The sequence below is a fragment of the Populus alba genome, chromosome 17, assembly GCF_005239225.2.
Source record: "Populus alba chromosome 17, ASM523922v2, whole genome shotgun sequence".
Lineage (NCBI taxonomy): Eukaryota > Viridiplantae > Streptophyta > Magnoliopsida > Malpighiales > Salicaceae > Populus > Populus alba.
In genome coordinates, this window is record NC_133300.1 from 2,629,878 (window position 1) to 2,701,966 (window position 72,089).

At 36.0% G+C, this 72,089-nt stretch overlaps 5 protein-coding genes and 1 pseudogene across 6 annotated transcripts; all 6 read left to right on the forward strand.

Moving 5' to 3' along the window:
* Positions 1-1,720: 1,720 nt before the first annotated feature.
* Positions 1,721-2,069, forward strand: LOC118032446 (uncharacterized; annotated as a pseudogene).
* An 8,012-nt stretch (positions 2,070-10,081) lies between these two features.
* LOC118032445 (putative disease resistance RPP13-like protein 1) lies at positions 10,082-13,816 on the forward strand. The gene is made up of 2 exons (XM_035037158.2): positions 10,082-10,504; positions 11,262-13,816. Exons 1-2 carry the CDS (start codon positions 10,187-10,189, stop codon positions 13,674-13,676), a joined length of 2,733 nt encoding a protein of 910 aa, XP_034893049.1. The 5' UTR covers positions 10,082-10,186; the 3' UTR covers positions 13,677-13,816.
* Positions 13,817-18,102: 4,286 nt separating this feature from the next.
* Positions 18,103-22,042, forward strand: LOC118032443 (putative disease resistance RPP13-like protein 1). 2 transcript variants are annotated; one of them, XM_035037156.2, is made up of 2 exons: positions 18,103-18,530; positions 19,307-22,042. In XM_035037156.2, the coding sequence occupies exons 1-2, from the start codon at positions 18,237-18,239 to the stop codon at positions 21,368-21,370; spliced, it is 2,358 nt and encodes a 785-aa protein (XP_034893047.1). In that variant the 5' UTR covers positions 18,103-18,236; the 3' UTR covers positions 21,371-22,042. The 2 variants fall into 2 exon arrangements, with proteins under 2 accessions (XP_034893047.1, XP_034893048.1); XM_035037157.2 differs by having other exon boundaries at positions 18,398-18,530; positions 19,294-22,042.
* Positions 22,043-39,623: 17,581 nt separating this feature from the next.
* On the forward strand, positions 39,624-39,989 carry LOC118032450 (putative disease resistance protein RGA3). The gene has a single exon (XM_035037164.1). The coding sequence runs from the start codon at positions 39,624-39,626 to the stop codon at positions 39,987-39,989; it is 366 nt and encodes a 121-aa protein (XP_034893055.1).
* A 4,459-nt stretch (positions 39,990-44,448) lies between these two features.
* Positions 44,449-47,457, forward strand: LOC118032449 (putative disease resistance RPP13-like protein 1). The gene is made up of 3 exons (XM_035037163.2): positions 44,449-44,484; positions 44,664-46,103; positions 47,209-47,457. Exons 1-3 carry the CDS (start codon positions 44,449-44,451, stop codon positions 47,455-47,457), a joined length of 1,725 nt encoding a protein of 574 aa, XP_034893054.2.
* Positions 47,458-55,064: 7,607 nt separating this feature from the next.
* LOC118032453 (putative disease resistance RPP13-like protein 1) lies at positions 55,065-58,024 on the forward strand. Its single transcript, XM_035037166.2, has 2 exons — positions 55,065-55,505; positions 56,331-58,024. Exons 1-2 carry the CDS (start codon positions 55,188-55,190, stop codon positions 56,799-56,801), a joined length of 789 nt encoding a protein of 262 aa, XP_034893057.1. The 5' UTR covers positions 55,065-55,187; the 3' UTR covers positions 56,802-58,024.
* Positions 58,025-72,089: the final 14,065 nt, after the last annotated feature.

The window sequence follows — 72,089 nt, forward strand, 5'->3', positions numbered from 1 at the left end:
GAGTTTTGACCAAAGAAACATATTTTTTCCTCATGGATTTAAATTATTAGAATTCTTGAGAATATTGGTTTTAATAACTTTAAGTGTTAGTTGAAAAAAGGGTTTTATTAATAAAAAAAGATTTGTTTATTCAAATTAGGAAAAAAAAATATATAAGAGATGATGAAATTTAAATCATCCAAACTCTTTCAAATTAATATTTATTTTAATTGCCATATAATTAAATAAAAATTAACTTTAAAAATGATCTCGCTGTCTTTTCTATTTCCTTTATTATAATATTCTATGAATTTAACACTTGCGAATGAAGTTAAAGAAAAGGAAAGATATGATGAAACAAACTTGGATTGAAATCTGATTTTGGTCGTGGACTTATGGACTTTGATTTTGAATAACAAACTATAATGAGCAATTCAAAACAACCGTCTCTGAACTTTATTAGTTGATCCTGAATATGAGCGACTAATGATGTGAGCAAGATTTGTTAACATCAGCATGATTTTGATGGGAATATAATTAATGTTCAACTTGATTAACTATTCGAGATAAGAATATATAGTCAATGATATTGATAGACAACGTCAGTATTGGCAAACCTATGATAATTTGATTAACTTTCCAAGAAGGAAGCTAATGACCTTGACATCGGCATTACCGGAAAAATATCCGAGGGAAGGCAGAAAAGAATTGATTAACTATTTTGGATTATAAGTAGTTAATGGCACCAACCGGTAAGTTGGCGTTAGCATTACCAAGGATTTAATTAGTTGGTTTGGGTAAGAGCTACTGACACTTAGTGTTGACAATAACCTCCCTAACTGCGAATATTCCGGATTATGAGAAGCACGCATTTATTTTAATGCGAGCAGTGTTTAACCTCATACTTCCATGACTCTGATGCTGCCTTTATTTTGTTCTATTTTTAATATTATATTTATTGTTTCTTGCAGTCCTTTGTCGATTCCCTTTTCTTTCTCAGATTTGTTCTTACAATACTTGGCATTCATTTTGTTCTGCGTCGATCAAGATCCCCCATGTTTTTTGTGATCTCTTCGAATCAAGTCCGATCTGTTCTTAACGGGGAGCTATACTGAGTATTGATTTTATTTCCATTTGTTGGAACGATATTCAAGGCGTTAACTCAATTTTTTTTAAAACAATGAAAAGTCTTGAAGAAAGAAAAACAATTTTTTAAAACAATTTTTTTTAACGCATGAACTTTGGCATTCTCAGGGCGCTAGAAAGGAAAGCAGCAGAGAATTGAAATGCATGAACCTCCGAGAGTGGCTTGGATATCTTGCTTTGAGAAGCGAAGCATGGACAGTAGCAAACCCAAATGTGGATTTGACATCGGTGGATAATAAGAGCATTACCAATATTTATACAAAGCATCTGCACCGGTGGCTTTCACGTACATGCTCATGTGCAGTAAATTCACAATTAAATGAACAATCCCTCTGCGAAGAGGCGCCGACAGATAAGAAATTCCTTATTCAAGTGCTTTATAGAAAAGAAGTAACGAAATGACCCTGTGGAAGAGAGAATTTCAGGACAACAAAAGAATATAGTATTAGATACCCAGCAAGGTTGGCGGATGATGAAACCCCATTACAGCTTTGATGAAATAGCACAGCACAGATCATATGCTCCCTAGGCATCGTAGTTCTCTTCACCTTCCTCCTCATATTCACCATCTTAATTCCTCCATTGTTGCATCCTGGTATTGCTGGTACTCTGCCACGAGATCGTTCATGTTGCTCTCTGCTTCAGTGAACTCCATCTCATCCATCCCTTCCCCAGTATACCAGTGCAAGAAGGCCTTGCGACGGAACATGGCTGTGAACTGCTCACTCACCCTCCTGAACATCTCCTGGATTGACGTGGAGTTCCCCACAAAAGTTGATGCCATCGTCAGACCTTTTGGTGCAATATCACACACGCTAGACTTCACATTGTTGTGAATCCACTCCACAAAACATGATGAATTCTTGTTCTGCACATTAATCATCTGTTCATCCACCTCTTTGGTGCTCATCTTGCCCCTGAACATGGCTGAGGCTGTCAAGTAGCGGCCATGGCGGGGGTCAGCAGCACACATCATGTTTTAGAACCCATATTCCAACATCTTTTTATCTACGAATATCATTGGAATCTCCACAAACTCACTCTCAATTCTAAAACAGACTCTAATTAGTCTAAAACTCAAAATCATATTAAAACAAAACAAACCTTTTGGATTACGATCTAATCTTTCAGCTAGCATGATTAAATAATAAAACCATCTTCATTGAATTCTTCTCTTTAAGATGAACATCGTCATTGAACTCTTCTCTTTAAGGTTTTGTACACTTTGTAGACAATAACAGGCTGCACAAGCTATTCGAAATTTACTATAATGTGGAGCATATATCTCTCCAGTCTAAGCTGAACTTGCACAAACTGTTGGATTGCCTTATTTGTTCTTGACATGATCAATCTTTAGCTTTTAAAATTATCAGTTGTTCGCTAATTGTTTATTAGTTGACACAGATGCATTATAGTTGCATTCAGTCTGTTTCTTTTCAGTAGATTTTCTTTTTCCAGTTAAATATTTTCACATATCAACTTGGTATCTATGGATATTGCAGTATCTTAGAGAGAACCAGACCTTTCTTGGCAAAGCTCGCTACTGGACAGAAACTTTTGCCAAGACCTCATCGCTTGGGGTCGAGGAAAAGGTAAAGATGTTAATAGTTTGTTTACTTTTCTCTCCAATCCTACAATCTTCTCTTCTAAGGATTTAACTCTAGAGACCAAGCTAGTCAAAATCATGGATTGGAGGGAAAAGGTGCTTGGAAATAAAAGAGTTTCTTTAGCGAGAGTATTGTGGAGGAATTTGTATAAAAAAGAAGAGATGTGGGAGAGGGAATCCGAGATCATGGAGAAATACCATTTTCTTGAGGACAAGTAAGAGTAGAAAGTTAATTATTTTAAAAATATGGTTTTTTTAAATCAGATTTTAAAGATAAAGATAAATCATTTGGAATTCGTAAAAGAAAATGGTTGTTTTTTTTGTTGGAAAAAAAGGTTTATTAGGAGGGGAGAGATACCATTTATTCTCCGGAACAGGTATGGCACATCAATCTTGAGAATAAAATTTTTATTAGGAGAGGAGAATGTGAAATCTAAGTATAAAACTTTACAAAAAAGAAAAAGAAAAAAAGAAGCAAGTTAAACTGCAATGTCAAAAGGCCTTACTTGGCTAATCGTGTTTCCATGAGAAGCAAAAGACTATACAAATTAACATCTTTAGCATAGTTTGATAAAAGATTTCGGTATATAACATAAGATAGAAAAGTATTAGGTAAATAGTATATTTTTACTAACCGCTAACAAAAAACACAAATTTATTAAAAAATGCTAATAAAAATAGCGATTGTATTAAAAAAATATTATTTTTGTTAGCGTCTATATTAAATAACTGTTAATAACAATAACGTTTGTTTATTAAACATACCCATTTCAATTTTAAATAACCATCATTAATAGAAATAGCAGTTATATTAAACAACCATTATTAATGTTAGTGTTGTATTCAATGATCGTTATTCATTAAAAAAATATATAAAAAATTAATTAAAATAAAATAAAATTTAAATTGAAAAAAATCACTTTTAAAAAACAAAAGGAAACCGACTATTCCTGTATTCCACCGAGACCCATTATTCAAATCCTGCAAAAGTTAAAAAAGGGACTCATTTCAATTTGGTGAAGAAATTTTTGTTTTAAAATTGAAATAACAGCTATTGTCGTTTTAAATAAATCTGTTATAAAATAATATATTTTTATTTTTTTAAAATTATTTTTGATACAGTATATTAAAATAATTTAAAAATATTTAAAAAATAGTAATTTTAAAAAAAATAAAATTTTTAATTTTTTACTTTAAAATTGAAATAGCCCTATTGTCGTTTTAAATAAATATATTTTAAATTTTTTTAATTTTTTTAAAATACAAAAATAAACAAGATTTAATTCAATAAAAGAGCCACGATGATGGTGGGCAGTTCTACTAGCTGTACATGTCGAATCCTTCTTGCTTGTGGCGGTTACTAAACTAACACGAAACAATACTAAGGCTCCGTTTGTTTGCAGGAAAGTTGTTTCCTTTTGGAAAGTGAATTCCGGGGAAAGTGAATTCCGGGGAAAGTGAATTCCGGGAAAGTATTTTTCGATGTTTGGCAGTGTTATGGAAAATGAACTGGAAAACACTTTCCAGTGTTTGTTTGTGTTATGGAAAATGAACTGGAAAATAATTTATTAATAAATTAATTTTTTTTCAGGTTTATCTAATATATATAAAATATTTAATCACTTACAATAAAAAAATAAAATCTAAAAAGTATAATAATGAATTTTTTTTATTATTTTATGCTATATTCATATATAGCTTATTTTATAAAATATAACTATTATGTGCAATCTCCATAGTTTTTTTTATTTTGTGGCAGCAAATCAATCAACGTTTTCATATTTGATTCTATCAATTCCCCTTATTAACAGTGTCATAACCCAATTTTTGAATAAAAAATACAAAATCAATGATTAAAAATATATTTGAGAATAGAGTTAAAATAACACAAATTCAAAGTTTAGGGATAAAATTATCAGATTTGGGAATAAATTGATCAAAAATTGAAGAATTAATAAGTTTGTGAACTTAATTAAACTTTGATTTAATTAATTAAATAAATTCAGGGACTTAATTGAAATGTATCCAAAAAAGGGCAAAATTAAAAGAAATTTTTATTTGCTTAGGGGTCCAATTGCAGAATTTCCAAAGTTCAGGGGTCAAATTGAAAACTCCCGTTTTGCAGCCAAAACGACACCGCTGCTAAGGAACAACCGTGCGTTCTTCTCCCTCCCGATTCAACAGGAGAGCTTCCGATTCATCAGGGGAGCTGATAATCTGCAACAAATCTGATCTTGGACCAAGTCTTTTGCCGATAAACTCGTTCGTGAATTCCAAAGACAGTCCTGCAAAGATAGGACGGAGGAGAGGGTTAGCTTGGCTATAAAAGGAAGAAGAAAACCCAGAAAAAAGGAGAGGGGGAGAGACGGAGGAAAATCAACCCAAAAAACCAGAAAAAACCCAGACGGGACGCAAGCACAACAGAGAAATAAACCAAGACGGGACGCAAGCAAAACACCAGAAACGAAACAAAAAAAAAATCAGAGAAAAACCCCAGCAATAGAAAAAAAAAGCACACAAAGAACCCAGAACCGGAGGCAGCAACAAAAAGGCAAGAAAACAGAAAGATATCAGAAAAGAAGGACCCAGAACCAAAATCATCGGGGAGAACCAGCATCATCATCAGCTTCGACCTTTTGCTTTCCTGCCCTCTGCTTCTTCTTCTCTCGGTCGTTTGTCTCCTTTCTGCTTCTGTTTTTTTTTTTTAGAAATGAAGGAACGTTTGCTTCTCATCAGCACGCGTGCTTCTGTGTGTAATGAGAAAGAAAGGAAAGTGTTTTCTTTTGTTTATTAAAAGGAAAACACTTTCCTCTGCTAAGGCTCCGTTTTTAGTTTTGACCGGAATTAAGTTTCCGTTGACTTGTTTTCCATATTGGTGCCAAACATGGGAAACTAAGAAAAATGGATTCCAGGAATTGGTTTTCCTAGAAACAAACCCAACATAAAGTAAAGGCTTAGAAAGGAATAAGAAAAGGAGAGTGGGAAAAAAGAAAAAACACTAATTGAGAATGATAGATATCTATAAATAAATTATTTTTTTCTTCAAATTAGAAATCGTTATTTCTATACACTATTGTCGCTAAAATTATAAAAAATCATTTTATAATTTATCATTATTTTCTATACATTATTGTTGCTTTTTTTTTCATATATATATTACAAATTTTCACTTGAAAGAGCAAAGCTATAAAATCCTCAATCTGAAATTCTGAAAGAGGTAGCGGCTGCTAAAAGCAACAACATTTTAGCTAAATAAATAAAGTTTGATGCCTTAATCATGCTGATAAAAAAGACTACCACATTGATGTTTTTTTTTTTTTCCCCCCTTTAAAATGCTGTATGTTTGTTCTCTTTATGCAATTCATTGGATTCTGCTTTTCACGGCCTTCTCTCTCACACCTTCCGCGAAGATCTACCATGGCTTCTGCTTTCTTCTCCTTTTTTTTTTCTCCCATCCTTTTGAGACTCTCGTCCTTCCGCAAAGATCCACCATAGCTCTTGAGTTGAGTGGAGGTCAATTATCTGTGCTGTCATTGAGGTTTTGGTCCCCAGGCTGTCCTCTCCTGAGGTTCGAGGCTTTTTCAAAAGGCACAAGCTCAATCAATGGAAAAGTTGAAGTTCATCTTTAAATCATCTTTAAATCATTCTCCTTTTTTATTTTTTTCACAAGTATTTAACCGTTCAATTTGTAAGAACATCGGTCTTTTTTATAAGCCAACAATTACACTTTTTAAATTTGCTATTATTATACTATACTTGGGAAAAATACTGTACATGTATTGTGAACATAAACTCATTACATCATGAACGATATTATAAATATAGAGTGTTTGCACTGTGGACAACACTATAGTGCCTGTGAAGAACAATGTCTTTTCTGTATTTAGTTAAAAATTATTGTTGTGCCTGCTTGGTAGCTAAACCCAAAAGCATTGGGCCTGGTTCGCAGCTAGACCCAAATTTGGGTCCAGTGCCCAACAACGTTGGCCGAGTTTGTTTAATTCAAATTCTAGGCCTACAATTTGCTTTGAGTAAACCGATCGACCTGCTAAATCAACCCAGTAACTCAGCAAAAACCTGGTAGAGACCTTTTTTTTTCATATTTTTTTGTTGGTTACTAATTCTTTTCAAAGTTCACTATATAAATAATATTTTAAACTTAATTTTTTTACAACATGTATAGCTTATATTCACATGAATTATTTTTTAATTTTTTTATATAAATTAATAAAACATTAAATATTTTTTTAAAAATTTTCTGGGTGACCCGAGACCTCGACTGAGTCTGTTTCATTCAATATTTTGGGTCTGCAATTGGCCTGAAGTAAGGGTTAACCCGAAACTCAGGTGACTTGACAAAAAACCCAGTAGAGACCTTTTTTCTTTCTTTCTCAAATGTGTTTTTTTTTTCCTATCTAGAGACCTCCTTTTTTTTTTCATATTTTTTCCGTTAGTTACTAACTTATTTCAAAGTTCACTATATAAATATTAGAATAATATTTTATTTTTGCAATGTGGGATTTGAAGCCTTTTAATAAAAATACTCTATGTTTATAAGAAAAAAAGTAATGTTTTTTCAATGTAGGATAAAAAACCTTTTTGATTTAAAATACTTCAACTTAAAAGAATAAGATAGTATCTTTTCAAAGTGGGATAAAAAACCTTTTGAAATAATCTTTTAAACTTAATTGTTTACAACATGTATAGCGTATATTCACATGGATTATTTCTAAATTTTTTCATATAAAATATTAAAACCTCAAATATTTTTTTTTTAATTTTTCTGAGTTGACCCGAGTCAACCCATGTAACGCGGGACTCGGCCCCTTAGTCGGGTCAACCTCTAGGCTGGGTTTGATAACTATGGTTTCCATGAAAATATAACTTTAAATAATGCAATTGAAATGAAATAAAGTGACGTGAGCAGTTAAAAAACTAAAAACTGAAAAATACACCAAAACTCCTCTATTTTATTTTGTTCAGGGGCCTTTTTTAAAAAAATTTAATTTTTTTGTTATGTGTTTAATTTTCGGAGTGGTTTTTTTTGTTCATCTTTGGTTTGGTTTTTATATTTTATATAGATAAATTATATTTTTGAAAATAAAAAAATATTTATTGTGTAGCCTTACATGTTTTTTTTTCTTTTATTTTATTCAATCAATTTAATGTTTTTTTTTCAAGATTCAATATCCTGATCTACATTTGTCTTTCAGTTTTTCAAGTTTTATTTTTAGGTGTTATTAATATTTTTTTATTGATTTATTAACGAACATAATTCTTAGTTTATTTGATTACATATGTGCATAAACTTTTTGATTTGTTATGTTTTTTGAACTACCAAAATGCATCGAAAAAACCTACATAGATAAGTTTTTATGAAAAATAAAAATATTCACCGCGGGTCACATAACTAGTAATAATTATTATTATTTATGTGATAATTTTACCCATAGTTTTGAAACCCGGTCTGGCGGGTCGACCTGGGGCTGGAAGCAGGTCGGGTTAAAGAAAAAACAGGGGAAGAAAAAATCAGTGTGACCCGACTGCAAACTCGTTGAATTTTATTAACTTTTTATTTTTTTTTACTAAAATGACGTTGTTTTATTTTTTTAAAAAAAGTTTTTTGACCTGACCAACCTGGTGACCTGGTCAAAACCCGGAACTCGGGCCTTGGACCGGGCCGATATTAAAACTATGATTTTACCAATGTTTGTCAGCCTTATACCAAATACCCAAACGAAGTTTATTTTTCAAAAAATATTTTTGAACCTAACTCGTAGTTTTATAAGTTTACATTTTAGCCATTAACTTCATTTCCCACAGTTTCACTATTTGAATATTGAGTTTTGGTACTTGCAATTCTCCTAAAAGTACATTTTGGTTCCTAAATCTTTATAGTTTTAGCTATTTATATTTAATTCTAAAACTTCATTTTCCTCACATTTCAATTCCTTAATGTTAAGAGTATAGAGATAAAGTCGTTAGAGAAAAGAGAAGTATTTTGGTGAGTTGTATTTCAAGAAAAAAAATATGTTGATTTTAGTGTCAATAGATTTGTCTTTAAGAGGAGTTTAATGAATGTAGTTTTACATTTTAATCATGTTGTAAAAGAGAGATCGGTGTTTATAAAGTTTTTTTGTATGGTTTTATTTTCTGTAAGGTTCCAAGATATTTTTGGTTGAACAAAAGTTGAAATTTGAGTTTTGGTAGTCCAAAAACTTGGATTTTAATTTTCTAGTAGATAACGACATGTTATCTATCCAAGTGAACAACGTGTTATTTGTTCTACTAAAAACTAACTTAGATACATGTTTTATGTTTTTTTTTATTTATAATTAGAAAAACACGAAAGCCTGATTTTCTAGGTCAGAGGCGCCTGATCATTTCTGAAAATCAAGCGATTGAGCCTAGCCTTTGAAGCATAGGTGCCAATGAGCTCCATTCACTTGACCTTTAAATATTGCAGATGAATCTTTACAAAAGAATAAAATATATATTTTGTTATTGTGAATTTTTATTTTGTTTCTGTGAATTATTTATTCTTTTATTTTTCCTTAAAAGTGCATAAACAATTATCAAGACATGATTTTTTTTTTCTGCTTTACTGAAACTTTTTTTTTCAAATCATGAAGAGTTTATTTAGAAAAATGCTTCTAATAAAAAAAACATTTTTTCTTCAAAATAAAAAACAAATGAATAAGGAGAAGGGGATTTTGACCAAATAAATATTTTTTTTCCTTATGAATTTAAATTATTAGAATTCTTAAGAATATTGATTTTAATTACTTTAAGTTTTAATTGAAAAAATCATGTTATTAATAAAAAAACGTGTTTAGTCAAAATAGGAAAAAGAAAATAGAAGATGAGGATTTTGGCAAAAATATTTTTTTTATATAAAATTTAAATCACTCAAACTCTTTCAAATATTTATTTTAATTTCCATAGAATTAAATAAAAAAAATAACTATGAAAATGGTCTCGCTGTCTTTGTTATTTCCTCTATTATAATATTTAATGCATCCATAATATTATCGTCGACTAACATGACTCTTTTCAATACTTATCTTTTACTTTTTCTTAGAAAAATCAACTTCTTAATTTAATCTTAAAATTATTGTATTAAACAAATATATTATCTTTTTATTCTTCAATTAAAAAATTTATTAATACTATAAAACACAACAATAATACCAGTACCTTAATCGTGGAGCGCTAATACAATATAATATAATTAATATAATTTTCTTGCCTCTTCTTTTCCTTTAAAATCTACGTATTCCCTTCATGCAATCCAGTGGCTTAAATTAGCTTTCTACTACTATCATTCTCTCTCACAGAATCACACTCTCACAGAATAAATAATTCCCTTTTGCAAAAATCCACCAAGGCTCCTGCTTTCTACTTCTCTTGTTCTCTCACTTATTCCCACCCTCACCCTCTCTGCAAAAATCCACCATGGCTCTGGCGTTGATCGGAGGATCAATTCTCTCTCCTGTCATTCAGGTTTTGGTCGACAGGTTGGCCTCTCGTCAGGTTCTGGGCTTCTTCAAAAGCCACAAGCTCGACGATGGTCTCCTGGAAAAGCTGAAAGAAACACTGAATACTGTCAACGGACTACTCGACGATGCGGAGGAGAAGCAGATTACAAATCGTGCTGTGAAGAACTGGCTTAATGATGTTAAACATGCTGTCTATGAAGCCGAGGACATATTGGATGAGATTAATTATGAAGATCTACGATCCAAGGACATTGATCGACCTGACAGCAATCGGGTAAGCATTATAGTTCTTGCACTTATAGACCTTGCTTCCTCATAAAAATAATTTCAGGCATGGTGGTTGTCTTTGTGTGAGTTTTAATTAAAGAGTATTCATTTTAAGCAACTAATATATATTATTGGCTTTTTGGTGTCTGTGGTGAAATTATGCTTGCAAATTCTCATTTATTAATTAGTTTTCTAAACATGGGCTTTGGATTTTTAAAATCTGAATTATTTATATAAATTTTTGTCAATTTTAATTAAATTATATATTTTTTATAAGAACATAAATGGATATTACTTGTTCTGAAAAAAACAAGGGATACAAAATTGAATTGTCTTTCAATATTTTTAGTGATGAATTATTAGGACTTACGACGATTCAAAACACGTTATTATAAATATTAATTTTCTTAGTAATTATATATATAATAATCACCAAGAATTATGCACTGATTTTTTATTAGCATAATTATAAATTGAAAACAATTATTTTTTAAAATAAAATTATTTTTCCATTTTTAATTTAAAAAAATTAATTTCATTATAGATATAAAAATAATATGATATAGTAAGGGCTTTGAAAATAACTAATGGCATTTAATCAATATCTTTTTAAAACTTGATTCACTGCTTAATTACATTAAGTTAGCATCAACAATCGTAAATTCTTGAAAAAGACCTGTAGAAGGAAAATGTTTTTGTTTCGAAATTATAAAATCATAATGTTTTCCTGAATTCTATCTCATATATTTAGTCCACCATTGCAGGTAAGGGATCGGGTTCCATTTCTAAATCCAGCTAATAGAAGGATGAAAGAGATGGGAGCAGAGTTACAAAAGATCCTTGAGAAGCTTGAACATTTACTTAAACACAAGGGTGATCTGCACCACATAGAAGGTACTGCTGGATGGAGACCATTGTCAGAGAAAACAACTCCACTGGTTAATGAATCTCTTGTATATGGAAGGGACGCTGATAAGGAAGCCATAATGGAGCACTTGTTGACACAACACAACACGGATGGTTCAAATTTATGTGCGGTCCCTATTGTGGGAATGGGCGGGATTGGTAAAACCGCTCTTGCTCAGCTTATCTACAACGACGAAAGGGTAGATCAGTGCTTCCAACTCAAGGCCTGGGTCTGGGCTTCTCAACAATTTGATGTTGCCAGGATTATTAAGGATCTTCTTGAAAAGATCAACGCAAGTACTTGCCGCACCAAAGAACCAGATGAATCTCTAATGGAGGCAGTGGAAGGGAAAAAACTTCTACTTGTTCTAGATGACGCGTGGAACATTGAGTACAATGAATGGGATAAATTACTGCTCCCTTTGCGGTATGTGGAGCACGGAAGTAAGATTGTCGTGACAACACGGGAAGAAGATGTAGCAAGAGTCACGCAAACTGTCATCCCCTCTCACCGCTTGAATGTAATCAGCGATGAAGATTGCTGGGAGTTGTTTGCAAGGCATGCATTTAGCAGTGCAAATTCTGGAGCATTCTCACACTTGGAAACATTTGGCAGAGCAATAGCGAGAAAGTGCAAAGGTTTGCCGCTGGCAGCGAAAACTCTTGGGGGTCTTCTGCATTCCGAAGGAGATGTCAAGGAATGGGAGAAGATATCCAATAGCAACATGTGGGGTTTGTCGAATGAAAACATCCCTCCAGCTCTAACATTGAGCTATTATTATCTCCCTTCACACCTCAAACGTTGTTTTGCTTATTGTGCAATATTTCCCAAGGGTTCTAAAATCGAGAAGCATAGATTAATCACTGAATGGATGGCACAAGGTTTTTTAGTCCAGCCCAGAGGCGTTGAGGAGATGGAAGATATAGGTGAAAAATACTTTGATGATCTTGTCTCCAGGTCACTTTTCCAGCGATCAACTCGTGATTCTATTTTCAGAATGCATGACCTCATAAGTGATTTAGCTGACTACGTGTCAGGAGAATTTTGCTTTAAGCTTGGTATTAATGAATCGGGCTGTGGGTTGCAGGGTGAACATTCATGCTCGCTTCCCGAAAGGACTCGTTATTTATCAATCACTTCAGGGGTACCATATGGCGGAGGACTTCGGATATTTCGTAGTATTCATGGAGTCCAACATTTGCGCGCCTTGTTTCCGCTGAATTTTTTTGGGGAAGCTGATAGTGAGGCACTGAATGACATCTTGCCAAATCTTAAGCGCTTGCAAATGCTATCTTGCAACATGAAACATCTGCGGCTCTTGGACCTTTCTTACACCGCCATTGGAACGTTACCTGCAAATGTGTGCACCTTGTACTATTTGCAAACTCTATTGTTAAGAGAGTGTCGATATCTCATGGAGTTGCCATCCAACATTTCCAACTTGGTCGACTTACAACATCTTGATATTGAAGGGACAAATTTGAAAGAGATTCCACCAAAAATGGGGAAACTCACGAAGCTTCGAACTTTGCAATATTACATTGTGGGAAAAGAGAGCGGGTCTAGCATGAAAGAGCTGGGGAAGCTCTCACATATAAGGAAAAAGCTTTCTATTCGGAATCTCAGAGATGTTGCAAATGCTCAAGATGCTCTGGATGCCAATTTGAAGGGTAAGAAGAAGATTGAGGAGTTGGGATTGACGTGGGATGGCAATACGGATGACACACGGCACGAGAGAGAAGTACTTGAGAGATTGGAGCCTTCTGAAAATGTGAAAGAGCTTGCCATTATTGGTTACGGGGGTACAACGTTTCCAGGCTGGCTTGGAAACTCTTCTTTCTCAAATATGGTAGGATTGACTCTTTCTGGATGTAAGAACTGCATCTCCTTACCTCCACTGGGGCAGCTTTCATCTCTAGAAGAGCTCCAAATTAAAGGATTTGATGAAGTCGTGGCAGTTGGCTCTGAGCTCTATGGAAGTGACTCTTCGATGGAGAAGCCATTTAAATCCCTCAAAATATTAAAGTTCAAGGGGATGAAAAAATGGCAGGAATGGAATACAGATGTAGCTGGTGCTTTCCCTCATCTTGCAGAGCTCTGCCTAGCTGGTTGTCCCGAGTTAACAAATGCCTTGCCTAGTCACCTTCCTTGTTTATCGATGCTTTCTATTGAAGAATGTCCGCAGCTTGTGGTTTCAATTCCAGAGGCTCCCATGCTCAACGTAATCAAAGTATGTGGGGTTCGTCGAATGAAAACATCCCTCCAGCTCTAACATTGAGCTATATATTATTATCTCCCTTCACATCTAAAACGTTGTTTTGCTTATTGTGCAACATTTCCCAAGGGTTGGTTATTCACTAAGGATGGATTAATCACTGAATGGATGGCACATGGTTTTCTAGTTGGTTATAATTTTTAGTTTTTTAGATCTTAATTAATTTTGTTGTATTATTTTGCCATCTACTAAAACTCGATCTCGATCTGTCCTTCATCAAATGAAGTATATATATCATGCTAAAATTGGTAATGGGGGTTTCGACGAATATAAAAATTAAAATAAAATAAAATAAATGTGTTTTGAGAGTGATAAAATAATTTCAAGGAATTATAATGAAAAATAAATATAAAAGTAAACAAATAACTTTGTGAAAAAGTGTTTGTGTAAATCTCGGTTAAAAATCAGTAATGTTATCATGAAATTATAGTAAATTTATAAATAAAACAAATTGTGAAATGGAAAAATAAATATATTATATAGTCTCCAGAAATTAGTAAAATAACTTATATAGTTCTAGTAATGATTAAATAAAAAATTTGAATTTCAACATAAAATCACATATTGACTAGTTTTATGCTAGCATGACTCTCAATCCAACCACCTAATTGAGTTGAAAGTGCACTAGGTGCCTCCTAACATGTTGCTTTATCTTGAGTTAAAAGTTTAGGGTAGGCCATGAGAGAATATCAACAATTAGACTAAAAATAATATGCAGGCTCATTATTAATATTTTCATAAATAAGCTGGAAAAATTAAAAATTTAGCTTTTCTTCCCCTCTAAACGATAGTGCTAAAACAATTAGAATAGAAAAAATATATTAAGGTACAGATTATCAGAATGCATAATTTTATATTTTTTTTCAAACTCGTAAAATTAGTCTGATTTTACCGATTTTATCGAGTTTGAACAAGTTTGACCGAATTTGATCTGTTTTACTCATTTTTAAATTTTAATTCAATTTAACAAGTTACATATTATTAACTCGTAAATTTAAAAGATTGAAACTTTTGCAGGCTTTGAACACTGGGTTTTGGTTAAAAAAGGGACTCATTTCAATTTGGTGAAGAAAAGTTTGCTTTAAAATTGAAACAACCGCTACTGTCGTTTTAAATAAATTCATTATAAAATAATTTATTTTTATTTTTAAAAAATTATTTTTGATATTAGTGTATTAAAATAATTTAAAAATATTAAAAAATTATTAATTTAAAAAAAATTAAATTTTTTTAAAATAATTTTAAAATATAAAAATAAACAAGATTTAATTCAATAAAATAGCCATGATGATGGCGGGCGGTTTACCAGCTGTACATGTCGGTTTACCAGATTTAATTCAAGATTTTAGCTAAATAAAAAAAGTTTGATGCCTTAATCATGCTGATAAAGAAGACTACCACATTGATGTCTTTTTTCTTTTCTTTTCTTTTTTTCCCTTTAAAATTATGTATGTTTGTTCTCTTTATGCAAGTCATTGGATTCTGCTTTCTGCGGCCTTCTCTCTCACACCTTCCGCGAAGATCCACCATGGCTCTGGAGTTGAGTGGAGGTCAATTATCTGTGCTGTCATTGATGAGGTTTTGGTCCACAGGCTGTCCTCTCCCGAGGTTCTAGGCTTTTTCAAAAGGCACAAGCTCAATCAATGGAAAAGTTTAAGTTCATCTTTAAATTATTCTCTTTTTTTTTTTTTTTTTCACAAGTATTTAACCGTTCAATTTGTAAGAACATCAGTCTTTTTTATAAGCCAACAATTACACTTTTAAAATTTGCTATTATTATACTATACTTGCGAAAAACATTGTCCGCGTACTGTGGATATAAACTTATTATACCTGTGGAGAGCATTGTTTTTTCCTGTATTTAGTTAAAAATTGTTGTTGAGTTTGACTAGGTAGCCTAACCCAAAAGCATTGGGTCTGGTTTGGAGAAACCAGTCAACCCGCCGAGTCAATCCGGAACCCGGGTGATCTTACAAAAACCTGACAGAGATCTATTTTTTTTCTTCATATTTTTTAGTTGGTTACTAACTCATTTTAAAATTTACTATATAAATAATCTTTTAAACTTAATTGTTTACCGCATGTATAGCCTATATCCACATGGATTGTTACTTAATTGTTTTTATATAAAATATCAAATATATTTTTTAAATTTTTTTTTGGGTGACCCAGGGCCTTGGCTGGTTCTGTTTCATTCAATATTCGGGTTTGCAATTAGCCCGGAGTAACCGGTTGACCCGCCGAGTCAACCCGAAACAGATACAATCCCACTCCCCTCCCTCCCTCCCTCCCTCCCTCCTCCGTAGCATAGCACCCCTTTTCACTTTCTGAAGACATGACTCCACTGTCTGCCTGGTATCAATAGCATGTGGAGGGGTGATGGTGTGGGGAGCCTCTTTTGGTGATTGTCATCCTTGTGACCACAAAAAAAAGAATCTATATTGATTGAGACTGGGCTCTCTCTTTACTAAACATGCATCATGACCCTTGTATCATGTTGATTCATAAAATGAATATTGATGAAAAAAGAAAAAAAAAAAAAAAAGAAGAAGGAAGGATCATCCATTTGCTACACAAATACCAAGGATCTTATATTATAAAAAAATTGCCAGGCTACACTTGTTTGGTTATTTATATCAAAAAAATATATTTAAAAGTGTTAATAATGAGAAGATTCTACAAAATTTTCAACATATAAAATCTTTTTTATAAGCCAACAATTACACTTTTTAAATTTGCTATTATTTTAATTATTATTTATGTGATAATTTCACCCATGTTTTTTTTAGCCTTTTACCAAATACCTTCTAATTAATAGTAATGCCAAATGAAGTTTTTTTAAAAATATTTTTGAGCTAATTTTATGTGTTTATATTTTAGCTGTAAACTTCATTTCTCACATGTTTCACTCTTTGACTATTGAGTTTTGTTCTTGGAAATTCTCATTAAAGTTCACTGTGGTTCCTTTTTTTTTTTTTTTTCCTGTTTTAGCTAGCTATTTATATTTAATTTTAAAAATTTATTTTCCTAACATTTCAATTCCTTGATGTAGCAAGTATAGAGAGAAAAATACGATGAAAAAAAAAAAGAACAAAGAAGTATTTTGTGAGTCATATTTCAAGAACATAAATATTAATTTTAGTGTTAATAGATTTGTCTTTTAAAAATAAGTTAAATCAATGTGATTTTACTGTTTAACCATGATAGAAAAGACAAATTGGTGTTTATAAAGTTTTTTTGTATGGTTTTTTTTAAGGTTCCCAATATATTTTTGGTTAAAAACAAGTTGAAATTTAAGAGTTTGGTAGTCCAAAATGTTGATTTCTAATTTCCTCCTAGACAACAACATATTATTTGCTAAAGTGAATAACATGTTATTTTTTTTTATTTCAAAAAAATCTTAGACAAATAACATGTTGTATGCTTTATATATATATATATATATATAAACAACGCAAGCCTAACCTTTTAGATTCAATAGAGGCTGATCATGTAGCAAATCAAGCATTTGAGCCTAGCCTTTCAAAGCATGGGTGCGCATGAGCTTCATTCACTTGGCCTTTAAATATTGCACATGAATCTTTACAGAGGAAAAAATATATTTTTTGTTATTGTGAATTTTTTTTTTATGTGAATTAATTATTCTTTTATTTTTCCTTACAAGTGCATAAAAATTATAAAGACATAATTTATTTTTTTTTACTGAAACTTTCTTTTCAAATCATGATGATTTTTTATTTTAAAAAATGCTTCTAATAAAAAAAGACATGTTTTCTTCAAAATAAAAAACAAATAAATAAGGAAAAGGGAGTTTTGACCAAAGAAACGTTTTTTTTCCTCGTGGATTTTAAATTATTAGAATTCTTGAGAATATCGGTTTTAATATCTTTAAGTGTTAATTGAAAAAAGGGTTTTATTAATAAAAAATATTTGTGTATTCAAAATAGGAAAATAATATAAGAGATGAAGAATTTGAAAAAAAAAATTCTATAAAATTTAAATCATCCAAACTCTTTCAAATATTTATTTTAATTGCCATATAATTAAATAAAAATTAACTATAAAAATGGTCTCGCTGTCTTTTCTATTTCCTTTATTATAATATTTATATGTATCTATGGTTTGCTTTTTTATTAGAAAAATCAACTTCTTAATTTAAATTTAATCTTGAATTAACATTCATGTTTTTTTTTTACAGTTTATATATTTTTAAATTTATTGTATTAAACACATATATTATCTTTTTATTCTTCGATTAACAAATTTATTTATTTATTTTTGTTGAAATTTGTTAATATAGTATAAAAACACAACAATAATACCTGTACCTGAATCGTGGAGCGCTGATACAATATAATATAATTAATATAATTTTCTTGTCTCTTCTTTTGCTATATAGTCTACGTATTCCCGTCATGCAATTCAGTGGCTTAATTATCATTCTCTCTCACATAATCACTTTCTCACCCTTCCGCAAAAATCCACCAAGCCTCCTGCTTTCCACTACTCCTTTTCTCTCACATATTCCCACCCTCACCCTTTCTGCAAAAATCCACCATGGCTCTGGAGTTGATCGGAGGATCAATTCTCTCTGCTCTCATTGAGGTTCTGGTCGACAGGTTGGCCTCTCGTGAGGTTCTGCGCTTCTTCAAAAGCCACGAATTACTCGATGATGATCTTCTGGAAAAGCTGAAAGAAACACTGAATACTGTCAACGGACTACTCGACGACGCGGAGGAGAAGCAGATTACAAAGCTTGCTGTGAAGAACTGGCTTAATGATGTTAAACATGCTGTCTATGAAGCCGAGGACATATTGGAGGAGATTAATTATGAATATCTACGATCCAAGGTAAGCGTATAGTTCTTGCACTTATAGACCTTGCTTCCTCATAAAAATAATTTCAGGCATGGTGGTTGTCTTTCTGTGAGTTTTAATTAAAGAGTATTCATTTTTAAGCAACTAATATATATTATTGGCTTTTGGTGTCTGTGGTGAAATTATGCTTGCAAATTCTCATTTATTAACTAGCTAGTTTTCTAAACATGGGCTTTGGATTTTTAAAATCTGAATTATTTATATAAATTTTGTCAATTTTAATTAAATTATATATTTTTTATAAGAGCATAAATAAATTTTAATTGTTCTGAAAAAATAAGGGATATAAAATTGAATTGTCTTTCAATATTTTTAATGATGAATAATTAGGACTTACGAGATTCAAAACCCATTATTATAAATATTAAATTTCTTAGTATATATATATATAATAATCACCAAGAATTATGCACTGATTTTTTATTAGCACAATTAGACTCTGAAATGATATTTTATACATGAAAGCTTCATATCTTTGTTTTAAGTATTAAAAATAAATACTTTACTTTTAATATAATATAATAAGGGCTATGAAAATCACTAATGACATTTAATCACTATCTTTTTAAAACTTGAATTTTACTGCGTGCATTAAGTTAGCATCAACAATTGTAAATTCTTGAAAAAGATCTATAGAAAGAAAACTTATTAATTCTCTAGATGTAAAAATCTTAATGTTTATGTTTTGATATTAAAAAATCATAATGTTATACTGAATTCTATCTCATATATTTAGTCCACCATTGCAGGGAGGGAATCTGTTTACATTTCCAAATCCAGCTAATAGAAGGATGAAAGAGATGGAAGCAGAGTTACAAAAGATCCTTGAGAAGCTTGACCGTTTACTTAAACACAAGGGTGATCTGCGCCACATAGAAGGTACTGGTGGATGGAGACCATTGTCAGAGAAAACAACTCCACTGGTTAATGAATCTCATGTATATGGAAGGGATGCTGATAAGGAAGCCATAATGAAGCACTTGTTGACACAACACAACACCGATGGCTCAAATTTTTGTGCGGTTCCTATTGTGGGTATGGGCGGGATTGGTAAAACCACTCTTGCTCAGCTTATCTACAACGACAGAAGGGTAGATGAGTGCTTCCAACTCAAGGCCTGGGTCTGGGCTTCTCAACAATTTGATGTTGCCAGGATTATTAAGGATATTCTTGAAAAGATCAACGCAAGTACTTGCCGCACCAAAGAACCAGATGAATCTCTAATGGAGGCAGTGAAAGGGAAAAAACTTCTTCTTGTTCTAGATGACGCGTGGAACATTAAGTACAATGAATGGGATAAATTACTGCTACCTTTGCGGTATGTGGAGCAAGGAAGTAAGATTGTCGTGACAACACGGGATGAAGATGTAGCAAGAGTCACGCAAACTGTCATCCCCTCTCACCGCTTGAATGTGATCAGCGATGAAGATTGCTGGAAGTTGTTTGCAAGGGATGCATTTAGTGGTGTAAATTCTGGAGCAGTCTCACACTTGGAAGCATATGGCAGAGAAATAGTGAGAAAGTGCAATGGTTTGCCGCTGGCAGCGAAAACTCTTGGGGGCCTTTTGCACTCCGTAGGAGATGTCAAGCAATGGGAGAAGATAACCAATAACAGTTTGTGGGGTTTGTCGAATGAAAACATCCCTCCAGCTCTAACATTGAGCTATTATTATCTCCCTTCACACCTCAAACGTTGTTTTGCTTATTGTGCAATATTTCCCAAGGGTTCTAAAATCGAGAAGCATAGATTAATCACTGAATGGATGGCACAAGGTTTTTTAGTCCAGCCCAGAGGCGTTGAGGAGATGGAAGATATAGGTGAAAAATACTTTGATGATCTTGTCTCCAGGTCACTTTTCCAGCGATCAACTCGTGATTCTATTTTCAGAATGCATGACCTCATAAGTGATTTAGCTGACTACGTGTCAGGAGAATTTTGCTTTAAGCTTGGTATTAATGAATCAGGCTGTGGGTTGGAGGGTGAACATTCATGCTCGCTTCCAGAAAGGACTCGTTATTTATCAATCACTTCAGGGGTACCATATGGCGGAGGACTTCGGATATTTCGTAGTATTCATGGAGTCCAACATTTGCGCGCCTTGTTTCCGCTGAATTTTTTTGGGGAAGCTGATAGTGAGGCACTGAATGACATCTTGCCAAATCTTAAGCGCTTGCAAATGCTATCTTTATGTTATCTACACGATATTTCTTCTCAGTTGCTAAATTTCATTGGCAACATGAAACATTTGCGGCACTTGGACCTTTCTTACACCGCCATTGAAAGGTTACCTGCAAATGTGTGCACCTTGTACTATTTGCAAACTCTATTGTTAAAAGAGTGTCGATATCTCATGGAGTTGCCATCCAACATTTCCAACTTGGTCGACTTACAACATCTTGATATTGAAGGGACAAATTTGAAAGAGATTCCACCAAAAATGGGGAAACTCACGAAGCTTCGAACTTTGCAATATTACATTGTGGGAAAAGAGAGCGGGTCTAGCATGAAAGAGCTGGGGAAGCTCTCACATATAAGGAAAAAGCTTTCTATTCGGAATCTCAGAGATGTTGCAAATGCTCAAGATGCTCTGGATGCCAATTTGAAGGGTAAGAAGAAGATTGAGGAGTTGGGATTGACGTGGGATGGCAATACGGATGACACACGGCACGAGAGAGAAGTACTTGAGAGATTGGAGCCTTCTGAAAATGTGAAAGAGCTTGCCATTATTGGTTACGGGGGTACAACGTTTCCAGGCTGGCTTGGGAAACTCTTCTTTCTCAAATATGGTAGGATTGACTCTTTCTGGATGTAAGAACTGCATCTCCTTACCTCCACTGGGGCAGCTTTCATCTCTAGAAGAGCTCCAAATTAAAGGATTTGATGAAGTCGTGGCAGTTGGCTCTGAGCTCTATGGAAGTGACTCTTCGATGGAGAAGCCATTTAAATCCCTCAAAATATTAAAGTTCAAGGGGATGAAAAAATGGCAGGAATGGAATACAGATGTAGCTGGTGCTTTCCCTCATCTTGCAGAGCTCTGCCTAGCTGGTTGTCCCGAGTTAACAAATGCCTTGCCTAGTCACCTTCCTTGTTTATCGATGCTTTCTATTGAAGAATGTCCGCAGCTTGTGGTTTCAATTCCAGAGGCTCCCATGCTCAACGTAATCAAAGTATGTGGGGTTCGTCGAATGAAAACATCCCTCCAGCTCTAACATTGAGCTATTATTATCTCCCTTCACATCTAAAACGTTGTTTTGCTTATTGTGCAATATTTCCCAAGGGTTGGTTATTCACTAAGGATGGATTAATCACTGAATGGATGGCACATGGTTTTCTAGTCCAGCCCAGAGGCGTTGAGGAGATGGAAGAAATAGGCGAAAAATACTTTGATGATCTTGTCTCAGATAGAATTTGAGAAAATATTAATCTCTGTTTCTCTACTTAATAGTTCAGAGATTGTTCACATATATATACAAGTCTTGTTGTAGAGTCTGTTACAAGAAAACGAATATAACAGAAGAATAACTGCCAGCACAGCTGGCTTAACTAACATAACTAACTTTGATAACAAACTTTCAGTTACATAAGTTATATGTAACTGACTTTAACTAACTCCTTGGCTACGTAACAGACTCTTCCAGTGATGGTTTATCATCCCCCTGCAAGTGAAAGGGTCTGGGGACAATGCATAATTGTGATTTGAGGAACAAGAACCTGTCACTTGTGAGATGCTTAGTTAGTAAATCAGCTGGTTGTTCTTCAGTAGGAACAAACTGTAGTTGTAATTTGCCCTTGAGAACTTGGTCACGAATGAAATGGAGATCAATCTCGATGTGCTTCGTGCGGGCATGGAAAACAGGATTCTTCGCCAGGTGATAAGCATTGATATTATCATACTAGAGGAGAGGAATAGCAGGGGTAGAAACACATAACTCTTGTAGGAGGGCCTGTATCCATATGATTTCAGTAGTAGCTAAAACCAATCCTCGATACTCAGATTCAGCACTGCTGCGAGAAACTACCTTTTGTTTGGTGGAGGACCATAACACTAGGTTGTCCCCTAAATAAACAAGATAGCCACTCGCACTGCGGCGATCATCAAGTTGAGCACCCCAATCTGCGTCTGTGAAACCTTCAATTGTCAAATGAGGTGAAGGACGTAGCAACAAGCCATCATGCAATGTGCCTTTGAGATAGCGAAGTATTCTTTTGACAGAGAGCCAGTGAGCTGTGGTTGGTTGTTGCATGAACTGGTAGGCTTTATTAACAGCAAAAGCAATGTCAGGTCTAATAATTATAAGGTACTGAAGAGCACCTACGATACTGCGATACTGAGTGACCTCTTCCAGAGGAGCACCATCAAACTTGGACAAATTTTGCCCAACAGCGCTAGGAGTTTTGGCAGCTTTGGTGTTAAACATTGTTGTGCGATGCAGTAAGTCAGAGGTGTACTTGGTTTGGCTTAGATGCATAGAACCTTCAAGATAAGAGACTTCTATGCCCAAAAAATAGGAGAGTTGCCCCAAGTCTCGTAAAGCAAAAACAGAATCAAGCTTAGTAATGAGGGAAGAGATCTGGTGAGAGGAGCTCCCGGTGATGAGAATATTATCCACATAGATAAGGACTATCAGAGTTGTGGATGCACCAAAATGCAGAAACATGGAATTGTCAGTTCTAGAATGATGAAATCCCCATTGTAGAAGAGCAGAGCTAAGCTGTTGAAACCAAGCTCGTGGAGCTTGTTTCAAGCCATATAACGCTTTCCTCAATTTACAAACTTTGGTGGGAAATTGAGGACTCACATACCCTGAAGGTTGAGTCATATAAACCAGCTCCTCTAACTCACCATTGAGAAATGCGTTATGAACATCAAGTTGACGAATTTCCCACTGAAAACTGATGGCAACAGTTAAGATGACATGAATAGTAAAAGCTTTGACAACGGGACTAAAGGTTTCAAAATAGTCAAGGCCAAGAGTTTGATGATACCCTTTAGCCACAAGCGTGGCTTTGTATCTGTCTATGCTCCCATTTGGCTTGTACTTCAGCTTATATACCCACTTACAACCGATTATATTAGTGCCAGCAGGTTGGTCAACAAGATCCCAAGTGTGGTTTTTATGTAGAGCAGCAATCTCGATATCCATAGCTTGAATCCAATTCGAATCTCTGAGAGCCTGACTAAGAGATGATGGTTCTGAGACTTTTGTAGCAGATAGATCAAAAATAGGCTTTGTCTTTGTTATACCATGCATCAATCGGGTGGTCATTCGTGGAGCTGGGACAGAAACAGTATCCTGATCCTCAGGAATGGATGTAGATCCCGAATGAGAGATAGGAGTAGATATGGGACTACTCATAATCTGTGTATTGTCACTTGTAAAAGGTAAATCAGATTGTGGTGGTGAGGGACCGGTGTTTGTAGGTAAGGGATTGGGGAAAGGCAATATAGCAGGAGTGAGGATCTCTGCTGGTGAATCTTTGAGAGGAGGAGGTGTAGAGTGAAGAAATTTGGTTTCATCAAAGACAACATGGGGTGTAACATATACACGTTCAGTTAGAGGATCAAGGCACACATAACCTTTGTTTTGGAAGCTGTACCCAAGAAAGATACACTGAAGAGATCTGTATTGCAACTTGTGACTGTTATAGGGACGAATGAAAGGTTAACACATGCAGCCAAATACTCTGAAAGATTTGTACTCAGGAATTTTATGAAAAAGAACGTGATACGGGGAGACATTGTCTAATACCTTGCTTGGCATCCTGTTGATGAGGAAAGTGGCTGACTGAAAAGCATGTTGCCAAAACTTCATTGGTAGAGAAGCATGAACTAGGAGAGCCAACCCAGTTTCCACAAACATGTCTGTGTTTCCTCTCCACTCTCCCATTCTGAGTTGAAGTATAAGGACAGGAAAACCGATGCAAGATGCCAGACTGTTGAAGAAAAGTCATAAACGTTCGATATTCACCTCCATTATCAGATTGGAGACATTTTATAGTTGCATCAAACTGATTTTCTACTAGAAGTTTGAACTGTTTGAAAATTTGGAGAGCTTGATCCTTGGTTTCCAGAGGGTAGAACCATGTATATCGTGAGTAATCATCAAGAAAAAGGATGAAGTATCTTGCCCCTGATGTAGACTTGAGCATGGCAGGTCCCCAAATATCAATGTGAATGAGTTCCATAGGTTTGGAAGCACGAGAGAGTGAAAGAGAGGTAGGTAACCTGTGACTTTTGGCCATTTGACAAGAAGAACAAACTGAAGAACAGATAGCAGTTTTATTCCTTTCACAAGAAACATTACAACTTTGCATTACGTGAGTTACAATGTCTACAGCAGCATGGCCTAACCTGTGATGCCAAAGTTCCATTTTATTATGAACAGGATTGAGTCTATAGGAATGAATAGTGGAAAGATTACGAACTCCAACATATGCCATTTTCTTGTTTCTATGCAGTATTGGAAATCTGTAAAGCCCATTCTAGTTGAGAATAATAGAATGTGTTGGGTTGTGCCTTAGCCAACCTTCCTATTTATATAGAGACAGTAGAACACTGCAGTAACTGTAATGATTACAACATCCTATATTAGAATCCTATTCTGATAGATACATGAGTAACTGTAGTGATTACAACATCCTATATTAGAATCCTATTCTATAATATGCCCCCTCAAGCTGAGGGTGGGGGATCAACCCGAAGCTTGAATCGAAAAGCAGTAAAGGATGCAACAGGAAGCGGTTTAGTGAAGACATCGACAAGTTGATCTCGAGAGGGAATAAAACGAATCTGAATTTCTTTCTTGGCAACACGGTCACGAACAAAGTGATAATCCACTTCAACATGCTTAGTACGAGCATGGAAGATAGGATTTGCTGAGAGATAGGTAGCACCAAGATTATCACACCAAATGGTAGGGGCAGAGACTGAGGGAACCTGCAAATCTGTTAACAAGTATTGAAGCCAAATGACTTCAGCGGTACCATCAACAAGGGCTTTATACTCAACCTCAGTAGAGGAGCGAGCAACAGTGCGTTGCTTGCCGGATTTCCAAGAAATCGGCGTCTGACCAAAAAAGACAAGATAGCCGCCCGTAGACTTGCGATCATCAATACTACCAGCCCAATCTGCATCTATAAAGCCATGTAGAGAAAAAGAGGAGCCTCGAGTGATATGGAAACCATAAGATGTCGTACCTTTAAGATAACGTAAAATACGTTTGACAGCGACCCAATGAGAATCTGTAGGAGCATACATAAACTGACAGACTCTGTTAACAGCAAAGCATATATCTGGATGGGTGAAGGTAAGATATTGAAGAGCACCCACGATTTGATGAAATCGTGTAGGATCAGAGAATGAATGATCCGATAATAAAATGACTTTCGAAGGGGAGACTGGAGTATCAACTGGTTTGCAGGAAGTCATACCAGCTCGAGTGAGGATGTCAAGAATATATTTATGTTGACGCAGCATTAAACCCATACTGGTAGACTGAACTTCAATACCCAGAAAGTAGTGAACAACACCTAAGTCACGAAGCTTGAACTCAGAGCTGAGTAACTGTATAAGGTGATGAAGCATAGCAGAGTTGCTACCCGTGAGCAGAATATCATCAACATACACCAGGAGATAAAAGATATTAGTACCATCAGATAAGATAAACAGGGAGGTGTCAACCTTGGAAGCTCGAAAACCAATGGAGAGCAAAAAATCACTTAGACGAGTGTACCATGCTCTCGGTGCCTGTTTCAAACCATACAATGATTTGTGCAATCTACACACATGAGATAGAAGAGAAGAGTCAACGAAACCTGGAGGCTGTTTCATATAGACCTCTTCAGTAAGAACACCATTGAGGAAGGCATTATGAATATCAAGCTGATGAATCTTCCAATTTCACGAAACCGCAATAGAGAAAACCAATCGGACAGTGGCTTGCTTAATAACTGGACTGAAGGTTTCAGAATAATCAATACCTTCCTGCTGGGTAAAACCTCTAGCAACAAGGCGTGCTTTATAGCGCTCAATACTACCATCAACACGACGTTTGATCCGATATACCCATCTACTGCCAACAACTTCATCGAAGGATGAAATGGAACCAAAGACCAAGTGCGATTTTCGCGTAAAGCGGCGATCTCATCACACATAGCATTATGCCAAACTGCATATCGGTCAACATCAGAGAATGCAAAAGGCTCAGAAGAGGGAGAATACAGTACCCGTGTGGAGGTAGAAGTAGCGGCAGTGGAAGCAACTAGATTAGCTGTCTTCGGCTGCCGCGGTCTAAGAGTCATAGGATGTCTGCTGTGTGCTAGTGGAGACGCAGGGGAAGATGGTTGTAGCGAGGAGACCTGTGGCAGCTGATAAGAAGACAAATCAACTATAAGTTGCAGACCAGCGGGAGAGGATGATAAAGAAGTAGCCTCAAGCATAGGACTGTCAGTAGAGGAGGGGCTGGAGGTAGAGACTGAAGCGGCAGGAGTGTTAGCCAGGGAGGGCGAAGCAGAGGAGGGACTATAAAGTGCCCCAAGACCATGAGGAGAGGAGACCAATTGACGATCTGAACCTGCATCATAAGGGTTAGATAAACAAGCATGGGATGATGGCCAAGGGATGGGTGGAGGCTGTGGTCGGGTGGATGTTTGGAGTGGCAAAGCGGAGTGTTGTGGGCTGTTTGGGTGGCTAGTGAAAACGGGTAGCGATGGGTGGTTTAGCAAATTTAGAAGGGTGACAGTAGTGGGTGGGGTGAGGGTTGTGGTGGAGACCTTTGCAATCTGTTCAGAATTATCAAATGGAAACACATGTTCATGGAAGCGGACATGACGGGAAATATAAATACGGTGAGATGCAATGTCAAGACATCGATAACCAAGATGCGAGGAACTATATCCAAAAAACACACATGGAGAGGAACGAAAATCCAATTTATGATTATTATATGGACGCAGAAAAGGAAAACAAAGACACCCAAAGGTACGCAAAAAATGATAATCAGGAGACCGTTGAAATAAACAATCAAACGGAGAGCGATGGGAAAGAATAGGAGTAGGCATGCGATTTATAAGATAAACAGAGGTTTTAAAAGCATAATTCCATAATCGAAAAGGTTCTTTACATTGCCCTAAAAGAGTAAGACCTGTTTCCACAATATGCCTATGACGACGCTCTACTGTTCCATTTTGTTCATGAGTGTGGGGACAAATCAGACGATGATGAATACCAATGGTCTGAAAAAATGTGGATAGTTTTTGGTATTCACCACCCCAATCAGTTTGAACAGATTTTATTTTTAAGGAAAATTGACGTTCGACAAGAGTTTGAAATTGATGAAAAACAGAGTAAACATCAGACTTGGCAACTAGAGGATAATACCATACATATTTAGTATAAGCATCAACAAAGATAACAAAATAACGATAGCCATCTGAAGAAAAAAGGGGAGCAGGGCCCCATACATCACTAAAAATTAATTCAAGTGGAGCAGAAGTTTTGTGACCAATAGGTCCTAAAGACAAACGCGATGATTTTCCTAAAGGACAACTTTGACATTGAAAATTAAGACGTTTGTTGTTACAAATAATCTTATTTTTCGAGATTCACAATTGAAAGATACGTGAAGTAGGATGACCTAGTCGACGATGCCATAAATCGGCAGAGGCAGAAGTGCAGGGAGACCAATAGGCTTGAGGAATTGACGTGACGGAAGACTTGGTCAGGGCATAGAGACCATCTTTACTCTGACCTGAGAGAAGGACTTCATGGGTGTTGAAATCCTTGACATAAAACACACGAGGGTGAAATTCAAAATAAACATTATTATCAAGACAAAATTTCTGAACAGAGAGCAGAGGTTTTGTGATTGCAGGAACATAAAGAACATTAGATAAGGTGAAAGAACGATGTGGTGTATATATTTTTGTATGACCAAGATGAGATATAGGAAGGCCCTTACCATCACCAACATGCAAATTATCATTACCAAGGTACGGTTCTGAAGCGGTCAAGGTGGCAAGATCAGGTGTGACGTGTTGATTGGCACCGGTATCTGGAAACCAATCAACAGAACCGGTTGAGGAGAGAATGCGCTGCACCAGGTTGGCAGTAGGTTGTTGGCCATAACCTCGTTGCTGGAATTGAGGGCAATGGGGAGCTGTATGGCCGAAATTTTGACACAGTTGACAGCGTGGATTCTGCCCCCTATTACGCTGCCAAGAGCCTTGCCTATTGTCACCGAAGGAGGAGTTTTGGAAGCTGCGGTGATCAGGTCTGGAGCCAGCAAATCGGTTGCCTCTGTTGTTGGACTGGTTGGGACGCCAGCCACCGTTGAAGCGGCCCCTACTACGGCCAAAATTGCCAAAAGTCTGGCGATGTGCAACAAGAGCAGAAGATGGAATGCTGGGTGTGGGCAGCAGAGGAGCATGTATGGAAGCAGAAGATTTGTGAAGAAATTCATGTGTGAGGAGATGGCTGTGAAGATCTGCATATGATAAAGGTTCAGCCTTGGTAATAAGACTGGTAACTAAGTCTTTAAACTCTCCCCGAAGACCACGAAACACATATAAATTGAAATCTTCAAGTGATACTGGCCGACCAGCAGCGGCCAATTCATCAAATAAGGCCTTCGCTTTTTGCATAAATTGAGTTACTGATTCATCACCCTGTCGAAGATCCTGAAGAGAGCCGTGAAGTTGCATAATACGAGAGTTGGAGGTGGATGCGAGAGCTCACTCAAGAGTGCCCCAAGTTGAACAAGAACTTTGACAACCAATAACAAGATGCAAAACTTCCATAGATAGGGAGGAAAGAAGAGCACTTAGAATGAGTTGGTCCTGTTGTTTCCAGGTTTGAAAAAGCGGATTTACCTGAAGAGAGATACCATCATGGGTAAGAACATGTGTTGATGGACATGTGTTGGAGCCATCAACAAAACCAAAAACTCCTTGGCCTAGGAGATAAGGTAGCATTTGCATACGCCAATATAAATAATTGGTGTTTGTTAATTTGAGAGAGATGACTTGATGAGTGTGAGAAAGAGAGATATTGCTTGCGGCAGTAGAGGCAGCAAACGTGGGCTGCAAGAGGAGGCGTTCACCAGCTATGACAGAGGAGAATCCAGGCGGTGACGTAGTAGAGGAAAGCAGAGGAGGCGCTGCAAGAGAAGAGGGCTGCACTGTTGGAGAAGAAGAAAGCTGGACTGCTGGTGCTGCAGAATTTGAAGATGTATGTGGTGGCTGTTCCATTGAAAAAGGGAGGCTGGGAGGCTATGAGAAAATTAGGTTTAATTTATTTTAGGGTTTTGTTGCTCTGATACCAAGTTGAGAATAATAGAATATGTTGGGTTGTGCCTTAGTCAACCTTCCTATTTATATAGAGGCAGTAGAACACTGCATAAACTGTAATGATTACAACATCCTATATTAGAATCCTATTCTGATAGATACATGAGTAACTGTAATGATTACAACATCCTATATTAGAATCCTATTCTATAATAATTCTCAAGCCTGCCTTGTACTAGCACCTTCTTCGAATGCAGGTCCTTCACAATAAAACTATTAGCCCGAAACTCAATTAAGGCATCATTGTCTGAGCAAAACTTAGCAACACTTATCAGGTTGGCTGAGATAAATGGGACATGAAATACTTTTCTGAGTTGAAAAGATTGAGAATGAGAGACTAGCCGGTGGGAACCAATGTTGGAGATGGATAGATGCTTACCATTATCAACTGTGACTCTGTCTTTGCCTGTGTAATGAGTAGAATTGGTGAGATTGCCTTCATTCTAAGTCAAATGGTGACTTGCTCCAGAGTCGAGATACCAATCGTCATCAGTAGGATTATGAGAGGATGCAACCATGGCAGGTATTGTGTTTTGATTTCCAGCATTCAAAGGAGGAGGACCACTGTTTTGTGAGTTTTGATATGAGATATCAAAACGATGATAACAAACATGAACAGTATGACCAAACTTACCACACAACTGACACTGTGGCTTTTCAGAGTTGGTTGAATTATGTCTCCCAGCATAACCATACCTGCCTCCACGACTACGACCTTTGTAGGTGTAGTTGCTGGTATTGGAATTCTGGGTGTGTCCTCGGTTACCAATGAATTTTCGTCCACTACCTCTGTTGTTAGAGGAGGAGGCATAGCAGGCAGACATAGAAGAGACATGATCAAGTGAGCTTTGTTGCTCAAGACGATGCTCAAATGCTAGTAGCATACTATGAACTGTTTCAATAGAGATCTTTTCATCTCTAATGTTTATGACAGTGACTACTGCATTGTAGTCAAAGCCAAGTCCGCCAAGGAGATTCATTACCTGATCTTGTTCTAGAACAGGTTCTCCAATAGCTGCTAGATTATCTGCAGCTCCTTTGACCTTCATGATGTAATCTATCATGGATGAAGATCCTTTCTTCGTGGATTGTAGCTCAAGCCGTAGTTGCATAATTCTGGCTTTTGAGGAAGATGAAAAAGTTTTCTCCAAGGCATTCCAAGCAGTATAAGATGTATTGTAGCCAATGATCTGTGCCATAATAGTTGGTGTAAGGGATGAGTATATCCAGCTGAGAATTGTGCGATCTTGTCTTCTCCAAGCGACAAAAGATGGATTAAGCAGTCCTGGGCTTAACTTTTTCTCTGGACAGATGGTTGTGCCATCTATGAAGTCCTCAAAACCATTGGCAAAGATGACATTATCAATTTGAGACCTCCATAAGACATAAATTGACCGATCAAGCTTCACAGGCAGTGTATGATTGAGCATTTGGTGAGTAGGAGTGGATGCCAGTGTTGTACTTTGTCCAGAACCAACCAGACCAGAGGTAGATGAAGACTGATGAAATGCAGAAGCCATGGCAAAGAAAAAAAAGAAGAGCTTAGGCCCTGATACCAAGATAGAATTTGAGAAAATATTAATCTCTGTTTCTCTACTTAATAGTTCAGAGATTGTTCACATATATATACAAGTCTTGTTGTAGAGTCTGTTACAAGAAAACGAATATAACAGAAGAAGAATAACTGCCAGCACAATTGGCTTAACTAACATAACTAACTTTGATAACAAACTTTCAGCTACATGTAACTGACTTTAACTAACTCCTTGGCTACGTAACAGACTCTTCCAGTGATGGTTTATCAGTCTCCAGGTCACTTTTCCAGCAATCAACTCATGGTTCTTTTTTCAGCATGCATGACCTCATAAGTGATTTAGCTGAATACGTGTCAGGAGAATTTTGCTTTAAGCTTTGTATTAATGGTTCGGGATCTGGGTTGGAGGGTGAACATTCATGCTCGCTTTCAGAAAGGACTCGTTATTTATCAATCACTTCAGCGGCAGCATATGGCGAAGGACTTCGGATATTTCGTAGCATTCATGGAGTCCAACATTTGCGCATGAAAGAGTTGGGGAAGCTCTCACATACAAGGAAAAATCTTTCTATTCGGAATCTCAGAGATGTTGCAAATGCTCAAGATGCGTTGGATGCCAATTTGAAGGGTAAGAAGAAGATTGAGGAGTTGGGGTTGAAGTGGGATGGCAATACGGATGACACACTACACGAGAGAGAAGTACTTGAGATATTGGAGCCTTCTGAAAATGTGAAACAGCTTGTCATTACTGGTTACGGGGGTACAACATTTCCAGGCTGGCTTGTAAAGTCTTCTTTCTCAAATATGGTAAAGTTGACACTTTCTGGATGTAAGAACTATTAAACATAATCCACCCACTTGAGTCTACAGAATGGAGTGATAAGGCAGTTAATCAAGATGTGATTGTCTTTCCAAAAATAGAAGAATCATGAAGAGGAATTCAAGGAGTCCAATCACTGCATAATAGAAAATCAGTTCAGCAATCTACTCCAGCAATTTACTCCTGTAAAATAGCTATGTAACAGCACTAAGATAGAAATTACAATCTGTATAATTTTACTACTTTATTTGTAACTTTCCTTCTGAATATTTCTTTTACATTGTAAAGTCTATATATACATCAGTAATCAAGAACTCTCACTCACGCTTTGCATGAGAAGTTTTCTCACAATTATTCTCTTTTATATTTTTTCTTTAAGAACTGCATCCTCTTGCCACCACTGGGGCAGCCGCCTTCTCTAGAAAAGCTCTATATTAAAGGATTTGAAGAAGTCGTGGCTGTTGGTCCTGAGTTCTATGGAAGTGACTCTTCGATGGAGAATCCATTTAAATCCCTCAAAATATTAGACTTTGAGGGGATGAAAAAATGGCAGGAATGGAAAACAGATGTAGCTGGTGCTTTCCCTCATCTTGAAAAGCTCTTCATAGCAGGTTGTCCCGAGTTAACAAGTGCCGAGTTAACAAGTGTCGTGCCTGATCGTCACCTTCCTTCTTTATTCAGTCTTTCTATTAAAGAATGTCCGCAGCTTGGGGACATAAATTGGAAATGTGGACGTAAAATTATCTTGCGGATTAGGAGGAAATTTGTAATGAGGTAAATTATTAACAAATACTATGTTATGTAGATATATATTAGAAATCAATTCAAAATATATATATTAATTCATATCAAGTAAAATTAATTTAAAAATACTTTTAAATGAAAAAAAACTTACATATCTATATTCATATAATAAGTATGTTTATTAAATTATACTTAATCGTTTTTAGACATTTAATTGAGGAATAAAGTCTAGTGTTTGTGTAAGAGGAATAATGGTTGGAAAATATGTTTTCTACTTGATATTTTACTTACAAACAAATCATGTGAAAATATTAAAATTTAATAAAAATATTCTACCAATGCAAAAGATGCCAAGAACAGTGGTTTTTCATGAATATTAATTTATTTCTTTTATAATAAGAAAAGAAATATTTAATTGATTAAATTAACATATTTAAATATTTATTTTGAACATATTCATATTAAAACCCTTAAATTATCATAAATCCTGATATTTTAATAACTAATTATAAAATAATAAAATTAAAATTAGATAATAAAACAAATAAAAAAATTAAGGAAAATTTATCTAAAGTATAAAGCAAAAGATAACAAAAGTTAATTACTTAACTGCACTTGAAGAAAAATTTGTATATTGAAAAAAGCTGAGGAACGAGCTGGACATATATATAAAAGAGAGGCAAGGAAATCAAAATAGAAATTTGTATAATTAGGGTAAGAAAAGAAAGGAAGGAAATGAGCTGCAATAATAACTTTTCTATATGAACTACTCACTATATTATTATATTAATATTAAAAAAATAAAGAGGCAATTATCTCTTTTTGTATCAACGTGGCTCCGCCACTGGTTGATGATCCTAGAGAAGCATATTTAGTGCTGACCCTAGAGAATTTTTTTGAGGAAAAAATGAACTCTTATTTTGATTCTATACTAGCTTAGATTCCATGTGGTGATGCAATATTTCAACTGACCTTAATTTGATTTTGCTTTGTTTTTTTACGATTTGAAAATAAATGAAAGGTGAAGAAGTCTTCAAATATGTGAGACAAATTAAACCTGCCCACTACGACTGCGAGCCCTAGCAAGTTGAAACGCTACTTAATTTAAATGAATTAACAATTAAGAGGGAGTCTTCCAAAATCAGATGAAGTTTTTCCGCAAAGCCGAACCCATTTAATGGGCAGGCTTGCATGTGGAATGAATTTCCCAAAATCTTCATGTTCATACTCATAAAGAGAGAATAAGCTATAATAATAATAATAATAATAATAATAATAATAATAATAATAATCAAGCATGGCACCATGAGGCTTGACATAGCATCGATCCTTAATCCATTGACACGTTCCATTTTTGTGACACTACTCAATTACCAATGTCTGGATCAATGTTTGAAATCCAGAAAATTATTTCAACAATAGACGAATTGCACTGGCAATGATCATAAGTCAAGTCAAGATGATATTTTGAAATCCATCAATTGGCAAATTAAATGATCTGAAGAGGGACTGAATAACATAAATTAAAAATTAGAGGATCAAATGGAAAAGTTGGGAACTCAATTGCATCAATGGAGAGCCTAATTGAACAAAACAATGACAATTTAGGACCAAATTAAAGAAATATATTGAGTATTGAGACAAACTTGCAAAATAATTAAGTTTAGAAACTTAATTAAACTTTTGATGGGCTTATTAATTTAATTAACAGTTTAAATTAAAGTAAAATTAAGTTTGAAAGTTTAATTTAACCGAAATGCTACATTTGGTCCCCTATCCAAGCAATAGATCCATTCAGAGCCGCAACAAAGATAGTCGGATGTTTGCTTTCATTTATTGTCATATTCGGAACTCTGCCTTGCCAACACTTGAGAGCCTTTTTCCCTTGCATTGTTATATTTTGTCCCACTTAGAATTGCGGGTTCTTCGTTAAAATTAAACTATTTTTGTTGAAGATTACTTTTTTTATAATTTTGGATTGTTTTAATGTGTTGAAGTAAAAAATAAATTTTTAAAAATAAAAAATATTATTTTAATATATTTTTAAGTAAAAAATATTTTGAAAAGTAACCACTATAATGCTCTCAAATACCTTCTTTAAGGCCGTTTGTTTTTACATTTTAAAATTATTTTTTTAAAAAGAATAATTTTTTATATTTTAAATAACTTATATTTTCATATCATTTTAATATAATAATATCAAAAATAAATTTTAAAGATTAAAAAAATATTATTTTAATAAATTTTTAATTAAAAATATTTAAAAAAATAACTTCTCCTAAAACAAGTGGTTGTGATATTACTCCTCGTAAAACCAAATCAATCCATTAGTTACGAGATTTATTGCAACTTTGCTTAGTTTTCAATTCCACAACGTATGCTTGGTTTCAGGCAAATGAGACGACAAGTCGACGTCAAAGGAAGATGGTTTGTTAATTTGATAAATGACCAGATAGCTTCATATCAATAATTTTACACCACAAAAGTAAGAAAATGATAACTTCCCCACTTATCACGGTTGCTTTTCTTGGCCGGCAAAACAATCTGTGCTAATAAATTGTGTTTTTCTTTTTTAAATCCTTTTCCTTGAGAAGATTCGAGGACGACTCGGTAGAGTGGGAGAGTGATGCAATATTAAATACTTGGAAAGAAATTGAGAAATTAAAATTAATATTTGGGTCTTTGAGGTCAAGGTTCCCAGCTGTCTCCCTTGATCCTTGCTGCCTATGCAAATTCCTGTGGGCTTCCTAACTTTGCAAGGCATGCATTTAGCAGTGCAAATTCTGGAGCATTCTCACACTTGGAAACATTTGGCAAGCTCAAGGTATGTGGTTTGCAAGCACTCCCTTCTCTTTCATGCTTCAGATTTACTGGGAACGATGTGGAGTCTTTTGACGAGGAGACGTTGCCCTCTACTCTCACAACCCTTAAAATCAAACGTCCGGGAAATCTGAAGTCTCTTGACCATAAGGGGCTTCAGAGCAGGCGCTTCCCTCCTCCCTCGAATACCTTCATGTCATGACACTGGAATCTCTGGACTACATGGGGCTTCAGCACATCACCTCTCTTCGCAAATTGAAGATCTGGAATTGTCCAAAGCTTGCATCGTTGCAGGGGCAACCTCCCTCCCTTGAATGCCTTCAATTATGGGATCAACGAGGTCGGGACTACAAGGAGCTTCAGCACCTCACCTCTCTTCACACATTGATTCTCAAGAGTCCTAAGCTGGAGTCCCTTCCAGAAGACATGCTTCCCTCCTCCCTTGAAAACCTTGAAATCTTGAATCTTGAAGATCTGGAATATAAGGGGCTTCGGCACCTCACCTCCCTTCGTAAATTACGTATCTCTAGTTCTCCCAAGCTTGAGTCCGTGCCAGGTGAGGGGCTGCCCTCCTCCTTGAATCTCTTCAAATCTCAGATCTCAGAAATCTTAAATCTCTGAACTATACGGGGCTTCAACACTTCACCTCTCTTCGCAAATTGTTGATCTCGCATTCTCCTAAGCTTGAGTTCATGCCAGAACAAGGGCTGCCCTCCTCCCTTGAATATCTTAAGATTATCGATTGTCCTTTGCTGGCCACAAGGTGTGAAAGGGAGACGGGGGAAAATTGGCCCAAAATTTCTCACATCAGCAGTATAAAAATTTCTAATTAGAGGATGAAGAATCATGCAATAACACTCTCCTTTCATTTGTCCAACGTGCTCAGGTATTTACTAAATTCTCAGCCTTGCATCTGCTTTGCTTAAATTCTTTTTTTGGAGCATGGCATTTTCACAACAACAGATCTTCACCGCACAGCCCATCACCACATTAGGTAGAGATAGGTTCCCAGCAATTTGTTCAAAAAACAAAGGCATGATTTACAGTGAATCAGCAAATGCCAGCCCAAGATCATAATTCCTGTTTTCTTATTGTTTTCTGTTGAGGTTTAAAGTAATTTGAGATTCTGTATTCAAAGCAGAGTTATTAAGAAATGAAAAACAAGAACAATAGTGATCTTGCTAAGTTGCTAACATTGTATATCAGTTATCACTTGACACTGCACTGGTATTTTATGGGATATTTAAAAGAAAAACTTTGATCAGAATGTTTAACAGATGCTTAATCCTAATAGCATTATATTCTTGATGGATCTATGTTCAGGATTAAACTCGATAGATGGCCTATGGCCAGGATGAAATGAGGATGATGGCAAAGTGAAAAGAAAAGGTAAAACCTGAAAGAGATAACTGCTGGCCAACGATGCAGCATTTCAGAAATCAGGACATCCAAATGATGTATTTGATCCCAGTGCAAGCAACAGATCCAGAGATCTTGACAGAGTTGGATGTTTGCTTGCCTGTGTTGTTATACTTGGAACTCTGTGCACCTTTTCGCAAACTTTTTGCCAACAATGTAAGGAAATTAAGAAAAAAATTATCTAAATTATTTTCAACGAAAATTATCTAAATTATTTTCAACGAGTTCTATTAAGATTTGTACTTTGCATCAAATTTAGTCTTTAACTTGATTGCCTAGAAGAAGCTCAAGCAGGCTTGATTTGTAATGCTCATATGTCTACTTCTCATCAATAAGCTGACTTGTTCCCTAAGATCACAATTTTATATCCCATGAGTGTTTGATAGTGTGATTACAGTTGTTTTTTAAAAAAATATTTATACTGAAATATATCAAAATGATATTTTTTTTTTATTTTTTAAAAATTATTTTTAACATTAGCACATCAAAATGATCTAAAACATATATAAAAAAAGTTGATGAATCAATTTGAAAGCATAAGTACTTTTTTTGTATATAAAAAAAAAACTAATAAATGGTACACCCGAGGCAAAACTGTAGCCAATATAGCTTCTTGGCCAAGGAAAAGAGTCTTTCCCTTTGTAGTGTTGGAGTGGCAAATAATGGCTTATGATAAGCAAAAGTTGATTCATCTTGCTTAATTCTATCCATCTATTTTCTTCATAGTTGAGCTTGCAGCACTTATAATCAACTTGAAACTTGTATTCTTGACATGAGATCCTGTGAAGAATTTCCTAAGGGAAAATGAATAAATGATCTCGCTTAAAAATTGATGGAGACAAACCACTTCATCAGTAAAGAGAATATTTCCAGCGATGAAATTAGTTAAAACTTAAAAGTTGGTTACGCAATCGAGAAATGATTGATTAAATAATTGTTTGATTATGATTAATTATATCAAAAAAAGATATATTTAAAAGTGTTAATAATGAGAAAATCCTACAACGTTTTCAACATATAAAATCTTGTAAAGAACAATTATAAATTACAAAAAAAAAAATAGAATTTCATAAATCATCTTTTTATAATACATATATAAATTTTTAAGCTTTATATTAGAAACTTATAATTTTTAGATTTTTTAAATCTTAATTAATTTAGTTATATATTTATATTATTTTATACTCTAAAACTCGGGTCCATCCTTCATCTTAATGGCATAGATGAAAACTTATTATTCTTATCTTATTTATGCCCATTTGAAGACAGTTAATCCAAACTTAATCCACTTGATGCTGCCTTAATCATGCTGATATAAAAGATTAATACATTGAGCACCAAGCGTGTGGATATAATCAGCTGGCAAGGACTCCGGCTTGTAAGAAATGTTTTTTTCAACATTTTTTTTCAACAATGTTTATAGTTTCAGCTCAAATAATAAAATGACTGAAATCTTGGTCTTTTAAGTTTTTTTTTTTTTAATTTAATATTTTTTAAAAAAATTTATTTTGTAACCCAGCCCTAAATATAATATAAATAATTTAATATTGTTAGGAAGTTTTAAACCGGCTTCCATGAATTTAATATTGTACATGTCGGATCCTTCTTGCCCGTGACGGTGACGGCAATCCTGCCTATCATTTCGGTGTGGCCCGAGGTGAAAACGTATGGCCCTTAAATCTATCATTTTAATAAAACCCAATTCATATAAATTGATCCAGAGTTGAAATAAATTTAATAACTATGTTTTCATTTTTTTTCTTGAGTGGGTAATAGGTTTCTTAAAATATTTTTTTAAAAAATTAAAAACAATATTATTTTTAAAAATTATTTTTAACATTAACATATTAAAATAATATAATTTTTTTAAAAAATAAATTTACTCTTAAATAATTTTACACCACAAAAGTAAGAAAATGATAACTTTCTCCACTTATCACGGTTGCTTTTCTTGGCCGGCAAAAAAATCTGTGCTAATAAATTGTGTTTTTCTTTTTTAAATCCTTTTCCTTGAGAAGATTCGAGGAACGACTCGGTAGACTGGGAGAGTGATGCAATATAAAATACTTGGAAAGAAATTGAGAAATTAAAATTAATATTCGGGTCTTTGAGGTCAAGCTTCCCATCTGTCTCCCTTGATCCTTGCTGCCTATGCAAATTCCTGTGGGCTTCCTACTTGAGATTACGAAGATAGAGCGTTTCGAAACGAAAGCTATTTTGCATTTTTTAAAATAATTAAAAATTAAATTTTTATATTTTAAATCATTTTAATACGCTGATAATTTACTAATAAAATTTTTCAGATTATTTTTAACCCAAAACATGCTATTCCGGCTAGTTTTGATTTTTATCTCAAATTTATGTGCGGTCCCTATTGTGGGAATGGGCGGGATTGGTAAAACCGCTCTTGCTCAGCTTATCTACAACGACGAAAGGGTAGATCAGTGCTTCCAACTCAAGGCCTGGGTCTGGGCTTCTCAACAATTTGATGTTGCCAGGATTATTAAGGATCTTCTTGAAAAGATCAACGCAAGTACTTGCCGCACCAAAGAACCAGATGAATCTCTAATGGAGGCAGTGGAAGGGAAGAAACTTCTACTTGTTCTAGATGACGCGTGGAACATCGAGTACAATGAATGGGATAAATTACTGCTACCTTTGATAAAACAATGGAACAATGCAACAGTAGAGAATGTATGTTGCAGCCAAAAACTTAAGGTCTGCGTGTATTGTATTAGGGTTTTATAATCCCTTAATGTCCACAATTAATGCCTAAATACATGCCTAAGAATATTCACATTCCATAATAGGAATATTACAATCAGCTCATCCCATATTTAGATATTTCATAATACCCCCCCTCAAGTTGGAGCATGAAGGTCTCGGATGCCCAACTTGCGCAATAAAAATTCATATTGTTGCTTTCCCAAGGCTTTTGTGAATATGTCGGAAAGTTGTAATGAAGACGTAATGAATGAAGTCGTAATACTCCCAGCCACAATGGCATCACATATAAAGTGACAGTCAACCTCAATATGCTTAGTGCGCTCGTGAAACACAGGATTCTGTGACATATGAAGAGCCGATTGACTATCACAATGAAGGGACATAGCAGTCGGATGAGAGACGCCAAGACTTTCCAGTAAAGCTTTAAGCCAAGTCAACTCACATGTCGTCATAGCCATAGCTCGGTATTCTGCTTCGGCGGAGGAGCGGGAGACAATGTGTTGTTTCTTGGTTTTCCAAGATACCGGTGAATTACCAAGAAAAACTATCCAGCCAGTAAGTGATCGTCGAGTAAGGGGGCAACCGGCCCAATCGGCATCACACCACCCGTGTAGTCGCAGATCACTGTCACTACGAAGAAATACACCTTGACCCGGATTACCCTTAAGATACCGGACCACCCGCAAAGCAGCGTCCCAGTGTTCCTCCCGTGGGCATTGCATGAATTGGGATAGAATATGCACACTATAAGAGAGTTCGGGTCGAGTGAAGCAAAGATAAATCAATCGTCCTACCAAGCGACGATATTTTTCCGGATCGACTAATGCTGTACTAGTGGACAAAGCAAGTCGATGATTTTGTTCTAAAGGAACAGCTGCTGGTCGAGCCCCTAGTAACCCGGCCTCCGAAATAATGTCAAGTGCATATTTGCGTTGACAAAGAACAAAACCAGCAGGATTGCGCGCCACCTCAATGCCCAAAAAATATTTTAGGCAGCCAAGATCTTTCATGTGAAAGCAAGCACTGAGATAATCTTTGAATGTCTGTATATCACCCGGACGATTGCCAGCAATAATAAGATCATCAACATACACAAGGACACTAAGTTGTACTTCCCCTTGCAGATATGTGAATAAGGAGTAGTCAGAATAAGATTGCTGGAAACCATAGCTCGTCAAGGCGGTTGAGAGTTTAGCAAACCAGCACCGAGGAGCCTGTTTTAACCCATAAAGCGACTTTCGAAGTTTGCAAACTGCCCCAGTTGTCCCGACGCGAAAACCAGGCGGAAATTTCATGTAAACTTCCTCCTGAAGATCACCATGCAAAAATGCATTATGAACATCCATCTGATGTACTGCCCAATTCTTCGCGGCGGCCACAGCAAGAAATACCCGTACGGTAACCATCTTTGCGACAGGCGCAAAGGTGTCCGTGTAATCAAGGCCTTCAGTCTGATGATTGCCCAAAATGACTAGGCGAGCCTTCAATCGCTCAATAGTACCATCAGAATTATATTTGATCTTGTACACCCACTTGCATCCCAAAGCTTTCTTCCCAGCCGGTAAACTCTGAACAACCCAGGTCTCATTAGTTTCGAGTGCGGAAATTTCACGCTGCATGGCATCTCTCCAACCTTTGTTTCGGACTGCCTCTGAATAGGACACGGGTTCCCGCTCAGCTGTGATGACTGCAAGAAAGTGTCTATGTCGTATAGAAAACTTGTCACAATTCACATAATGTGCTAAAGGATAGGGTGTACCTGAAGGATGCAGTGGGTCGAGTGGCGAGCGAGATGGACTCAGTTGAATGGTGTTGGTGACATAATCATGAAGTCGGACGGAGGGATACCGCTGGCGATGTCCTCTTCCCAATAGATTATCCTCTTCTTCTAGATGAGGAGAAGCCGATGGGGCAATAGTTGGAAGTGACTTAGAAGATGAATGATCAAACTCCAGCATATCCTCTGGTATAAGATCGTGGGCCTCGTCAGAAGTGGAAGGCCCATCAGTAGTTTGAGCAAAAGGGAAAACATCTTCGGAGAACACAACATCCCGAGAGACAAAAAAATCTTGTCTTTCCAAATCATACAAGCGCCATCCCTTCTTCCCATAAGGATAACCAACAAAAATACACCGACGACTTCTACTTGCCATTTTATCCCCCGTCTTCTCATGTGCATAACACAAAGACCCCAAAACACGTAAGTGATTATAAGACGGTTCCACCCCATGTAAAACGTGATATGGTGTTTTCCCATCCAAAATCAAGGAAGGAGTCCGATTGATTAAGTACCCAGCAGTCAATACACACTCGCCCCAAATTTAATTGGAAGAGAACCTTGAAATCGCAGAGCGCGGGCTACATTCAAAATATGTTGATGTTTTCTCTCCACACGCCCATTTTGTTGTGGAGTGCCTGTACAAGAAGTCTGAAAAATAATTCCTTGATCAAAGAAATATGATTTCAGACATGTAAATTCTGTCCCGTTATCGCTTCGGACAATTTTGACTTTCCGAGCAAATAGTCTCTCAACCATGACAAAGAATTGTTTAAGCATACTAGATACCTCTTTCTTGTCAACAAGCAAATAAATCCATACAGCACGAGAGAAATCATCAACAATAGTTAAAAAATACGAAGCACCACATGAAGAAACTGTTCTATATGGTCCCCATAAATCACAATGAATCAGTTCAAAAATACCCAAGGTCTTATTTTCGCTAACACAAAATTTATCTCTCCGCTGTTTTGCTCTTTGACAAACATCACAATTTTTATTCAAACTGTTTTCCTGGTTACTAGAATGAACTTCGGGAACTAACTTTGTTATTCGTAGAGAAGGATGCCCCAGTCGCTGATGCCAGAGATCAAGAGACGCTCGATTACTGATCTTCATTGTATTAATCCGCGGTATCCCTTTGAAATAATAAAGTCCATCTCGTCTCTCACCCGCACCAATCAGCATCCTCGAGGTGTGGCCCTGTATAACACATAATTTTTTAGTGAATAGTACAAAACAATCATACTGATCAATTAATTGCGACACAGAAATTAAATTGCAAGTAAGTCCTGGCACATAAAGAACATTTGCAAGGCACAAATCTCCATCAAGAACTGTTGTTCCCTCTTTGACCGCCAAAGCACTACTTCCATCTGGTAAGCCAACGGGACACTAATCAATTATTCTTAAATCAGTAAGTTCCTCAATGGACCCTGTCATGTGATTAGAAGCCCCGGTGTCCAATATCCACACCGAACCAGTCACTGTCCCATACAAATTTTTAAGCTTACCGGTCATTTTATCAGTTATTTCCTTCGGCTCTCCCAAGATAGCCTTTAATTTTGCCCACTGTTCGTCACTCAAACCTGGGAACGACAACGACGAGCTTCCTCCTGCGTTTGCAACAGTGGCAGAGCTGGACCCGATGTTGGTGAGAGCAACGTTAGCACGGTGGGTTCCTCTGTGTCCCCGGCCTCTTCCTCTACCACCGGAGTACCCTCTGCCACGGCCAGCCTCTCTTCTCTCGTCTCCCCTGGGTCTGTCACCCCACCATTCAGGGTATCCCGTTAGGACAAAGCAATTGTCTTCTCCATGCCCTGATTTATGGCAGTGCGAGCAGATCCCCTTCTCTTGCCCGTCGGTTCGAGTCATGGAGCCCTGGTGTCGTCCGTCGGTTCGGGTGCGAGCAACAAAAGCCACAAATTCTCCTTGTTCTTCTCTACCTCGAGTCATCCCCTTCACCTGTTCTTCTTGAGTGAGGATGGAATAAACCTTGTGCAACCCCGGTAATGGGTCTTGTGCCAGGATGTTAGATCGGGTTGTCTCGAACCGCTGCTCATCAAGACCCATAAGAAACAGGTGCACCTTCTCTTCCTCTCGTCTCTTTTCCAATTCTGAACCCAAATTGCATGTGCACTTTCCACACTTGCACACCGGCAATTGCTCAAAATTGCCCAGCTCATCCCATAATTGTTTCAATTTCCCATAGTAATCCATGATAGTCATTCCTCTCTGTTTGCAATCGGCCAATTGGGACCTTAATTGTTGAATCCGAGGTCCATTGGTGATGCTGAATCGGTCTTTGATGTCCAACCACAAATCCCGTGCAATCTCTACATGAGATATGGTTGATCTGAGTGTGGATTCGATAGTGTTTCGAATCCAGGACACCAACAATGAATTGATAGTCCACCAGTCTTCCCAATCTTCTGATTCTTCACTGGGTCGTGCAATAGACCCGTCGATGAACCCGAATTTCTTTCGGGCTCTCAGGGCTGTTCGGAACGAACGTGCCCACTCTTCATAGTTGTTCCCCTTCAGTTGGACCTGAGTAATCGTAAACCCAGGATTATCAAGAGATGTAATATCGTATGGCGAAATCGTTTTTCGATTCTCGCCAGATACAACCCTGCTGCCGGACATGGATTCTGCCATGTGTTCTGTTTGATTGTGTTTCAATTGTTTTATTGCTCTGATACCATGATAAAACAATGGAACAATGCAACAGTAGAGAATGTATGTTGCAGCCAAAAACTTAAGGTCTGCGTGTATTGTATTAGGGTTTTATAATCCCTTAATGTCCACAATTAATGCCTAAATACATGCCTAAGAATATTCACATTCCATAATAGGAATATTACAATCAGCTCATCCCATATTTAGATATTCCATAATAACCTTTGCGGTATGTGGAGCAAGGAAGTAAGATTGTCGTGACAACACGGGAAGAAGATGTAGCAAAAGTCACGCAAACTGTCATCCCCTCTCACCGCTTGAATGTAATAAGCGATGAAGATTGCTGGAAGTTGTTTGCAAGGGATGCATTTAGTGGTGTAAATTCTGGAGCAGTCTCACACTTGGAAGCATTTGGCAGAGAAATAGTGAGAAAGTGCAAAGGTTTACCGCTGGCAGCGAAAACTCTTGGGGGTCTTTTGCACTCCGTAGGAGATGTCAAGCAATGGGAGAAGATATCCAATAGCAGTTTGTGGGGTTCGTCGAATGAAAACATCCCTCCAGCTCTAACATTGAGCTATTATTATCTTCCTTCACACCTCAAACGATGTTTTGCTTATTGTGCAATATTTCCCAAGGGTTATGTATTCAAGAAGGATGGATTAATCACTGAATGGATGGCACAAGGTTTTTTAGTCCAGCCCAGAGGCGTTGAGGAGATGGAAGAGATAGGTGAAAAATACTGTGATGATCTTGTCTCCAGGTCACTTTTCCAGCAATCAACTCGTGATTCTTTTTTCAGAATGCATGACATCATAAGTGATTTAGCTGAATACGTGTCAGGAGAATTTTGCTTTAAGCTTGGTATTAATGAATTGGGCTCTGGGTTGGAGGGTGAACATTCATGCATGCTTCCAGAAAGGACTCGTTATTTATCAATCACTCGAGCAGCCATGTTTACACCATATACTGGGGCAGGACGTCGGATATTTCGTAGCATTCATGGAGTCCATCATTTGCGCGCCTTGTTTCCACTATATATTTTTGGGGAAGTTGATATTGAGACGCTGAATGACATCTTGCCAGATCTAAAGCACTTGCGAATGCTATCTTTATGTCATCCAAAAGATACTTCTTCTCAGTTGCTCAATTCCATTGGCAACTTAAAACATTTGCGGCACTTGGACCTTTATGGGACATCGATTGAAAGGTTACCTGAAAGTGTGTGCACCTTGTACTATTTGCAAAGTTTATTGTTAGGAGAGTGCCGACATCTCATGGAGTTGCCATCCAACATTTCCAACTTGGTCAACCTACAACATCTTGATATTGAAGGGACAAATTTGAAAGAGATGCCACCAAAAATGGGGAAACTCACAAAGCTTCGAACTTTGCAATATTACGTCGTGGGAAAAGAGAGTGGGTCTAGCATGAAAGAGCTGGGGAAGCTCTCACATTTAAGGAGAAAACTTTCTATTTGGAATCTCAGAGATGTTGCAAATGCTCAAGATGCTTTGGATGCCAATTTAAAGGGTAAGAAGAAGATTGAGGAGTTGAGGTTGATATGGGATGGCAATACAGATGACATGGCAATACAGATGACACACAACAGGAGAGAGAAGTACTTGAGAAATTGGAGCCTTCTGGAAATGGGAAACAGCTTGCCATTAATGGTTACGGGGGTACAATGTTTCCAGGCTGGCTTGGATACTCAACGCTACCATATTTAAGAAAGAAGAGTATCCAAGCCATTGGTGGACTTCAATGGTTATTTCAATTTTTATTAATTTGGCCTCCCGAAATATCCTTGTTATATATCATAAACAATCTAAAAAAAAAAAAAACAATACAAAATACACCAATCAAATTTAATTAATTCACTGTAATTGGTTTGAATAAAAAGAGAGAAAAATAGTTTGAATACATGAAATATAGTTAAAAAATACTAATGAGATAATAAAATTCATATTCATTGTGTCTCTAAAGAGAATTAATGCCCACTTTCTAAATATCCTAAGCAATTAAAATAAAATAAAAAAATATTGTCAGTTCGGTGTATTGAATTTTTGAAATTCATCCTCTCTAATTGCCATCGAAACCTAGAGTTTTTTTAGATTTTCAACATATAAAATTTTGCAAGGAACAATTATAAATTATAAAAAAAAAAATAGAATTTCATGAATCATCATTTTATATAAATATATATATAAAAGCTTTATATTACAAACTTATAATTTTTAGATTTTTTAAATCTTAATTAATTTAGTTATATACTTTTATTATTTTATACTTTAAAACTCGGGTCCATCCTTCATCTTAATTGCATAGATGAAAACTTATTATTCTTATCTTATTTATTATTCTTCTTCTCAAACTACCGGCTAGTGCTAAAACAACCATAATAGAAAAAACAAATTGAGAACTTACTCATTAAAACTAGGGGTGTTCATGGTCCGGTTCGGTCCGATTTTAACATAAAAATTCAACCGAACCGGAAAATACTATTCCTTGTTAGTATAACCCGAACCGAACCGAGAACCGGTTCAAACCGAACCGGTTTTGTTCGGTTCGGGTCGGTTTTTTAGCCTTACAAACCAGAAAAACCGAAATCAATCAAATAATTGGCTCTATTTTAGTCCAGATCCGTTCTCAGATTTCTTTTTTTTAGATCTGTGACCTCTGTCTTCTTTTTTTTTCTTGGCTGGCTGTTCTTTCTTCCTGCTGGTGATAGATCTTGCGATGGCAGCTGAAGCTGCGATTGAGATGTGAGTGGTTGTCCGGTCAGAGGGGATGAAGAGGTTGTTGGCTGCTGCTATTCGGCCACCGCTGGGGGGGAGCTTTGTCGCGTCTGTGCTGGTGAGGGAGACCGTGGCCTGCGGCCGGTGGAAGAGGGAAGATCTGTCAGCAGCGCTCTCGGTGGCTGAGAGAAGCACCGCTGGGAGGGAGAAGATCTGGTACGTGGCTGGTTGTTCGGGTGTGTCGCTGGAAAAGGAAAATGGAGCTGCTGTCTTGGAGAAGGGGAGAGACCGTGGCTGAGGGGAGAAGACCTGGGAGGCGAGGGGTGGCTGGAGAAGGAAATGGCCAGAAGGGGAAACGGCTGAGGGAAAGGGAAGAAGAAGATGGGGCTACGGTGGAGGCTGATTTGTGAAGGTGGGGAAGATCGGCTCGCGGTTGGTTGAGGGAGAAGAGAAAAATCCATTCCAACGGCTCTGGAAAATTATTGGTCTTTAATTTCTGCCATGTTTGGAAATAGTACAGTGACACGCAGACCCACAAATCCCACCTTTTGATAATCTAGAGATTGATTTCAGATGGTCTTGTATTTAATTATAGTAACTGGAGAGTAAACTTAACTTTAATGTTGACACATTCTACTAGGCATTATAATACAATTTGTAGTTGGAGTAGATGACAAAAGAAAAGTTAGATTTTGCCTTATTTTCTCTGCCCACGCCTACAAGCGTGCATGTGAATTTCCAGATTTCTAAAATGTAAAAAACCACCCGGTCCGGTTTGGTCCGGTTTAATCGGTTTAAGCCTTTTTAAACCAGAACCGAACCGGACCAGGTGGTTTTTTAAATTTTTTTAATCGGTTTATTCGGTTTTTCTATCGGTTCGGTTTTTTCGATTTAATCGGTTGGTCGGTTTTTTCGAACACCCCTAATTAAAACCTTTGAACTAAGACTTAAGACAAAATAAGTGAGGGAATGAGTATTGAACACATCTCAACTCAGTACAATCCTATAAATTTGTTTTCAATTTGCATTTGATGAAAAATATACAAGGAATCATAAATGAATCAACTCAAGCATTGCGAAGAAATTATCAAGATATCATAAATGTGTTGACTTTGGTTAAAGTTTTGGAACAACAAATTCAAATTCAAATTCAAATAATAAAGGATGAAAATATTTAGATGATGATAATTTATTTATTTATTTGTGAAAGAAAAAACATTAATATGAATATGTATATTATTCTTATTAGTTGATGAAACAATTTGAAAGCATCAAAGTACTTTTTTGTAAAAAAAAAAAAACTAATAAATGGTACACCCGAGGCAAAACTGCAGCCAATATAGCTTGTTGGCCAAGGAAAAGAGTCTTTCCCTTTGTAGTGCTGGAGTGGCAAATAATGGCTTATGATAAGCAAAAGTTGATTCATCTTGCTTAATTCTATCCATCTATTTTCTTCATAGTTGAGCTTGCAGCACTTATAATCAACTTGAAACTTGTATTCTTGACATGAGATCCTGTGAAGAATTTCCTAAGGGAAAATGAATAAATGATGTTGCTCAAAAATTGGTGGAGACAAACCATTTTATTAATAAAAAAAATATTTTCAAGGATTAAATTGGTTAAAAGTTGGTTATGCAATCAAATCAGAGATGATTGATTAAATGGTTGTTTGATTATGGTTAGTTATATCAAAAAAGATATATTTAAAAGTGTTAATAATGAGAAAAATCCTATAACGTTTTTAATATGTAAAATCTTGCAAAGAACAATTATAAATTATAAAAAAAAATAGAATTTCATGAATCATCTTTTTATAATACATAAATAAATTTTTAAGCTTTATATTAGAAACTTATAATTTTTAGATTTTTTAAATCTTAATTAATTTAGTTATATATTTATATTATTTTATAATTTAAAACTCGGGTCCATCCTTCATCTTAATGGCATAGATGAAAAATTTATTATTCTTATCTTGTTTATGCCCGTTTGAAGACAGTTAATCCAAACTTAATCCACTTGATCATGATGCCTTAATCATGCGATATAAAAGACTAATACATTGAGCACCAAGTGTGGATATAATCGGTGGCGGAGATAGGAGGCTGGCAAAGACTCCGGCCTTTTAAGGAAATTATTTTTTTGAACATTTTTTTTAACAATGTTTATAGTTTCAACTCAAATAATAAAATAACTGAAATTTTGGCGTTTTAAGTTTTTGTTTTTTTTTTTTTAGTATTTTGTTTTAAATTTTATTTTGTGACCCAGCCCTAAATATAATATAAATAATTTAATATTGTTAGGAAGTTTTAAACCGGCTTCCATGAATTTAATATTGTACATGTCGGATCCTTCTTGCCCGTGACGGTGACGGCAATCCTGCCTATATTTTAATATTGTACATTTGGCCCTTTTTTTTTAATTACTGAAAACTTAACATGTCATGTGCTAAATTCTTGAAGAACCCAGTGAATGCCATAATTAAAGATTCATTTTGAAAATTAATTTGAAATAAAAATGAAAAATAATAATTTTTTTTCAAAAGTACTTTTACATCACAAAAATAAAAATTACCTTATGTAAGGGACATGCACGGTCAAGAAACCAAAGAAGAGAACGCTAGCTCTCTGGAGCGTTTGGCACGGAAAAATGAAAGGGCACGGTCGTATTCACCTGTTAATTTCACGAGGTTGTATATATTCTTTGGGTTTCCACGTTGGCAATACATGAATTTGTTTTTATATTAAAAATTGTGTTTTATAATTTTTTTAAAAATATTTGCATGAAATTAATATTGTTTTATTGTTGTTAGATTATTTTGATGTGATAATAAAAAAAATATTTTTTTTAAATATTTTTTTAATATATTTTTAAATAAAAAATAATCATTAATAATTAAGATTTCCACGAAGGGAACTATTTTTGTGTGGAAAAGAAAAACCACAGGACGGTAGGAATGCATCAATGTCATAAATAGGGTTTGTCTTGTTATATAAGAAGACTTTGAAAGTGGCTTTGTTGACTCTGCTGAGATGAAGAATAGTCAAAAGAGTCCTAAAATTAATTCGTCTTTGCTATCCACGGCGGCGCATCATTTGTGGCTTTGGAAATTAACATGGTGCTTCCGATGCACCAAGTTATGTGCTATCCACGGCACCGCATTATTGATGTTTACACCGTTTTTATATATTTTAATTAATTTTATAAATTTTAAAATTAATAAGTCTTAATATTTTGAAACTCGAATAGATATTTTTTAAAAAATAAATTTAAAATTTAACCAATTAAACTAAAACTCTTAAAAATTTATAAGATTAATTCAAATGCACAAGAAATATGATTTCTATCAATGTTTTAGCTAGATAAATAAAGTTTAAAGACTTGATTTGTTTTTTATATTATAAAATATTTCTTTGATCAATTTTTATATATCTAATTAAGTTAATTTTTATTTTTAATATATATTAAATTTATAATTTATCATTTATCATTCTTCTCATGTAAAAACTTATTATTAATATTTTATGGATGTCCACAAGAAGATAATTAATCCATAATAATTTTTTACGGTTTAACTGTTTATATATTTTTAAATTTATTGTATTAAACACAGAAATTATCTTTTTTTATTATTCGATTATCAAATTTATTTATACATACCGCTTCCACGAGTTTTCTTGTCCCTTCCTTTCCTTTAAAGTCCACGTGTTCCCATCATGGCTTATTAGATTTCTACTGCTATCATTCTCTCTCTCACCCTTTCGCAAGAATCGACAACTTCATGACTCAGAAATCTTGACCTCATCTCCTAACAATTCATACTGGTAGGGTTCTGCACTGCACCATTCTTTTCAAGAGCTGGTGGGATGTCACAGAGAAGATGTAAAGATTTGTACTAAATGATGCATCATTAATACAGTAGAGAAGAAAGATCACGTCCGACGAGAATATCATTACAAAATGATCCCCGGGCCCCCGGCAAACAGTCAGGGATGCCAGCACGGCCGGCTTACATGGTTAAGCTTGTAACAATTTATAATCAACTCTAAGCTTACATGGTTAAGCCGCCAGCACGACCGGCTTACATGGTTAAGCCTTAATCATGCTGATAAAAAAGACTACCACATTGATGTCTTTTTTTTTCCTTTAAAATTCTGTATGCTTGTTCTCTTTATGCAATTCATTGGATTCTGCTTTCTACGGCCTTCTCTCTCACACCTTCCGCGAAGATCTACCATGGCTTCTGCTTTCTTCTCTCTCTCTGTTTTTTTTTATCTCCCGTCCTTTTGATACTGTCGTCCTCCCCCGAAAATCCACCGAGGCTCTGGAGTTGAGTAGAGGACAGTTATCTGTGCTGTCATTGAGGTTTTGGTTGACAGGCTGTCCTCTCCTGAGGTTCTAGGCTTTTTCAAAAGACAAGCTCAATCAATGGAAAAGTTGAAGTTAAACATTAAATTATTCTTCTTTTTTATTTTTTTTCACAAGTATTTAACCGTTCAATTTGTAAAAATATCAGTCTTTTTTATAAGCCAACAATTACACTTTTTAAATTTGCTATTCTAATAATTATTTATTTATGTGATAATTTCACCAATGTTTTTTTAGCCTTGTACCAAATACCTTCTAAGAGTAATACCAAATGAAAAATTTTTAAATATTTTTGAACCTCATAGTTTCATATCTTTATATTTTAACCGTTAACTTCATTTCTCACCCGTTTAACTCTTTGACTATTAAGTTTTGGTCCTTGCAATTCTCATAAAAGTTCATTTTAGTTCCTAAAGTTTTTATTTTTATTTTTTATCCTTATAGTTTCAGGTATTTATATTTAATTCTAAAATTTTATTTTCCTCACATTTCAATTCTTTTATGTTGCGATTATAAAGAGAAAGTCGCTAGAAAAAGAAAGAGGAAAGAGAAGTATTTTGGTGAGTTGTATTTCAAGAACAAAAAATGTTGATTTTGGATAGTTGTATTTTGAATGAAACAGACCCAACCAATGCCCTGAGTTACTCGGGTCCTGGGTTGACTCGTCAAGCGGGGCTGAGTCTGATAACTATGATAACAACTATATCAGACCCAAGATATTGAGTATATCATTGGATCTGACGACCATGTCAGACCCAATAGCCTTGGATCTAGTGATCGAGCCTCACCCAAGACCTTTAGGTTTGACGAGCAAGCCAGACCCAAGTCTTTTGGGTCTGGCGGTCATGCCACACCTAAGACAGTTGAGTCTGAGAGCCGTGCCAAACTCATATCTCTTTGGTCTGGTAGGTCAAGCTAGACCCAATACACTTGGGTCTTGCGATCGAGCCGGACCTTAGAGACTTGGGTGTGGCAGCCATGTTTGGGTCTTACATGGCTGCCAAACCTAGGGTTTGGTGATTGGGTCTAGCAATCACGCCAGACCTCAGTGTCTTGGGCTCGGCTGCCATGACCAAACTGAAAAAAAAATTGCATAGTAACAAATACACAGTGAAAATCCAACGCGTTTTAGTATATAAGTAATAAATTTAATAATTAACATATATTGCATGATAAATTTAGCATTAATTTTACCAGTGGCTACTGCATCAGTAGAGAGAATATTTTAAGTGTTGAAATTGGTTAAAAGTCGATTACACAATCGAATTGGAGATGATTTATTGAATGATTGTTTGGTTACTTATATCGAAAAAGATATATTTGAAAGTGTTGATAATGAGAAGATCCTACAGTGTGTTCAACATATCAAGTCCTGCAATGAGCTATTGTGAATTATATATAAAAAAAAGAAATTTATGAAATATCTTTTTATAATATATGTAAATTTTTTAACTTTATATTAAAAATTATAATTTTTGGATTTTTTAGATCTTAATTAATTAATGGAAAAGTTGAAGTTGATTATTAAATTATTCTCTCTTTTTTTCACAAGTATTTAATTGTTTAATTTGTAAATACATTAGTCATTTAAAAAAAAAAAACATTTACACTTTTTAAATTTGCTCTTATAATAATAATAATTATTTATGTGATAATTTCAACCATATTTTTAAGCCTTATACCAAATACCTTCTAAGAGTAATACCAAATGAAGTTTTTTTTTTAAAAAATATTTTTTAACCTAGTAGTTTTATGTGTTTACATTTTAGCCATAAACTTCATTTTCCACTAGTTTCACTATCTGAATATTGAGTTTTGGTCCTTGAAATTCTAATAAAAGTTCATTTGGGTTTCTAAAGGTTTTTTCTTTTATCCTCTTAGTTTTAGCTATTTATATTTAAATCTAAAACTTCATTCTCCTCACATTTGAATTCCTTGATGTTACGAGTATAAAGATAAAGTCGTTAGATAAAAAGAGAAGTATTTTGGTGAGTTGTATTTCAAGAACAAAAAATATTGATCTTAGTGTCCATAAATTTATCTTTAAACACGTAACAAAAAAAATTAATATTTTTTAAAAGTGGCTCTAAACAAAATAAAAAAGAGGAGGTTTTATCTATTTTTTTGATTTTTTAACCGGTCACATTACTTTATTTCTTTTCAATTGCATTCTTTAAAGCTATATTTTCATGGCATCCATAGCTATCAAACCTAGCCTAGGGGTTAACCCGACTAATGGGCTAAGTCCTGGTTTACACGGGTTGACTCGGGTCAACCAAGAAAAATTAAAAAGACATATTTGAGGTTTTGATATGTTATATGAAAAATAAGAAATAATCCATATGGATATATGCTATACATGTTGTAAACAATTAAATTTAAAAGATTATTTCAAAAGATTTTTTATTCCACATTGAAAAGATACTATCGTATTCTTCTAAGTTGAAGTATTTAAATAAAAAATATTTTATATCCCACATTGAATAAATATTAACTTTTTTTCTTGTGAACATAGAATACATACACACATTAAAAGACTTAAAATTTCACATTGAAAAAATAAAATATTCTTCTAAATATTTATATAGTGAACTTTGAAAATGAGTTTAGCAAGCAACTGAAAAATATGAAAAAAAAAAGGGTCTTTGGATAGGAGAAAAAACACATTTAATAAAAAAAAACAATCTCTATCGGGTTTTTTATTGGGTCACCCGAGTTCCGGGTTTACCTGACGTGTCAACCAGTTTACTCTAGGCCACTTACAAGCCCAAATATTGAATGAAATAGAATTGGCCAAGGCCCGAGTCACCATATTTTGATGTTTTTATTATTTTAATATGAAAATTTCAAGAAACAATCCACGTGGATATAGGTTATATATATTATAAATAATTAAGTTTAAAAGATTATTTCAAAAGGTTTTTTTTTTTTTTTATCTTATATCAAAAAAGATATTATCTTATTCTTCTAAGTTGAAGTATTTAAACTAAAAAGGTTTTTTTTTATCTCATATTTGAAAAAACATTACTTTTTTTTTTCTGAAGAACATAGAGTGTAATATACTAAAAGGGCTTCAAAATCCCACATTGTAATGGTGGTTATTCTTGTTCTTTTTTTTATTATTATTATATTTATAGAGAAATCAAAGATAAATAAATGAAAAAAAAAAGAGATGTTACAATGGTTATTTTTTCGTGAGTTCTGCAGTAGTAATAGTAATTATATTGTTTGAATTGTTGCAATTAGGGTGAATTAAATAAGAAATGTACGAATTGTAATGAATGAATGGAGAAAGAGAAAGGATGCAAAGATAAGTTTTGAATGTTTTTTTTTTTAAATCAAGAAGGTTTAGCCTGTGATTCAACATGTAAAAAGCAGAAAAAAAATAGCTTTTTCATAACCAAGTTCCAATCTTGGCACATGGTGGGCCCATCATTTTTATACATTGAGAGAAAACGCATACGCTTCCTCGAGTTTTCTTGTCTCTTAATTCCTTTCCTTCGAACCCTACGTATTCCCATCATGCAATTCAGTGGCTTATCATTCTCTCTCACATAATCACTCTCTCACCCTTGCGCAAAAATCCACCAAGGCTCCTGCTTTCCACTACTCTTTTTCTCTCACATATTCCCACCCTCACCCTTTCTGCAAAAATCCACCATGGCTCTTGAGTTGATCGGCGGATCAATTCTCTCTCCTGTCATTCAGGTTCTGGTCGACAGGTTGGCCTCTCGTGAGGTTCTGGGCTTCTTCAAAAGCCACAAACTCGACGGTGGTCTTCTGGAAAAGCTGAATGAAACACTGAATACTGTCAACGGACTACTCGACGATGCGGAGGAGAAGCAGATTACAAAGCCTGCTGTGAAGAACTGGCTTAATGATGTTAAACACGCTGTGTATGAAGCTGAGGACATATTGGAGGAGATTGATTATGAATATCTACGATCCAAGGACATTGATCGACCTGACAGCAATTGGGTAAGCATAAGTTCTTGCACCTATAGACCTTGCTTCCTCATAAAATGTTTGTTTGTTTTTTTTGGTTTTTTTTTTTTTTTTTTTTTTTTTTTTAACTTTCATGTATGCTCTCTAGTCTGTTAAACGAGGAAAAAATAATTTTAGGCATGGTTGTTGTCTTTTCTGTGAGTTTTAATTAAGAGTATTCATTGTTATACATGCAACTAATATCATTGGCTTTAATTTGGTGTCTCTGGCGAAATTATGCTTGCAAATTCTCATCTATTAATTAGTTTTCTAGACATGGGCTTTGGGATTTTTAAAATCTGAATTATTTATATAAATTTTGTCAATTTTAATTAAATTATATATTTTTTATAAGAGCATAAATAAATTTTAAATTGTTCTGAAAAAATAAGGGATATAAAATTGAATTGTCTTTCAATATTTTTAATGATGAATAATTAGGACTTACTAGATTCAAAACCTATTATTATAAATATTAAATTTCTTAGTATTTATATATACAATAATTACCAAGAATTATGCACTTATTTTTGGGTAGCACAATTAGACTCTGAAATGATATTTTATATATGAAAGCTTCATATCTTTGTTTTAAATATTAAAAATAAATACTTTACTTTTAATACAAATATAATAAGGGCTATGAAAATCACTAATGTTAAGTTAGCATCAACAATTGTAAATTCTTGAAAAAGATATGTAGAAAGAAAACTTATTAATTCTCTAGATGTAAAAAATCTTAATGTTTATGTTTTGATATTATAAAATTATAATGTTTTTTCCTGAATTCTATCTCACATATTTAGTCCACCATTGCAGGTAAGGGATCGGGTTCCATTTCTAAATCCAGCTAATAGAAGGATGAAAGAGATGGGAGCAAAGTTACAAATGATCCTTGAGAAGCTTGAACGTTTACTTAAACACAAGGGTGATCTGCGCCACATAGAAGGTACTGGTGGATGGAGACCATTGTCAGAGAAAACAACTCCACTGGTTAATGAATCTCATGTATATGGAAGGGACGCTGATAAGGAAGCCATAATGGAGCACTTGTTGACACAACACAACACGGATGGCTCAAATTTATGTGCGGTCTCTATTGCGGGTATGGGCGGGATTGGTAAAACCACTCTTGCTCAGCTTATCTACAACGACGAAAGGGTAGATCTTTCGAGCTCAAACCCTGGGTCTGGGCTTCTCAACAATTTGATGTTGCCAGGATTATTAAGGATATTCTTGATAAGATCAACGCAAGTACTTGCCGCACCAAAGAACCAGATGAATCTCTAATGGAGGCAGTGAAAGAGAAGAAACTTCTACTTGTTCTAGATGATGCGTGGAACATCGAGTACAATGAATGGAAAAAATTACTGCTACCTTTGCAGTATGTGGAGCACGGAAGTAAGATTGTCGTGACAACACGGGATGAAGATGTAGCAAGAGTCACGCAAACTGTCATCCCCTGTCACCGCTTGAATGTAATAAGCGATGAATATTGCTGGGAGTTGTTTGCAAGGGATGCATTTAGTGGTGTAAATTCTGGAGCAGTCTCATCCTTGGAAGCATTTGGCAGAGAAATAGTGAGAAAGTGCAAAGGTTTGCCGCTGGCAGTGAAAACTCTTGGGGGTCTTTTGCACTCCGAAGGAGATGTCAGGCTATGGGAGAAGATATCCAATAGCTGTTTGTGGGGTTCGTCCAATGAAAACATCCCTCCAGCTCTAACATTGAGCTATATATTATTATCTCCCTTCACACCTCAAACGTTGTTTTGCTTATTGTGCAATATTTCCCAAGGGTTATGTATTCAAGAAGGATGGATTAATCACTTCATGGATGGCACATGGTTTTCTAGTCCAGCCCAGAGGCGTTGAGGAGATGGAAGAGATAGGTGAAAAATACTTTGATGATCTTGTCTCCAGGTCACTTTTCCAGCAATCAACTCGTTATTCTGTTTTCAGCATGCATGACCTCATAAGTGATTTAGCTGAATACGTGTCAGGAGAATTTTGCTTTAAGCTTGGTATTAATGAATCGGGCTCTGGGTTGGAGGGTGAACATTTACTTCCAGAAAGGACTCGTTATTTATCATTCACTTCAGCGGCTGAATATTGCAGAGGACTTCCGCTATTTCATGGTAGTCATGGAGGCCAACATTTATCAATCACTTCATATAGCAGAGGACTTCGAATATTTCGTGGTATTCATGGAGGCCAACATTTGCGCGCCTTCTTTCTGCCGAATTTTTTTTCGGAAGATGATAGAGAGGCACTGAATGACACCTGGCCAAATCTTAAGCTCTTGCGAATGCTATCTTTATTTCATCTACAAGATATTTCTTCTCAGTTGCTCAATTCCATTGGCAACTTAAAACATTTGCGGCACTTGGACCTTTCTTGCACCGCCATTGAAAGGTTGCCTGAAAGTGTTTGCACCTTGTACTATTTGCAAAGTTTATTGTTAAAGGAGTGCCGACATCTCATGGAGTTGCCATCCAACATCTCCAACTTGGTCAACTTACAACATCTTGATTTTTTTCAATATTTCGACTTATTCCAAAAAAAAAAAAAAAAAACAACATCTTGATTTTCAAGAGACAAATTTGGAAGAGATGCCACCAAAAATGGAGAAACTCACAAACCTTCAAATTTTGGAATACTACATCGTGGGAAAAGGTAGTGGGTCTAGCATGAAAGTGTTGGGGAAGCTCTCTCATTTAAGGAAAAAGCTTTCTATTGGGAATCTCAGAGATGTTGCAAATGCTCAAGATGCTTTGGATGCCGATTTGAAGGGTAAGAAGAAGATTGAGAAGCTGCGGTTGATGTGGGATGGCAATACGGATGACACACGGCACGAGAGAGAAGTACTTGAGAGATTGGAGCCTTCTGAAAATGTGAAACAGCTTGGCATTACTGGTTACGGGGGTACAACATTTCCAGGCTGGCTAGGAAACTCTTCTTTCTCAAATATGGTAAAGTTAAAACTTTCTGGATGTAAGAACTGCATCCTCTTGCCACCACTGGGGCAGCTGCCTTCTCTAGAAGAGCTCCAAATTAAAGGATTTGATGAAGTCGTGGCAGTTGGTTCTGAGTTCTATGGAAGTGACGCTTCGATTGTGAAGCCATTTAAATCCCTGACGATATTAAAGTTCGACGGGATGAAAAAATGGCAGGAATGGAAAACAGATGTAGCTGGTGCTTTCCCTCATCTTGCAGAGCTCTTGATAGCAGGTTGTCCCGAGTTAACAAGTGGCTTTCCTCGTCACCTTCCTTCTTTATCGTTTCTTACTATTAAAGAATGTCCGCTTCTTGGGGACGGATTTTGGATGCGGGGAAATAGAAAAACTCAAAAAAAATAAGGTAAAAGTAAAAATATATTTATTTTTAAAGTTATATTTTTTTAATGTTTTGTGTAATATTATTTATTTATAATTGAATTTGAATTTTGAATTTGAATTGATATTATAGCGACCCCTCAACCGGAATAAAATAACAATCTTATATTAACTGGAAAATAAAATAATTAAATTTTTTCTAAGTTAACCATGTGACCATGAACATGTGATTTAGATAATTTTTAGATAATTTTATCGAAAGGAAAGTAAAAACAAAACACAAAAACTAATTTCATAAAAATTAAATATTGAAGAATAATTTCAAAAAAATTTAATATAATATAATAAGGGCTATGAAAATCACTAATGACATTTAATCACTATATTTTTAAAACTTGAATTTTACTGCGTGCATTAAGTTAGCATCAACAATTGTAAATTCTTGAAAAAGATCTGTAGAAAGAAAACTTATTAATTCTCTAGATGTAAAAATCTTAATGTTTATGTTTTGATATTAAAAAATTATAATGTTATCCTGAATTCGATCTCATATATTTAGTCCACCATTGCAGGGAATGTTTGAAAAAACGGATTTACCTGAAGAGAGATACCATCATAGGCAAGAACATGTGTTGATGATTACAACATCCTATATTAGAATCATATTCTGATAGATACATGAGTAACTATAATGATTACAATATCCTATATTAGAATCCTATTCTATAATATGCCCCCTCAAGTTGAGGGTGGGGGATCATCCCGAAACTTGAATCGAAAAGCAGTAAAGGATGCAACAGGAAGCGGTTTAGTGAAGACATCAACAAGTTGATCCTGAGAGGGAACAAAACGAATCTGAATTTCTTTCTTGGCAACACGATCACGGACAAAGTGATAATCCACTTCAACATGCTTAGTACGAGCATGGAAGATAGGATTTGCTGAGAGATAGGTAGCACCAAGATTATCACACCAAATGGTAGGGGTAGAGACTGAGGGAACCTGCAAATCTGTTAACAAGTATTGAAGCCAAATGACTTCAGCGGTACCATCAGTAAGGGCTTTATACTCAGCCTCAGTAGAGGAGCGAGCAACAGTGCGTTGCTTGCCGGATTTCCAAGAAATTGGCGTCTAACCAAAAAAGACAAGATAGCCGCCCGTAGACTTGCGATCATCAATACTACCAGCCCAATCTGCATCTGTAAAGCCATGTAGAGCAAAATAGGAGCCTCGAGTGATATGGAAACCATAAGATGTCGTACCTTTAAGATAGCGTAAAATACGTTTGACAGCGGCCCAATGAGAATCTGTAAGAGCATGCATAAACTGACAGACTCTGTTAACAGCAAAGCATATATCTGGATGGGTGAAGGTAAGATATTGAAGAGCACCCACGATTTGACAAAATCGTGTAAGATCAGAGAATGAATGATCCGGTAATAAAATGACTTTTGAAGGGGAGACTGGAGTATCAACTGGTTTGCAGGAAGTCATACCAGCTCGGGTGAGGATGTCAAAAATATATTTATGTTGACGCAACATTAAACCCATACTAGTAGACTGAACTTCAATACCCAGAAAGTAGTGAACAACACCTAAGTCACGACGCTTGAACTCAGAGCTGAGTAACTGTATAAGGTGATGGAGCATAGCAGAGTTGCTACCCGTGAGCAGAATATCATCAACATACACCAGGAGATAAAAGATATTAGTACCATCAGATAAGATAAACAGGGAGGTGTCAACCTTGGAAGCTCGGAAACCGATGGAGAGTAAAAAATCACTTAGATGAGTGTACCATGCTCTCAGTGCCTGTTTCAAACCATACAATGATTTGTGCAATCTGCACACATGAGATGGAAGAGAAGAGTCAATGAAACCTGGAGGCTGTTTCATGTAGACCTCTTCAGTAAGAACACCATTAAGGAAGGCATTATGAATATCAAGCTGATGAATCTTCCAATTTCACGAAACCGCGATAGAGAAAACCAATCGGACAGTGGCCTGCTTAATAATTGGACTGAAGGTTTTAGAATAATCAATACCTTCATGCTGGGTAAAACCTCTAGCAACAAGGCGCGCTTTATAGCGCTCAATACTACCATCAACACGACGTTTGATCCGATATGCCCATCTACTACCAACAACGGTGAAATTTTTGTGATTTTCACGTAAAGCGGCGATCTCATCACATATAGCATTATGCCAAACTGCATACCGGTCAGCATCAGAGAAAGCAAAAGGCTCAGAAGAGAGAGAATACAGTACCCGTGTAGAGGTAGAAGTAGCGGCAGCGGAAGCAACCAGATTAGCTGTCTTCGGTTGTCGCGGTCTAAGAGTCATAGGATGTCTACTATGTGCTAGTGGAGACGCAGGGGAAGACGGTTGTAGCGAGGAGACCTGTGGCAGTTGATAAGAAGACAAATCAACCATAAGTTGTAGACTAGCGGGAGAGGATGATAAAGAAGCAGCTTCAAGCACATGACTGTCAGCAGAGGAGGGGCTGGAGGTAGAGACTGAAGCTGCAGGAGTGCTGGCCAGGGAGGGCGAAGCAGAGGAGGGACTAGAAAGTGCCCCAAGACCATGAGGAGAGGAGACCAATTGATGATCTGAACCTGCATCATAAGGGTTATATAAACAAGTATGGGATGATGACCAATTGACTAGAAAGTGCCCCTTGCTTGCTCTATACTATCTTGTGTGTTGTGTTTGAAGCTAGGGTAAATAATTTGTGCGACCGTGACATCGCAACAAATTTTGGCGCCGTTGCCGGGGAAGTAATTTTAGTTGATTCTTGTGCTTGTGCTATTATTTTTAGTTGCTGTGATTGTTATTTATATTTGTGAAAAAAAAAAAAGAGAAACATAATTTTTGGTTGCGGCGGTACTGTTCACTTACGGCAGCGGTACTGTTCAAAATAGAATTGTTTGTGGAAATAGGTTTCTTCCTTTCGTTTCCTGAAGGGAAACGACGTTCTAAACAAGACTAGTAGTATACTACTAGCCCTACCATATTGAGGCCAAATTCCAGCGTAGGATTTTAGGCAGTTTTAGTTTTCTAGCGTAGGATTTTCGTACAATTTGCATTGTTTTTCGATATCTTGTGTAATTGGTTTCTTTTGAGTTTATGCCAGTAACCCGTTCAACTAATCAAAGTCAAGTGCAGTTGGATCTTGAAATAGAAAAAACTTTACGCAGGTTACGAAAGGAAGCTCGCCTCAACACCATGGCTAATGCACGACAACAAACACTGAAGGAGCTTGCTGCTCCTAACGTGGAAAATCAACCATTGTGCATAAACATCGACAATAATGTAAACTTTGAGCTCAAATCTGGTTTTATACATTTGCTACCAATATTTAATGGTCTTGCAGGAGAAGATCCTCATACTCATCTCAAGGAGTTCCATATGGTTTGTGTTGGCATGAAACCGAATGGAGTTGACGAAGAACAAGTTAAGTTGAAAGCTTTCCCTTTCTCTTTAAAAGGGGCAGCAAAGACATGGTTTTTCTCTATTCTCCCAGGTTCAATTGGAACTTGGAATGGCATGAAAAAGATCTTCCTTGAGAAGTATTTCCCAGCATCTCGAGTTGTCAATATAAGGAAAGAAATATGTGGGATTCGACAATCTCATGGAGAGACACTTTCCGAGTATTGGGAAAGATTTGAGCAACTATGCATTCAATGTCCTCATCATCAAATACCCAATCAGCTGCTCATTCAATATTTCTATGAAGGATTGATGCCTACTGACCGTAGTATCACTGATGCTGCAAGTGGAGGGGCATTGGTAGATAAGGCACCCGAGGCTGCACGCCAATTAATCTCAAACATAGCAGCTAACTCAAAACAGTTTGGCACTCGTGGAGACTTCTCCAACAAACGAGTAAATGAATTAAGTATTTCTAACCTTGAGAATAAAGTTAATGATCTTACTTCTCTTGTGCGCTCTTTGGCTTGTGGAAATGTACAACATGTGAAAGTTTGTAGCATATGCTCCTTACAAGGACATGCTTTGGATATGTGCCCAACAATGCAAGAAGATTACATTGAGCAAGCTAATGCAGTTGATGGAGCATTCAATGGACAGCTTTGTAACACCCCAAAAAAATTCTGGCGCGCAGCATCGGGCTGGCGATTTAAGTCTCGTTGTTGTTGTTTGTTTGAATTTGGTTCGTTGGAGTCGCCACCTAGTAATTTATTGAAGGCTACTAGGAAACCGGATGTATTGGTCTTGTCAGAGATTCACGGGTACGGGACTGGTTGTGGTTAGGGAAGGTATTAGCACCCCTAACACACCCTACCTGAGGTAAGCTGCTCGCGAATTTGATGTGTTAAAGAAGTTTTAATAATTGTCTTTTCATCGGAAATTAGAAATATCACTTACGTATAAGTTAATAATTCTTAACCGAGATCCGATCAAAATATTAAATTCTTCTTTAATATATTTGCAATTTTATCATTAAAAAATATATACAAATAAATAAAACAAAATACAAACACACACACATACACTTCCACTATTTTTGTTTCTTTTGTTTTTTTCTTTTCTTTTCTTTTACATTCATATTTACAAAATACAAATAAAAATTCAATACTAAATAAAAAAAATACAACAACTCAAAATTACAAAATAATCCCTAAAATTCAAGAAACACAAATCTGAAAAGCATTCTGGGTCTACCTGAACAGTGTTGAGGGAGGCTGCTAGGCGCGTGAACAGTGCTTGGACAGCGGCGGCGTGTGGGTTCACGCGCCGCCGTGAGAACGCCGGAAAAAAGGGTTTGCCGGATTCTTCTTCTTCTTCCTTTTCCCTCCCCGCAGACGGTAAGAAGCCACATCATCTACAACAAAAAAACAAACGCACAAACAGTCGATTTTAAGCTTTTATTTCTTTGTTTTTTTTTTTTTCGGATCTGATTTTTTTGTTCTTTGTTTCTTCTCCGATCTGCTCCTTCCTCTTCTTCTTCAGATCGTCTTCTCCGTTTCAGATCTGCAAATGGGTCTGTTGTGTTCTTCTTCTCCTCTGCTTCAGGTGGCCGGCGTGTGTCCAAAGAGCTGCTGGCGACTGGGTTTCAATCGCGCCTTTGCTGCTGCTACTAGTGGGTGACTGGCGGTGTCCTCGGTGGTGCTGGAGCTGCTGGTTGAGCCGCGGTGGGCGCTGGGTTTCCTCTTCTCCTCTGCTTCGGGTGCGGACGGCGCTGCTGGAGGCCGATCTGGTTGCTGAAGATGAGGTCTGTTAGTGGAGACCTGTGAGGGAGAGAGGGCTGTGAGGGAGCGGGAGGTAAGGAAATGGGAAAAATGGGGGAGCTGCCGGTTGAAGGAAGAAAAAACCAAAATCCAGGGGAAGGTGCCGCCGGCTGGTTTCGGAGAAAGAAAGAAAATAAAATTCCAACAGGGTGAGGGGCGGCTGCAACGTTGGAAAAATGGGGAGCCAATTCTTGGCCGGCGGCTGGAGAAAAGAAATCAAAACCAGCGGGGGGGGAACGGTTTGTTCTGTTGGCCGAGAGGGCTGGTCTCGAAAAATCCAAGGCCAAAGATGGGGCGGCTGTGTTTGGATTTTTAGGGAAGGGGCGGCTGTGTATGAGAGGGTTTAGGTTAGGGTTTTCTGTAATTTTTTTAGGTGTTGTCAAAATTGCCCTCCCTGAATATGTTGAGGAAACCAGTATTTATAGGCAAAATGTTGCTAGGTTTTTCAATTTGGTCCCTCAACTTCTTTCTTTTTTGTAAATTTTGATTTTTCTTATTTTTTTGTATTTTTTGAAAACGAGCAATATCAATGTCGACTCAAATGAGGAAAATCAATAATTTAAAAATGACGCGTGAAAATTTGAACGCACTCGAAAATCTTTTTTTCTTTTTTTTTTCTTTTTTTTTGAAAATTTAAATTCTTTTTAGACGACGCTAAAAAATGCTAAAATGACGAGAATATATTAAAAAACATATTTTTTTTGGATTTTCATTGTTTTTTCTCTATTTTTGGATTTTTTGAAAATATATCAAAAACATGGGTCAAAAATTGGGTAGCAACAAGCTTCAGCATAAATATGATCCCTTTTCCAACATGTGCAATACCGGATGGAGAGATCATCCAAATTTATGCTATGGGAACCCACCTCAACAAGGCAATCTAGGCCGACAGTTCCATCCCCATGGATTTCAGCTCCAACAGAATTATCAAGCAAGACAACCCCCTCCATTCACAAACTCCAATGTTATGGGGTCGTCATCCAATGATGATCTTTGTGAGATGATGAAAACTTTGGCTTCTAACACTGTGACTTTGCAACAAAATGTCATGTCTTTTCAACAGGAAACAAGGTCAAGTATTCACAACTTGGAGAAGCAAATGGGGCAAGTAGCTTCAAGTGTGGGGAAATTGGAAGCACAAATGAATGGAAAATTTCCCTCCCAAACATTGAATCCAATAGAAAATGTTAGTGCGATCATGCTGCAAAGTGGGAAAGAACTTGAAGAGAAAAGGTCGAAACAAATTGAGATGGAGGAAGAAGAAGAGATAGAAACCGAATTGATTACAAAGAAGGAACATCCTCCTCCTCCACAAACTGAAACATCGACAAACACTCCAAAGGAGTTGTGCACTACCAAAAGAGCTTTCAAACTAAAAGGTCATGAAATGGTAAGTATGGGTGAGGTTGTATCTACTGTTGTTCAAAAGAATATGCCTTTGAAGCAAAAAGACCCAGGTGCATTTACTATCCCATGTGTTATTGGTAATGCTAGTTTCAAAAGGGCCTTGTGTGATTTAGGTGCATCCATTAGTGTTATGCCTAAACATGTTTATGATTCTCTTAGTCTTGAGCCTTTAAATAAAACTAGAATTGTAATACGACTTGCGGATTGTAGTTTTGTTTACCCACTTGGTGTGATAGAAGATGTCCTAGTCAAGATTGATAGTTTGGTCATTCCATGCGACTTTTATATTCTTGATATGGAACATGATTCTTGTGATTCATCATACAACACTCCTATATTGTTTGGGAGACCATTCTTGAAAACTTCCAATACAAAGATTGATTGTGGTAAGGATACTTTGTCTATGGAAGTAGGAGATGAAAAGATTGAATTTAATTTTCATGATGCAATGACATATCCTTATAACAATGTTTATTCTATCACATGCTATGACCAAGTTGATAAGTGTGTGCAACAAGTTTGTGATTTTGATTGCCAGGATGAATTAAGAGTAGCTTTGAGCTATAGCTATGATGTTACCGAGATAGAAGAGATGGAGAGGCACATATGTGTTCCCCAAAACATACATGAATCAGCATTGGCTTTGCAAGCTTTTCAAACTGTTCCCAATGATGCAGGAGTCATTTACCCCATCATGAACAATGAATGGGTGGCGCCTATCTTTTTGGTGCCAAAAAAGATTGGAATTACATTGGAAGAAATACAAAATGATGCTTACGAGAATGCAAGGATTTACAAAGAAAAAACTAAGAGTCTCCATGAACGAATGATTACAAGAAAAGAGTTTAATGTTGGAGAAAAAATCCTTTATCATTCGGGATTAAAACTTTTTCCTGGAAAGTTGTGCTCTCGTTGGATTGGACCTTTTGTTGTTTCTAATATTTTTCCTTATGGTGCAGTTGAAATTACAAGTTTAGAAACCAACAAAGTACTCAAGGTCAATGGGCATCGCTTGAAACCTTTCTATGAAGGTTGGACGACAGAACTCACCGCTTCTACAGAGTTAGTTGAACCAATCTATGAAGAATGAGCATGCAACATGTCAAGCCAATGACATAAAACAAAAGCACTTACTGGGAGACAACCCAGCATAAAAAAAAAAAAACAGATTTGCTTTTTTTTTTCCCTTATCTTTTATTTTTCGATTTTACTTTATTTTTATCATTCTCTTATATTCCTTTTCTTTTGTTTCAACATTGAGGACAATGTTGTGTTTTAAGTGTGGGGGTATTGGGAGAATGTTGGTTTTCTTATTTTGATTTTCTTTGTTGTAAATAAAAAAAAACAAATTTCTATGTTTGATCTTTTGAACTCCCATTGGTTTTTGAGAATATGAGTATTATGTATGAGAATTAATTGAGATAGATGAAGATATAAATCAAATGAAGGAGTATGCATGCAAGTTGTAAGATTTAATTGGTTTAGGGATTGACTTTGAGAATATGCCATGTTGACTTTATAGTGTTATACCAATTCAAGCTTTTGAGCCTTCAACATTATATTCTTTGATTGTACATTCTTTCAATGATATGTATCTCTAGAACTTGCTTCATATCTTGTTGAGATTACATTCGCATTACACATATACATGAAGATGATAAAGGCATTAGGAATTTTAACCATTTGAGCCAAAAAGCCAACCTAAAGCATATTATCCTTAGTGAGCCCCTTTTGAGCTTGTTTATCTTTTCTTTGTTTTATCCATGTATAAGCCTTAACTTTTTATATGTTTTTCTTTTCCCTTGGCCAAGGATTAGTAGAGCATATACTTGTGATATCTTATGGAATTATGGTTGGAAATTATGTGAAAAGAAAGAAGAAGTGATGCTTGATGAAAATATGGGCAAGTTGCCAAAGGTGAAAAAAAAAACAAAAAAAAACAAAAAAAAGAAGAAGAAAGAAATAAAGAAAGAAAGAAGTGTTCCTTTATGTTCTTAAGATTTTATGTTGAAAGAGCTTGAAATCAAAAGAAGTTAAGCATTGGTGATTAAAGATGGAAAATTTATGTGCTTTGATGGAATATCTTGTTTGAAATATCATTTTTTAGAATGCTCTACTTTATTTGGTTTGAACCTTCTCTTTTACTCTCTTTTACCTCACCTTAACCTTAGCCCCATTACAACCGGAAATAAGACCTTTTGATTCATGCATTGCTTGTAATATGTTAGTAATGGAGATGAGATTGAAGAGCAAGCTTATGGTAGAACATATTCATTGATTGAATTTGAGAGATTTAAACACATAAGCCCTAAAAACGTGAGTGTTGGAGTGTATATCAATGAGAGGACCTATCACTTTGGCATGACATAGATTTCATTTAAATCCCGACAATTAATTGAGTTTTGAAGTTTCCATGTAAATAAATTCATGAAAATTTATACTATTTATCCTTCTTGATTCTATTCTTGTTTATAATGCATATATTCTTGGATATTGATGGGAGATTACGAGATTGCTCATAGTGATTTGATTTGATTTAATTTCGATTTGATTTTACCTATCCTTTTTCGAGGACGAGCAAGAGCTAAGTGTGGGGGTATTTGATGCAACCATATTATTCGATAGTTTCACCCACATTTAACTAGTGTTTTGCCTATGTTTTATATATAAAATTCCTTGATATTCTTTGTTTTATGTTTTGAAGGCACTTTTGGATGAAAGATGTAAAAAGGAGTAAATTGAAGGTAATTGGCAGATTTGACGTTCAGTCGATGTTTTGTGCAGAGCGTGAGCTCTAAAGGTCAAAATGAAGTGATTCTAGTGCCATTAAAAATCTAACATCCATACCTTTCTGGAAATCTAAGGCAAGACAATAAAATAAGGAAGAGCATGGAAATCACAGCTTTCAAAGTCAAATCTCGCAATCTGCCAGTGTTAACCTTCGGTCATTCCGACTTGAATATCTGAAGCTACAGACGTCCAATTGATGCAAACTCAATTGTTTTGGATTCCTGACTCAAAGTTCTATAAACTCTCCAAATTTCAGCAAAAAAAGATGTCATATGAGGGAGATATGATTTTTCAAAGATGACAACTTAATTCTGCCAACAAACAGGTTTTGTGAAGAAACGAGTCCAAATTACGTTCTGAAGCATCTAAACTGACATCCAAGTTTATATTTTAGCAATTTAGCGCCTCTAAGTCAAAGCTTGAAGATTTCATGCAAAGTTATTTCTCCTTTTTTAGGAAAATAGTTATTGAACTACTTAAATGTAAACTATCTACTTAAAGGAGGACTATTTTGTAAAATAGAGATTAGGGTTTCCTAGCATATAAAAAGAATGAGAGAAGAGAAGGGGGGCAGCCACCCAAGAGGAGAAAAACGCCCCCCTACTCTAAGAAACCCTAAATCATGCATTCTTCTATCTTTTTGATTAGTTGTTCAACAAACATGCAAGGCTAAACTCATTTTCTTGGTTGCAAGGACACAGAAACCTTCGGATTTCAAGAACTGTGAGATCTAATTTACCTTTTCTTTTCAGTTTATATGATGAATATGTTTGTTCTCTTATGCTTATTTTTCCTATGATTGTTTATTTTAATTGCTAGAGTGGACTCTAAGTTATTATTGTAGACAATTTATTGCTAAGTTTGATATCAAAACCGGAGTTGTGGTATATGAACTTGTGAAGCAACTGAGTTTAATAATTGTAGCGGATCTACGTTATTAATCTTAGGGAGAACATTCGATCAAAGCAACATAAGCAGACAACTTAGTTGTTAAGATTAATGAATTTATCTAGATCTTAAGGCTGCCATTGGATTAAATCATTAGTGCGGACACTGTGATTATTTTTTGGTTAGGGTTAGTTATACGGCGGTTCCGTTAATTAACCAACGTTAAGAAAAGATAAAAATTCAGAATATAAACTGGAATTTCGTTTCAAGGATCAGTTCTGATTTCTACAGGTGGAAGTGTGCTTGCGACCAAGGTTTGTTCTCTTGATAATTTTCTGATTTTATTAAATTTTGTTTGATAGTTTTCTATTCTCTTTCTCTTTAGCCTAGATAACATCCAACCCCCCCTCCAAATTGCATATCATCTAGTATAAAAATCTGACTTGAATCTTCCTCGTGGGATCGACCCCTTGCTTGCTCTATACTATCTTGTGTGTTGTGTTTGAAGCTAGGGTAAATAATTTGTGCGACCGCGACATCGCAACAATAGTATAATTTTAAGAGTTAAATCGTGATTTTAACAATCTTGATCTAGTCCCACCAGACCAGAATAACAACAAAAAAAACCACAATTTTTCATTTAACTATTAGATCGCACTTAAACTTTTATAGGAGTTTTTGAAAACCACCTTCCTTATTATAGCCACTGCCTCGCAATGTAAATCGTCAAATCTCTAGATATCAAAAATCTTGTCGAGACCGTTTGATTTTAGTATTTTTGAGATTTTTCTTATTATTTTTAGAATTAGTCGACCAGTTTCACTAACCATTATGAACATGTCAATTAATTGAGTTAAATGATTGAAATTTCACCTTGTTACATTTCAGAAGCACAACATTCACTAAATATCACTATATATTTGAAAGTGCAACAATTATATTATCATGTTTAGGAATAATAATTTTTAATAAAAGTTGTCTTTTTGAAGTGTGATAAGGTGAAAAATACTATTTTTCAAACGATATCATTGTGTTACTTTTTTATGTTTACTATGCTAATTGATGAGTTTATCATTCAAATTTTAATAACCTGAAGGGTTACTTCACTATCATATCATCTCATTAGAACCTTGGTTAGACTTAATTTTTTTTTATAAATAATCTCATTTTTTTTTTTTATAAAAACCATCGTTGCAGCTTTGTTAACTTACTCGGTACCAAGACATGGGACGAGTTTAATAATTTTAGTATTTATATGTTCCTAAATTCTATCTCATATACATGGATATGTTCCGCCATTGCAGGTAAGGAATTTGTTTCCAATTCTTAATCCAGCCAATAAAAGGATGAAAGAGATTGAAGCAGAGTTACAAAAGATCTATGAGAAGCTTGAACGTTTAGTTAAACACAAGGGTGATCTGCGCCACATAGAAGGTAATGGTGGAGGGAGACCACTGTCAGAGAAAACAACTCCAATGGTTGATGAATCTCATGTATATGGAAGGGAAGCTGATAAGGAAGCCATAATGGAGCCCTTGTTGACACAACACAACACGGATGGCTCAAATTTATGTGCGGTCCCTATTGTGGGCATGGGCGGGATTGGTAAAACCACTCTTGCTCAGCTTATCTACAACGACAGAAGGGTGCTAGGTATTGCCATTAGTGGGACTACCCCACCACCAAACAAAGTGGCCACCACCACCAAGCAAGTGGCAGCACCATTAGTGCCACCAATGGTGGCATGTTTTAAGGGAGTTTTGTCCCCTACATGTGTTGGAGAATGCCTATAAAGGAGGCTTATATTTGAGAGCAAGATTGTGAGAGTGAGAACGTGAGAATTGTAGAGAGTGGAAGAGAAAGAGAAGGGCAGCAGCCCTGCAGCTGCAAGGGCAGCAAGAGAGATGGGAGTTGAGTGATGAGATCCTCCTCCATGTATTTATTGTATTCTTTCTCTATCTCAAATAATATTGTCTCTCCCGTGGATGTAGGCGGTTTTGCCGAACCACGTAAAATATTGTGTCTCAGTGTGCTTATCCCTCCGTTGAGCAAAGATCAGTTCATCACCGGTCCCCGGATTCCGCGCCCAACAATTGGTATCAGACCATATGGTTTAAAGTGGTGTTTGATTTTTGCTCAAAAATGAAAGTTGTCAAAATTGTGTTTTGACCATACCACTGTGTAGACGAGGAAGAGACGAAGCCACTGGTGAAAACCGCGTCGAAATCGGACATCGGAATATCCTTCACGCGCCGTCACGCTCCGGCGAGGTGACTGGCCACGCGCGCAGACGCGCGCCACGCGTCACACGCGTCTTCTTCGCCTGGATGGGCTGACCCGACCCGAATACCAGACGACCCGACCCACGTGGCTGACCCGGATAAGGATGACGTCATCATGACGTAATTTGTGACGTCAGCATGCACAGTAAGCATGGCCCAAGATGACATCAGCATGATGTAATGGTGACGTCATCAAACACAGTCAGCATGCCATGTCAGCGACCTGTCAGCGGACACATCATCACAGTGGGACCCATATGCCATGTCATCAGCCGCGAGCCGAGCCGAGCCGATTTGAGCCGAGCTGAATGGTAGTCGAGCCGAGCCGCGAGCCGAGGGAAAGGATTCTGTGCAGCAGAGTCTACATGCAACCGGATCTGAGAGTGAATCTGAGCCGTTGATCAGGCCAAAATTGTTTTGATCAAATCTTAGCCGTCTGATGTGCGATTTGGACGTTTCAAGACATGTTTCCAGCTAATTTGATCATTCCGAATGCAATGGTACGGTCCGATCATTGAGATTTGAGACCGAAAATGGCAATGGTGAATAATTAAAGATAGATTGCCCGATCAGGAGGCATCTGAGGGTCATGATGGAGGTCGATGGAGATGAAGAAGAAGAATGTGCACAT

Bases quoted from the DNA above. Each gene is read 5' to 3' on its own strand.
- LOC118032445 (XM_035037158.2), top strand. From the start codon at position 10,187: ATGGCTCTGGCGTTGATCGGAGGATCAATTCTCTCTCCTGTCATTCAG. The intron at 10,505-11,261 runs GTAAGCATTATA...CCACCATTGCAG, and splicing joins ATCGACCTGACAGCAATCGG to GTAAGGGATCGGGTTCCATT.
- LOC118032443 (XM_035037156.2), top strand. From the start codon at position 18,237: ATGGCTCTGGAGTTGATCGGAGGATCAATTCTCTCTGCTCTCATTGAG. The intron at 18,531-19,306 runs GTAAGCGTATAG...CCACCATTGCAG, and splicing joins ATGAATATCTACGATCCAAG to GGAGGGAATCTGTTTACATT.
- LOC118032450 (XM_035037164.1), top strand. From the start codon at position 39,624: ATGGGCGGGATTGGTAAAACCGCTCTTGCTCAGCTTATCTACAACGAC.
- LOC118032449 (XM_035037163.2), top strand. From the start codon at position 44,449: ATGATAAAACAATGGAACAATGCAACAGTAGAGAAT. The intron at 44,485-44,663 runs GTATGTTGCAGC...CGGTATGTGGAG, and splicing joins ACAATGCAACAGTAGAGAAT to CAAGGAAGTAAGATTGTCGT. The intron at 46,104-47,208 runs GTACAATGTTTC...GTCCGGTCAGAG, and splicing joins TGCCATTAATGGTTACGGGG to GGGATGAAGAGGTTGTTGGC.
- LOC118032453 (XM_035037166.2), top strand. From the start codon at position 55,188: ATGGCTCTTGAGTTGATCGGCGGATCAATTCTCTCTCCTGTCATTCAG. The intron at 55,506-56,330 runs GTAAGCATAAGT...CCACCATTGCAG, and splicing joins ATCGACCTGACAGCAATTGG to GTAAGGGATCGGGTTCCATT.